Raw genomic sequence first — 61796 nt, 5'->3', positions numbered from 1 at the left:
CACGCGCGCTACATGCAGCAGCCCTTCGCTGCTAGCTGCAGCCTTGCTACCTTGCGCTGCTAGCAGCCAGCCCTCGCACGCGCAGCACGTTAAAGCCCCTCAGTCCTTCGCTGCCAGCAGCAGTCCCTCGCGGCCAGCAGCTTTGCTACCGGCCCTCGCGCACCAGCAGCGAGGCTCGCTGCCTTCCAGCCTTGCTGCAGCCCAGCCCAGCAGAGCAGCGCACAAGGCCCAACTAGCCAAATGCCCAACAGGCCGGCCATGCTGGCAGCCCAGTAGGCCCGCCACTCAGGCAGTTCAGCAGGCCTGCCCCACTCTGCCACGTCAGCTGCCATGCGGACGCCATGCAGGCAGCTACCAAGCTGCCACGTCAACTCCACGCATGCGCCACCAAGCTGCCACGTTAGCACCACTCCCACACTCACACATGGCGAGCCTCCTGAAATTTTGTAAAAAAGAAATTTTAATTCTTGGCATGCCTGGGGTCTTTCAGCCCCTCAGTCCTTCGCGGCCAGCAGCAGTCCCTCATAGCCAGTAGCTTTGCTGCTAGCCCTCGCGCACCAGCAGCGAGGCTCGCTGTCTTCCAACCTTGCTGCAGCCCAGCCAGCTACCACGCGGACGCCACGCAAGCAGCCACCAAGCTGCCACATCAACTCCACGCATGCGCCACCAAGCTGCCACGTCAGCGCCACTCCCACGCTGACACATGGCGAGCCTCCTGAAACTTTGTAAAAAGGAAATTTTAATTCTTGCCATGCTTGGGGTTTGAACCGAGGACCTCTTGTGCACCACTTTGCACCTTAACCACTTTGCTACTGATGGTTTATTGTTAGTATACAAACCATTTAATATATATACTCTAAATGTCTGAAACTTTTATTCCAACAATTTTGTAGTATTTTTCTGTTCTACTTGGATATATGAATATTTTACTTGTTTAAATTTTTGCACTAGAGTATATGCGTAGAAATTGCAGGTAGTTAATAAACCAGTAGTTCATACATAAATATTGAACCTGTAGCTTCAATAATGCCATATAAGGAACCTGAAGTATCCATCATAAATTCACCATACATGATAAAACTAGTAGACTTTACATGTCTATACAATGTTATAGAACTTGAAGTTCTAATTTATTGCTTATGGATGTTATTGCCCAAAACACTAATTATGATTATTTGTTCCTTTCAACCAAAGAATGTCAAATCTCAACAAGCTTGATGTTGTCGCTTTGGAAGTTTCTGGAAGAAACTATATAAAGTGGACTCAAGATGTTAAGCTTTATTTGACTGCCAAGAAGATGAGATCGACAATCAATGCAGACAATGTTGTTGCAGAGTCTCTTATATCTTCATTAGGAAGCATATGGAGGAAGCACTCCAAGTTGAGTACCTCGCTGAAGAGGATCCACGAGCTTTATAGGTTGCTCTGGAAGAGCGATTTAACCATCAGAAGACCATTTTCTTGCCTGAAGCAAGACATGACTGACAAAACATCCGTTTCCAGAATTTCAAATCTGTGAATGAGTATAATTCGAAAATCTGCCAGATCCGGTCACTCCTCAAATTTTGTGGAGAAGAGCTCACCGAACCTGACCTATTGGAGAAGACTTTCTCCACCTTCCCTACCTCCTGTTTGGTCCTGCAGTAACAATACTGGGAGATGAATTTACCAAGTTCTCGGCATTGATCACTACTTTATTGTTCACTGAAAAGAACAACTTAGTAATGAGAAATGATCAAGTCCGACCTGTCGGTACTAAAATAGCACCATTGCCTGAAGCAAATGTTGTTCATCGCGATTCAAACCACGAAAGAGGATACCGAGGTCATGGAAAGGGCGCAAAGTCCGAACCCCCGAGATATGGAAGGAAATGTTCCCAGAGGAATGACCCGTATGACCGAGGCCATTGAGGTCAAGGCCCACGAAACTTCATTTCTCGTGGTCAAGGCCCACGTGGTAGGATCCACGGTCCCTCGACCCTAAGAACTCGAAATGAGAGGAACATTGGTCTGGCCCGTCGCCACCAGAATCAGAATCAGAATGATCTCTGTTACCGATGTGGAGGAATTGATCACTAATCTCGCACCTGCCGTGCATCAGCGCAAGCTGTAGATGAGTATTACGCCAGTCGCGAAACTCGAGAGACCAACCTCGTTGAGGGATCATTTCCTATGGATACCACCCTAGAGGTCACTAATTTCCAAGCTGAATCTGGACACTTCGAGGACTAGAAAATCGATGACATGGATATGATTGGCACCTGTGCCATATTTATTTTCTGAATAATGTTTTTCTTATTCAGATTATTTTGGTGATTTATGACTTGGATTATTTGTTCTGGAAATTTGGTTATGTTCGAATATTATTTAATTCAATCAAGTTATTTTCATACATGTGATCCATTGAATTAAATTTATGAATAAGCATGTTAAGTGGGGAAGTTTGTTGTCTGGCAGACAGTGCTACTACGCACACTATACTCCAAGATCAGAAGTATTTTTCAAACTTATTGCTTACTAATACTTCTGTGACAACCATATCAGGCCAATCCAACCTGATAGAGGGCCATGGCAAAGCCCATTTTTATGTTGTCCAATGGTATTGAATTACCATTAATGAGGCCTTATATTCTCCAAGTTCTAGAAGAACGTTGTTGAGTTTTAAGGATATTCGAGCCAACGGTTATCACGTTGAAACCACTGAGGAAAATGGAGTAGAATATTTTTGTATAACCTCCAATTTGTATGGCCAGAAGCATACATTGGAGAAATTGAAATGCCTCTCGAGCGGTCTCTATATGACCACCATTAGATCGATTGAGGCAAATCACATAGTTAACCAGAAGTTAACCAATTTGAGCAGTTTCTTGCTATGGCATGACCGGTTGGGACACACAGGTCAAAGTATGATGCGCCGTATCCTCAATTCATCACATGGGCATCCTCTTACTAATAAGAATCTTGTGTTTAATGACACACTATGCCAAGCCTGCTCGCTCGGAAAGTTGAATACTAGACCATCATATGCAAACACTAATAAAGACTCCACCCTTTTCCTGCAAATGATACAAGGGGATATTTGTGAACCTATCCAACCACCATGCGGACCATTTAAATATTTCATGGTTTTGGTTGATGCATCAATAAGATGGTCACATGTTACACTATTGTCCACAAGAAATGCTGCCTTTGCTAAACTCCTAGCCCAGATCATTAAATTGAGGGCTCACCACCCAGATTATCCCATAAAGTCTATAAGACTTGATAATACCGGAGAGTTTACATCGAAAACTTTCGATAATTATTGCATGTCCCTTGGGATTGATGTTGACCATTCAGTTCCCCATGTTCACACCCAGAATGGTCTCGTAGAAGCGTTCATTAAAAGATTATAAATGATCGCACGAACCTGGTTATGCGCACCAAGCTTCCAATTTTTGCGTGGGGCTATGCAATCTTGCATGAAACCATGTTGGTCCGATTGAGGCTCACTGCTAGCCAACCTTACTCTGCGTTACAGCTGGTGAATGGGTACGAACCTGACGTTTCGTACTTACGCGTATTTGGGTAAGCAGTTTACGTGCCAATTGCGCCGCTACAACGTACCAAAATGGGTCCTCAACGAATGATGGACATATATGTCGATTATGAATCTCCATCTATTATACGCTTTTTAGAGCCCTTGACAGGCGATTTCTTTACCTCCAGATTTGCAGATTGTCACTTTGATGAGACAGTCTTCCCGCCGTTAGGGGGAAATAAGAACGTCACCGTTCCTAAAGAACGACGTGAATTGACGGGGAATATCTCTACTATGTCTTATCTCGATCCCCGAACCGCACAATGTGATAGTGAAGTGCAGAGAATTCTAGATCTGCAAAGTGTAGCTCATAATATGTCAGACGCTTTCTCTGATTTAACTAAAGTGACGAGATCACATATACCTGCTGCAAACGTGCTTGCAAGGATATATGTCCCTGAAGGACGTGTCGTCCCAGGAGGACGTGTCGTCCCAGATGGACGAGGTACAGCCATAGCGGCTAACCAGTCATATGTCCCTGCCCAAAAGTGAGGTTGACCACTAGATTCGATGGACTCTTATCCCCAGAAGAGGATAAATTTGGCACAAACGAGTCCCCTTGACATCGCAATCTTAATCGATCCATCTCACGAAATAGTTCCGGATTATGGGTTCGTCCCAGAAGAGACGGCGTTGGGGGATGCTCCAACGTTTGAACCCACTCCTGAGAACATAGAGATCTCTATAAATCATGCATGCTTAAGTGAGCTATGGAATCGAAATGAGATTATCATCGATGATATATTTATATTCACGGTAGCTACTGAAATTATAACTAGCGATGACATCGAACCTCACTCCGTTGATGAATGTCAGCGTCGAGACGACTAATCCAAAATGGAAAGAAGCAATCCAGGTCGAATTAGATTCCTTGACAAAGAGAAAGGTGTTTGGGCCTGTCGTTCCTACACATTCCCCATGTTAAACCTGTAGAATTTAAATGGGTGGGCGTAATGAGAAAAACGAGATTGTGAGATACAAGGCTCGTCTAGTGGCCCAAGGATTTTCTCAACACCCTGGGATTGATTACGAGGAAGTGTATTCTCCCGTAATAGGTGTCATAACGTTCCGCTACCTTATCAGTTTGGTAGTTTCCGAAAAACTGAGTATGTAGCTTATGGATGTGGTCATTGCTTATCTCTATGGGGATCTTGATACAGAGATATATATGAAAGTTCCCGAAGGACTTAAGACACCCAATGCAAATAGTTCCAGGCCACGGAACACGCTCTTCATTCGTTTGAGGCGTTCACTTTATGGAATGAAACAATCCGGACGGAGGTGGTATAACCGTCTAAGTGAGTATTTGATCGGGATGGGATATGTGAATAATGTTCTATGCCCCCAGATGATTCATCATACGAACAGCCATTAAGACGGATCGATCAGAGGTTTTAGCCGTGTGAGGGGGATTGATGATTTTTTTGAGTGATTGGATTATTTTGAGATTGTTTTTCCTTCTCATGTTGTTGTTTTTTTTCCTCATATGGTTCTTTCTACGACTATATATTTTGAGGGCTGCTATTTGCACACCCCAAAATTTCTTTTTGCACACCCCAAAATTTTAATTTGTGAAATGACAAAAAACACCTAAAACAAAATTACCCAAAACCCCATCCCCTCTATCTCTCCTTCCCTCTCTCTACCATCTCTCCCTACCCCAGCCCCGACCACCCCAGCCCCGCCCCAGTCCACCCCAACCCAGCCCCGACCACCCTAGCCCCGTCCTTTCTGCTTGCAGCACCACCGTGCGCAGCGCCTTCCAGCCATCGTCGAAGCTCTCTCTCCCGGCGTGCTCACCCGGCGTGCCCTTCTCTCTCTCTCTCTCTCTCTCTCCGAGTAGCTGGTTCGGCGAGTACTTGTCGAACGGGTCCTTGATGTTCGGTGGGTACTTGCCGAACAACACTCACATCGTTCGGCGGATAACTGCCGAACGAGTGTGACATTTTCAGTGGACCAATGTCGAGCAGATGCGCAGCTGCGCGCGGGAGGAGAGAGAGAGGAGGTGGTGCTGCGGGGGAGGAGAGAGAGAGAGAAGGGTGGTGCGAGAGGGAAGAAGGTGGTCGAGTGAGGGGCTGGGTGGGTGGGTTAGGGCTGGGGTGGGCTGTGACGGGGCTGGGGTGGTCGGGGCTGGGTTGGGGTGGGCTGGGGAAGAGAGAGAGGGAGGGGGAGGGGTGGTCCAGTGAGGAGGGAAGGGGTGTGTTTTTTTTTTTTTTTTTTTTTTTTTTTTTTTCTGAGTTGATGGGGTGTGTTGGATAACATGGGGATATTATGGTAATTGGGAGGGGTGTGTGTATGAGAAAATTTAATTATGAGAAGGGTGTGAGGGTGTGAAATGAGAAAAAGTAGGAAAATGGTGTGCAAAAAGAAATTTTGGGGTGTACAAATAGCAGCACTCTATATTTTTCAATGATGAATTGAACTGTAACCAAATAGTATTTAACACTGTAAGGATAATTTAGTCATTTTAAATATTTAGCTAGTTGGATTTTTTCATAAAGAGATTATGTATAAAGCAATTAAACGGTACTTACGGTGTAAAATTGGAAAGCACGTACATGGCATCATGTAAAAACACTTCAAACCTTAGAGCATGTACAATGGCTTTTTGTTATATGCTATGCTATATGCTATATTTAGCATGGCTTTTAGCATTTAGCAATAGCTTTTGTGCTTTTTGCTTCAATGGCACAAAAGCTAGCTATTGTATATGTTAATATGTTTATATTTTTAATATATTCATATATATATCCTTATAAATTAATATAACCTTAATATGTTTATATTTTTATATATTCATATTATATTAAATATGTTTATATGTTTAATTTATATGTTTATATATTTTTAATATGTTCATATATGTCCTTAATATGTTTATATTTTTAATATATTCATATATATCCTTATAAATTAGGAGTGTTTGTGTAATTAATCAAAAGAACAAATATATATTATTTCCTTTTGTGATACAAAACCAACAAGTTAAGTGAAGAGAATTTGATCAGAAAAAAAAAAGTGGAGAGAAATATATATTAATAAAGTAATATTTCAATATATGTTTTTTCATTTTAGGTATTAAATTTCAATATATGTTTTTTCATTTTAACTACTAAAATTTTTATGTCATTTTACTCTATATACAATATTTCAGTTTTTGTACCAATTTTAAAAAACGTGGTTCTACGAAACACTTACATTTTTTTTTTTTAAACAAACTCAATTGTGACTGTACAAGAGTCACAACTTTTTAATTGATTTGTTGTTTTGTCAGTGTTTGCGAGACTTAAGCTTTAGTGTTTAGTCTGTAGGTTGTAGTACTTTAATTTGTTTTAAGCGTAAATCAAAAGCATTAAACTCTTATAAACTTTGAATTTTTATGAATATTAGACAGTTACAGCTATATATCAAACCAAAAAAAATATATATATAACAGATAACCACTTTGGCCTAGCAATTGATGTAAAATATTCATATTTTGTATAGATTTGTGATCTAATCCAAAATGTCTTGCTATAGGTTAGTACTTAAACTAAAAAAAATAGTGTCTTAATTACTGTTTTGCTAAAAAACTATTGATATTTGATATTTAATCATATTTTTCTAAAAAATAATATATTAAATACAATATTCATACCAAATATGTATATGCTTGCAAAGTAAAATAATATTTGTTTGATCTCCTAAGTTTTTGATCCCATAAGGAGCAATCGATCTGAAAGCTCTAGTTTTTAAATGGGTAGAGATCTCATATCTCCAAATCTCCATGTCCCTCTTTGTCCCCTCTCACATATTTTGAAAAAAATAATAAAAATTTTAAGTAAAACAAGAATTACGAAAAGGCCCTCAAAATATGTAAGAGGGAACAAAGAAGGACAGAGAATTTGGGGACATGAGATCTCTACCATTTTTTTAATAGGGCTGAGGCTATACCTTATGTATTCATTTTTTCGACCCAAGTTCTTCTCCAGATTTATAATAGGGGGTGGGGCTATATTAAAGATTGTGAGTAAATATGGATTCAAGCAATTATTATTCACTAGTAAGACACTGCCGTCCACACAAATCAACATATTGGCAGCCGCATTAATTATATTGATTACCAGATCCTCAGTCCTCGGTCACATATATTAATCATTATTGATTACCATTGGTTACTTTTTATTAGTCCTTGGCCCTCTCCCTTTCTCAACAGTCATGTGCTAAAACTTGTAAAATGGGTTGAGGACGACTTGGACCCATCAAAGACTTGAAGCCAAAACATAATTACAGGGTTTAGTGACTATAGTCTTATTTAAGCCTATTAGCCAATCCTGTGAACTTGATTAGACTTGCAAACTTGTAAAATGGGTTGAGGAGGATTTGGACCTGCATGGACAGTTGGACACCCTTCATTTTATATTTTAAATACTGATTTTACACGCTCCTATCCTCCTATAAATTCACATGTTCTCAGTAGTCATCTGCAGCAAAGTAAGAAAACTTTGTATAATGGAAAACTATGCTAACTTCAACCAAAACTGTCACCTCAATATTGCTCACTATCTGCTCTTTTTGCTTTTGGCCTTTTCATATCTGCAGAGTACTACTATACTCTGTTTGGGTGATGGACTTCCAAGTAGTGTGAAATCATGCATCGAGGAAGAGAGACCAGCGCTTATCACCTTTAAACAAGATCTTACTGAACCTTCTAGAAGGCTTTCTTCTTGGGTAGGTCACCATTGCTGTCAATGGAAAATTGGAAAGGGATTTTATGCGACCACCTCACAGGTCACGTTGCAAAGATTGACCTCCGAAATTCATATGCATCCACTGACACTGAAGAGTGGGACGAGTCGGATTATGGAGAGTCTTGCTTGGGGGGTAAGATAAATCTTTCATTGCTTAGCTTGAAACATTTAAATTATCTAGACCTGAGCATGCAGGAATGATTTTCAAGGTATTCGCATTCCTAAATTTCTTGGTCAGCTTAAAGGTTTGAGGTATCTCAATATCTCCTCTAGCTGCATCATTTGGGGGAGAGATTCCTCCACATCTTGGCAACCTGTCAAACTTGGAAAACTCTTGACATCAGTTGGAATGTTGAGTTGAAAATATCTTCCAAAAACTTGAGTTGGCTTTCTCATCTCTTGTCCCTAAAGTACCTCACTCTGAGAGGAGTGGACCTTAGCTACACAGGAATAAGTTGGCTACATTCTGTTAACATGCTTCCTTCATTGTTAGAGTTAGACTTATCTACATGTGAAATTCAAAACCTTCCACTCTCACTCCGGACAATTAACTTCAATTCACATCACTTTTGGTCCTTCATATGTCGCAAAATTCAATCAGCTCTTCATTTTCCAGCTGGTTTTTTAATCTTACTAGCCTCATAAAACTTGATCTAAGTGGAAATTCATTCAGTGGTTCCTTTCCAAGTGAATTTGCGAACCTCAAATATTTGCAGCACCTAGATTTATCTAGTAATCACCTCAAATCTAAAATCCCCAAATTCATTGGGAATTTGTGTGAACTAAGGATCTTACACCTTGCAGGAAATTACAAATTAGATGGTGGGATTGGAGAGCTTTTGAGTGGTTTCTCAAATTGTACAAACAATAGGTTAGAGTCACTGGATTTGTCTTCTAATTGGTTGCAAAACAAATTGCCAGCCTCCATAGGGATGCTACAAAATTTGCAGTTTCTTAAGCTCTACGATAATGATATGAATGGGTCCATTCCTGAAAGTTTGGGACAACTCTCAAAGATAGTTCACCTAGACCTGTCTTGGAATCCATGGGAAGGTACTTTAACCGAAGCCCATTTCATAAATTTCACAAGTTTACAACATATTGTAATACACACAGGCCAAAAAGGACCTATGTCCTTCATTTTTAACGTAACTTATGAGTGGGTTCCTCCTTTCCAACTTCACACAATTGACATTATACGGTGTCAAGTAGGTCCTTCTTTTGCCATATGGCTTCAGTCTCAAACTGAACTAATTCATGTGACTCTTCAGAGTTCTGGAATCTCTGATTCCATACCAGAGGACTGGTTCTTTAAGATATCTCACCAAGTCGAATATTTCGATTTATCTTACAACCAAATTCGTGGAAAGCTTCCACATAAATAGAAATTCCCAAATTTAATGTACATAATATTGCATCATAATCAATTCGAGGGCCCTAGCTCTTCCACTTTGGTCCACTAATGCTTCCGTCCTTGATTTTCAAAGCAATTTAATTATTTTCCTGGCCAATTCCGTCAAATTTGGACCCACTGTTTCCCAATTTGGTCGAATTGTATCTTTCCGATAATCATTTGAATGGTACTATTCCACCCTGCATGTATTTGCAACATGCAAAGCTTGTCAATCCTTTCCCTAAGAAGCAATGGAGAACTCCGGCCCTCAAGCATGGAGTGTGTGGCGCAAAATATTGGTTGCATGTAGATTTAGCAAACAACAGTCTGTCTGGTAACATTCCCAGATCAATGGGTGTCCCAAGTTCTCTTGTAATGTTGAAGATGGACAATAACAATTTTGGCGGCGAAATTCCTTCTTCCATGCAAAATTGTTCTTCTTTGGTGAGTATTGATCTTAGGGGCAACAAATTTACTGGAAACTTGCCTTTATGGATAGGATCAAACGTATCCATGTTGTCTATCCTACGCTTGCGATCCAATTTTTTTAATGGACATATCTCCAAACAATTGTGCAATCATGGCTATCTTCACATCCTAGACCTTGCTCACAACAAATTTTCAGGGACCATTCCCAAGTGTTTGAACAATTTGGCTCATTTGGTCTATGGTAATTCCAGTTCACTTGATAATGGGGAAATGCGGTACATTTTGGAAGCATCGATTTCATTGAGAGGACAGGAACTTGTACATTTATAACAAGATCTTGGATTTGGTCAATAGCATTCATCTTTCGTCAAATGTTTTAAAAGGTGAAATCCCTGAAGAAATAAGCAGTCTCGTTGAATTGCGTATCTTAAATTTGTCAATGAATCAGTTACGTGGAAATATCCCCTCAAAGATTGGAAATTTGCATTTGCTCGAAAGTCTTGATCTTTCACACAACCGCCTTTCAGGACAGATTCCTCAAAGTTTCTGATTTTTAACTTTCTTGTCTTATTTGAACTTATCTTATAACAACTTGACCGGAAGAATTCCTTTGGGCAACCAACTCCAAACATTCAATAATTCATCTTTTTATGAGGGCAATCCATTGTTGTGTGGGGTTCCTATTTCAATTAAGTGTCCAAGCTAGAGATGGCACTTTTACTGATAAGGATGCAAAAGATAATCAAGAAGCAAGATGGAAATGATAATGGAGTGTTGTGGTTCTATGTCAGCATTGTACTTGGCTTTATAGTTGGCTTTTGGGGTGTTTGTGGCACATTACTCATAACGAAGTCGTGGAGGTATGCCTATTTTAAGTTGTTTGATGACATCAAAGATAAAGCAGCCCTAGCAATTAATTGCATTGAAAGCGGCACGTTTGAAAAGGAGATTTTGATTGAGTAATCTACTGAATTCATAGACTGCACGTGATGGTTTCTATCTATCTTGTAATATATGTGTAATAAGTTAATCACAACACGTACGTAAATAAAGTCAAGGCCTTGCGATGTTCTGTTTTCTTCTACTGATGATCGAATATAATACTTGTGCATTAATGTATGGCTACAAATTTGTGTTCGAGATCATTAACAAGGGAGTAGATAAATAAACTGTAGATAGTTGTTGAATTGAACACATGCCCTCCAAGATGGGATTACATAATCAAACTTTCCCAACAAGCATAAATGCCTTGCTCGTAACAGATCTAACCAAATTAGGCCCACCCCAAGCTCTTTCAAGCTCTTTGATCACCTCTTGAGATAACAAATCCACACCTTGGCCCTTAGCTGTAGTGACGGCAGAGTAGGACCTTAACATCCTCAGAACCCCCTCAAATGACAATTCCTTTGGTATTTCTAGTGATAAAGGCTGGCCCTCACAACCCAAACCAACACTCTCAAATGGGAATGGAAGTGTCCTATAACCTTCCCACAAGCATTGTGACTTTGGGTCCCAAAAGGGTTGAGTTGTTTCGTGAAAGCCCTCCATTACATGATCGAACGCAGGGCTTACTACAGCGCCATTGTAGCCCCAAACAGCAATTATGCCCCCTGGTTTACGCAGGAGGCGCTTGACGATGAAATAGAATTTGGGGAGGTCGAACCAGTGCACAGCTTGGGCCACGGTCAGCAAATCGACTGAGTTTTCGCCCCCTAGTAAGTTAACCAGTTCATCATCGGAAATGGATATTGGAGTGTGGATGTAACGAACTCGAGGATGCTGGATTGCATTCTTCAATTGAGCTTCGCTGATATCGCTTCCTATTACTTGTTCGTAGTGCTCTGACAGCTGTAAAACAAATGAAAACACACATATTTAGTCTTATACAAACAAAAGTAACTTAGGGTAGGTTTGGTAGCGTTTTTAGTTTTTGGCTTTTGGTTTTTAGTTTTTCGTTTTTGGCTTTTGGTTTTTAGTTTTTGGTTTTTGATGTTTGTTTTAATAAAAAATCAAGAAGGTAATGAGAAAGAAGATGATACATTCAGGAATATGATCCCTATGCTAATCTAGCTTCTTCGATCAGTTAAGGATTATGCGTTTTGAGTTTAAAATTTATACTAGCTAGAAAGAATTATATAGGGTTAATATATATAGAAGTCTAAAATGGTATAGACTCAGACATGAACCCAAGATCAATACCAAAATAATCCATAGAGGATATATCTGAATCCATACATGTAAGGAGAATAAATGGTACATAAACTAAAAACTCAAAATAATTTCAAATATATATTTTTTTGAGTTTTTGTTTCATGCATTCTCCTTCATTTCTTTATCCCCTCTTCTGTTCCCTCCTTTCTTCCTCTCTCTTATATTTTGTAGGTATCTCTTCGCTAGACAAAAAAAATTAAACGTTAACAAACAAGTTCTTAATGAACATATCGATCACATATATATAATATACAGAAATTCTCTTTTTGGATGTTAATATCCAATTCTTGCTATGGATGCGAGAGATGATTGATCAATTATTGTAAATTTGTCTTATGTGGATGGATCTGCATCCATTGATCGCTTAAATTTTAGGTTTTAATTCTCTAGTTTGGACATCAATTTTACACCTTAAAACAAGCAACCAGAGATTGAAATTTGAAAAATGAAAAAAGTGGATAAAAAATATTGTCGATTAAAGCACCTTGCTTCTAGTAGTTGTATATCCCATTGTCGAATGAGTGCAAAAGTTGGAAACTTTCGGACCTCCATATGCAAAAAAGAACTAACATATATATATATATATATATATAGAGAGAGGGCCCTTCCAATAAGGGATCCCTTATTTAGTGTTAAATGAGGGATCATTCTGTGTGGCCCACACGGGTCGTTTTGTGTTAATCTGAACCGTCCATTTTTTACATCTGCATTGATAGATCATCTTTGCAAAAAATCAGCCAAATCGGAAATCGTTTACCCGTTTGTTTAAGTGGTCAAAGTTTAAAACAAATGGACGAACAACAAATTCCTCTATAAACACCTAAACTTTGACCGTTTAATCGAACGGGTAAACGATTTCTGATTTAGCTGATTTCTTGCAGGGATGATCTATCAATGGAGATGTAAAAAATGGACGGTTCAGATTAATACAAAACGACTCGTGTAGGCCCCACAAGGTGATCCCTCATTTAACACTAAATGAGGGATTCCTTATTGGAAAGACCCTCTATATATATATATATATATATATATGTTTAAGGGGCCATCCTTGCAAAAAATTAGGTAAATTGGAAACCATTTACCATATAAGATTAATTAAATGGTCAACATTTCAAGTGTTTATTTTGTTAACCATTTAATCTTTGGAGAGGGGCAGCCCCTGTGTTTTCACAGACTCTCCTCCTCTCGCCCCTCTCTCCTCTATTTTTTTTTTCATTTTTCTGTGTTTTTATTTTTGTCTTTGGGGATACTCTCCCTGTGAGAGTTTCTTCACCTCTCTTTGTGAAAGGTTTTTCGATTCATTGTCATGTCGGCAGTGCGATTCAGTTTGTTTTGATTTGTTTTGTGTTTTGATGCTTTCAAGTTTTCTCTAGCGCTCATCACATAGTGTTAGAGAGTCACTATTTTCACCAGTACCGGTCATGTTTCCACTGGTTACTACAGCACAATCCGCCACTTTGAGCTACTATCAGCCTCGATTTAGAGATGTTAGTAGGATTGTGGACCCAAACGCGACTAATTAGCTAATTCCTATGGTACCTCGGCTCCGTTTGGTGGCTATATGTCTACTCGATGCCGATGTTATAAGATCTTGAAATTTATGTGGGCTTTTTTGCTCTACTTCTGTGGGGTTTTATTTTTTTATAAGCCTTTGGGCTCATATTTTGTATTATCTCGGCCTTTTTTGCTATTTTAATACAAGGGAAAATGTTAGCAAAAAGACTATAACTATACCCCTATTTTCAGTTGAGGATCCCGTTTTCACTTTGCTTCAATTAAGGACTATTATTTTTCAAGTGTTTCAATCAAGGATATTCCGTCAATTCTGTCAAAACTTCCGTTAAAATTGATCACGTGAGGGTCACGTGACCAATTTATAAGGGTAAAATAGTCTTTTCTCATAAAAAGATAAAACTAAATAAATTTAAACAAATTTAAAAACAAAACAAAAATTCCCTCCATCTCCCACCTTCGCCACCCCCTGCACCATGTCCCCGCCCCCTCCTCCCCCTATACCATCGCCATCCCTCCCCCCTCCCCCACCCGTCCCAGCCCTGGCCCCATCCAGCTCCACCACCCCAACCCAGCCCCGGCCCCGTCGCAAAACCCAGTCAAACCCAGCCCCAGCCCCAGCACCGTCCACCACACCCTCACCCACTAAAGCCTTCAATTCACCCAAGTTGACAATAACACCAGCTCCAGAGCAATGCTTAACCATGTGACCCACCTCTTTAAGCTTGATACCCATCTTCTCTTCACTCCCACCATTGACAACAAACTCGGAAATCCCTTTTCAACGCTCTTTCTAGACAAAACGTCGTCGATTCGTCTACAATTATCGTCCCTATCTTCGAATCCAGAAAAGGGGAAGCTGAAACCCGGACGAGCAGGGTCCGAATCTGTTAAATTGCACAAGAAAATGGGCGAGCACCGGGTCCGTGGAAATCGGGCCGACGCTTGCATCACCAGGGGGTGAACAACCGCGAGCTTTATATCACGGCTTTGAAACCCGACTTCCCCGAAGACCCGACTCACAATCGGGTCGTCCAAAATCGACAAAATGAAGTTCTTGAGCTCGACCTTCAAAAGCGATGCTGTTTGTTGCTGGTTGTAAATCTGCTGCAAGTGGAAGCTCTCCGGGTGCCTACGCTGGTTCACCTGCGACCGCTTGAATACGGCCATGATGGAGTTGGAGACCGGCGGCTCCTCCTGGGCCTTGGACGACGGCAACCGGTTCAGGGAGACTCCGACCGAGAGCTCCAACGCCCGGAACTGGAGGCGTGTGGAGAACTCGCTACTCCGGGCTGGTTTGACTGGGTTTTGCGACGGGGCCGGGGGCCAGGGCTAGGACGGGTGGGGGAGGGGGGAAGGATGGCGATGGTATAGGGGGAGGAGGGGGCGGGGACATGGTGCAGGGGGTAGCGAAGGTGGGAGATGGAGGGAATTTCTTTTTTGTTTTTAAATTTGTTTAAATTTATTTAGTTTTATTTTTTTATGAGAAAAGAATATTTTGCCCTTATAAATTGGTCACGTGACCCTCACGTGATCAATTTTAACGAAAGTTTTGACAGAATTGACGGAATATCCTTGATTGAAGCACTTGAAAAATAATATTCCTTAATTGAAGCAAAGTGAAAACGGGATCTTCAACTGAAAATAGGGGTATAGTTATAGTCCTTTTGCTAACATTTTCCCTTAATACAATGATATGATTTACCCTAAAAAATAAAAAATAAAATCTTTGTAGGTAAATGATTTCTGATTTACTTAATTTTTTGAAAGAATGATTCTTTAATAGAGATTTAAAAAATAGACGGTTCAGATCGTTGAAATTCTATATGGAGTGGGCCCTATTGAAAACTTGTGTCAAAAATAAAATGTCACGGATTCACCCCCTATATATATATATATATATCTCTTCAGTTGATATATATCTTATCTTAAACAAATAAGGTATGGCTTGTGGGACGCACTCTACATTGTAATTCGATGATCGAATCCATCTATTTTTTAAGTCTCTATATATATAATGAATTTGAGCAAGGGAGATGGAAATTAAGACTAACCGTGAAAGCAGCTTGGCCGTTGCCAGTGCCAGCATCCCAAGCTAAAGAGTGTTGGGGGGTGAGAGCGGCCAGCATGGAATACCATTCCTTGGGATAAGTTGGCCTCGCAACCAAGTAATCCTCTGCTTGCTTGTCGAATAAACCTGCCATTTTCCCTCTACACCAATATCTAAAGGCCTTTGTGAGTTTGTATAATGTGTCTAGCTGGTCTTTAATTTGGCCTTGGAACCTATTTATATGGAACCTGCTATGAATATGACTGGCCAATAATAGTGTTAGGCTGTTAGCACCCAAGTCCAACTTGATTGCTTTCCAACTATACATCATGCGTGGAGTGGAAAAATTAGTGTTAGCAGCCAAGTCCAATTTGGTCTCTCAACCAATCAATTTTATATTTGAAGGGCTGCAGAAAATTAATCAAAAGGTTAAATACTCTCTTTAATCTTTGACCAATTTTGAATTTTAGTTCTGTGAACTTTAAAACTTCACAATTGAATCTTCAATCTGTGATTCGGATGTTTAATTGGACAAAATGAAACATTAATCATTTAAAAACGTAACGGAAGAAGGGCAATTTTTTTATTTTATTTAGCCATATATATAGATGTTCCAATTTTTAGATTCATGATTCTTAGAGATACGTACATCCAGAGGTTTAGAAGGGACAACCACGTAGCGGGGTATCGAATACAAGTATCTAATAATTTTTCGTATATAAAGACTAAGTAACACTTAAATGGATTGCCCTTATTCCATCAATTTTTTAAAGGAAAATCCTATTTTGTCCTTACTAAATACATTTTTTAAAAGTTAAGAAATTGTTTGGAAAAGCTAAATACATTTTTTTAAAAAACTTTCTTTGACAAGACTAAGGGTTTATAATATGAATTAATTACCTTAAGCTACATTTTACTTATTGTTTTTATTCTCCAATGCACCAATTAATTTTATTTAACAACAAGGTAAGTTGCAGCTAGCTGGCTTATCTTGAAATCTGGTCAATTGTCATTTTATTTTATTTTTTGTCTTTCTCTTTCTTCTCTCTTCACTTTCATCATCTCTCTTTCCCCCCGCTATGTCTCTCTTCTCTTTCCTCTTCATCATCTTCTTGTTCTTCTTCTTTGCAGAGCAAGCACCTCCGGGACGAACACCACCACCACGAGCAGCGCTGCTGTCAACGGCCTTGAAAATCTCAACACTGACCAAGAAACAATGGATCTGCTCCGAGCTCAATCGAAGCCTTCTGGATCTGCTCCGACCACTCCGACTTCTCCTCGAATGGGCATGATCACAGCTCGTGGTAGACTCCTACTTTGATTTCTTATCAGTAGAAGGTTCTGGATTTTTTTTTTTTTTAAGCTCAGTTTTTGAAATTGCAATTTCTGGAACGTTGCAAATGAACTGAAACTGCAGTTTATTGGAGTTGCAGTTACTAGATGAAATTGTAGAGATTAAACCTCTTTTTTTCGTTGTTACTGTAGCAGTTGTAGAAGGATGTTTGAGAGTGAAGATGAACAATTGTCGATTTGGTAAAGTTGAAGAAAGGGATCGATTTGGCCAAGAAAAGAAGGTGTCCACATGTTATGTTTTGGGCTGGTGGAAAGTGTCTGCATGTTAAAAGAAATGGATTGGGTGTTTTTGGTTAATATTTTACTTTGTTAGTACCTTATAAGTAATAGACTCTTATAATATTCCCAAAAACAAAAATTAATTAAGGCCCTCATCATCAATATTCAATATTTTAAAATCCAACAGTTGACTGGGTCAGAGGTTGTTGGGACCATGGCTTAACTTACCATTAGCCAACAAAGGATGACGTACTATAGATATATAGGAAAATGGAGAATTAATGCCAAGGGCTTCAAACAGTAGCACTTTAAGAATCAGATCATTTCATTTTCTAAATGACCATAATGGCATAGGACTACATCAGCAAACTTAGCCACGTGAAGTCTAAACCAAAGAAAGATTCTTATAAAAAAAAAAAAAAAAGAAGAAGATAAAGACCACATTGGCATGGCAAGCATTCAAGTCGTAACATGCATCTTCGGTCTGTCAATTCAATATGGGCAGTTTAACAATGAGTAATTTTATTCAATATACCATTTTAATATCTCTTAAACTATTTGACCCCCCAGCCCAAAAAATAATTTTTATGACCCTTTTTCTTTTTTGTTTTTAGACCAAAATACCCTTATACAAATACACTGTAGCAGTTGTTTCCTCCATCTTCGAGTTACTGTAGCAACAGTTTCCTCCATCTTCTTCCTTCTTCCTGCAAGTTGCAGCAACCATGGAGAGCGACCTCCATCACCAGCCAACACTCATCATCTCCTCTCTCTATCTCTCTCCCCTTCTCTCTAAAATCAAATCTGAAAAAACAAAACAAAGTTCGAAAACCCAGATTTAGGTTTTTCTTTAAATGAGTTGAGAGGGAAGGGGAGACAGAGAGACAGAGAGACAGAGAAAGAGACATAGAGACAGAGAAAAAGAGACAAAGATAAGATGTCGGTGGGGGAGTTGGAAGAGACAAAGATAAGCCATCGACCCATCATCTTCTCTCCCAACCCAAATATGAAAAAAACAAAAAAAACAAAAAAAATTTGAAAACCCAGATCTGGTGAAATGTGCTCTATCCAGATCTGGTGGAATGTGCTATAACCAGATCTGGTTAAATTTATGGTCGCCACATGGTCGAATTTATGGTCGCCACATGGTCGAATTTGTGGTCGCCACATGGTCAAATGTGCTATAGCCATGTGGCGACAAAAAATTCAGCCAAATTTGGATTTTTTTTTTTAGAGAGAAAAACTCATTTAAAGAAAAACCCATTTAAAAACCCATTTAGATGGTATTGCTGGGTTTTTTGTGAGTTTTGCTAGACGACGTGAGTTTTTTTTTATTGGATTTTGCGGGTTTACTGCTGTTGCATTGCTGGGTTTACTGCTGCATCTACTGGGTTTGTTGGATCCACTGGGTTTGCTGCATCTGTTGGGTTTACTGCAGCGGCGGAGGATGGGGGCATCGACGGCTGGGACAACGAGTGGTGCAATGACGATGGGGCAGTGGTTGGTTGGGGAGGAAGGAAGGAAGGAAGGAAGGAAGGAAGGAAGGGAGGGAGGGAGGGAGGGAGGGAGGGAGGGAGGGAGGGAGGGAGGGACAATGGTTGGCTGGGGAGGAAGGGAGCTAGGGAGCGAGGGGAGAGGCAGTGGTTGGCTGGGGAAGAGAAAGAAAAAAAAAAACTACAGTAAAAAAAAAAAAGTTTTATATGGAGGGTATTTTTGACATTTTAAATGCAAAAGGTCATAAAAGTTATTTTTTGGGCTAGAGGGTCAAAATAGTTTAACAGTCTTGATTTTTGACTTGATTTTTATTTACAATAAGGTCAGGTATTTGACTTGATTTTGACTTACAATAAGGTCAGTTGTCTCGTGGAAAGACCAATAAGGGCAAAACTTTATTTGTGGTGGTCCAGCTAGTTTAGTTGCTTTGTCTTTTCAAATAGTAAAAAATTTTGTCGTAGGCTGACTTGCTTTTTTAAGAAATAAAGGTGATGTTGCTAAAGTAGTTGGATGATGATCTTGTTATTACTGCATGGCCTTGCTTTTGCTGAAGATTGTTCCATAATTGAGAGTGCTCCATTATTGCTGAATTATGAGAAGACATAAAATTCTTTCTAGATATGACTAGGATCATGTTTTCGATATTGTGGAGCACTTCGTCAGTGAGATTATTCCAAAAATGATCGTTGTATTCTTCTGCTTGTATCTGATGTTCTAACTGTGCAGTAAGTTTCTCAAAAGCTTCCCGTGATTCTGTGCCCATGTGAAGTATGGGCCCGAAAGGGCTATTGAGAACCTTTTCTCTACTGTAAATGCTTATGCTATCCTCTTCTCGATCCTATTAGTGTTAGTTTAGGACGTGTGTCATCAAATTGGTCAAATTGCATAATTTTTCCTTCTCGAAATCTTTGGATATGCTCAATTGTTGGTGTCCACCTATATCATGCTATAGAAGTAATTGAATGCCTGCTCTTGCTAAAAACTGCTAAGTGATAAGCTTGATTATGGACTCTATCATGAAACCATTCTAGAGGAATGCTTAGAAAATCTATGCAGAGATCATGCCATTTTTCTAGATGTACTTCTACTAAATACTGGAAATTGGAAGAGAATTGATGAAGATGGTCACTATTAGAAACATATAATTGACTAAGATAACCACAATCAATCAGTAGCTTAGGAGTACTTTAACTACTTCTTGCTTCCCTTTATGCTCATAATTGAAATGCCAAGGTTCATTGTCCTGCATGTTGATGCGTGCTAGTGCTATACTGTTATATGAACTGCTGCAGTCACAAAAATTTGGTCTTGCACAAAAACATGGTGGTATTATCTACGTGACTATGTCTATGCGTGGTTTAGGATTAGTAATTGATTGGTATTGCGCTTTCTGTAGTTCTAACTGCAAAAGTTGTAGCTACTTCTGAGAACTCTTTAAATATTTGCTGCTGAAGGTGGAGAGGGAGTTGCCTTATTTTTACTCCAAGTGATGAAGATTAATCTTCACCAATAATTTTTGTTGGTGTTTTATAAGGAACTAGCTTATTAGCCTTTTCTAATACTTGCTCGTGAGTTTCCTTACTAATTGTCTAAGTAGCCTTAAAAACCTGTTGATTTACATTACTATTACTTAAACTGGGCTTACTTATTAGAGTCTTGTTTTATAATAACTTATTGCTGAAATTGGTGAGCTAACAAATCTTTGCTTTAGGTTTAAATTAAATGCAAAAGTATTATCATTTAATCTTCTAAAATTAAATACAATTCTTGTTTTCCTCTTTTCTGCTCAGAGTGTTTTCTAACAATGAATGCTGAAGTTCTATGTCGATCTGGATATGCTAAAAGTTATTTTATTCGTACGCTAAACTCTTCTTTCTGTAAAAGATTATATGCTACATCTGTTTTTTTATTGTTTTTTTATAGTAATTAACATATGGGTTAATTATATCTAATTTTTCTAAAATGTTATTTTTATTCCAATGTTTATGTGGATCTTCTCCTATTATCTAAGTTTGCTATGCTAATCTAATAAGCTCTTGTAGATACTTTGGTTTATCGAATTGTAATACTTCTAATAGTGCTAATGTTCCTAATATAGGGTATTCATGCTCAAAGATTTGTTCATCATATGATTCTATTTCTAAAGTGCTATTAGTTTTTTTTTTTTTCTATCTATTTCTTCTGGGCTAATGCTAGTATGACTAATTGGTGGATTTTTTTTTAGGTTTGTGATTGTACGTTATTCCCTTCTTAAAAAATGTTTTACCTAAGGGTGTATGCAAAAATCCTCCCGGTAAACTTTTAAGAAAATTTAGTCCTAAAATAAATAGATGGACTCCTACTGGATCGAGATACCAGTGTTAAAGGTAAAGAGAATTGTTGTCCTTCAATCCTAATGGGTATATTATTACAATGTGTTAGTTCTATTGCTTCAGTATTAAATTGTGTAACTCTGATTGGTTTTGCTAATTTATGTCTATATTGTTGTGGTACTAGGCTTTAATAATGCTCTTTGTACGTATTTCATGTATTTATCATTGCTATTGTTTGCATTCTACTTTCTTTACTAAATTCTAATTCACAATTCATGTTCACTACAAGAAATGTGAGCAAAGCTCACCCTTATTGGTTGCACAGGAATGAGTGACAATTAGGCAATAGGGACTAAAGTGCCTCGATTCTAACAAAACTGGGTGGCAATTGGGCAATAGGGACTAAAGTTCCCAATTGCCTCCCTTTTCTGTACAATCAATGAGGGTGGGCTTTGCTCACATTTCTTGTAGTGTGCTATTTGTCATATTTCTATCTAAAAACCAATGTTTTATTAACTTTGTGATCCAATGTTTCTATATTAAAATCTTGTACATGTTTTGCTTGAAAATGCATATATATTAGGATCTTGTACTTTCATTGTTTGAAAATAATAAAAAATCATTCCTTCTAATGTATGCTCAAAATAATCTAGCATGTTATGTGTAGTGCCAAAATAATGTTATTGCTGGCTTGCTGCATGTACACATCATTTTTCCCATCTTTCTATTGCTTTTTCCCAATCTTGGGGATCTAAATTATCTAAGTTTAACATATTTCCTACTAATTAAGTTTACATGTTCCTGTCAAATGACGTTTGAGAGAATTTTCTGATATGTATTCATCTCCAATATGGAGGTATAAATAGTAGTATGCTAAATACAAAATAAGGAAGCTTTACAAAGTCAGCTATCCTACAACCATAAACCCACAAATCTCTCTAACTACAATTATACTAATTACAATCATATCTATCATATTAATGCCAATAGTTGACTATGGCGCAAACACTTCTCCCCCCCCCCCCCGCGCTTAAGTTGGTGCGCGCGTATATATCACACATGCCCAACTTGACAAGTGAATCAATTAGAAACACTCTGCTAGCTACTGCCTTGGTGAGTACATATGGTAGTCAACCCTTGTCCACCTGACCTTGCTACTACATGTTGCTTTTTACTTCTCCAAGTCACAAGATTTCTACCTACAAAAGTGAAGTATCCTGGGATAAACCTTATGTCATCTGCTGAGCCTGCCCAATCCGCATCAGTATAGCCTTCAACCTTTAGGTGGCCATGGTTAGAGAACAATAACCCTATGCTTGGAGCAGATTGACTTCAAATATCTCAATATGTGCTCTACAGCATCCATGTGAGGTTTTCATAGGTCATGCATGAATTGACTTAATTACCACACTCACTGCACATGCAAAATCCGGTATGGTATCAGTTTCCCCACAAGCCTCTGGTTTCTCTCTTTCTCAATAAGAGATGCACTCAAACACTCAAATAGCTTGTGGTTCTGCTTAATAGGAGTAACAACTAACTTACATCTAAGCATTCATGTCTCAGATAACAAGTCAAGAATATAATTTTGTTGGGATAAAAAAATACCATGCTTAGATTTAGCCACCTCAATCATAAGAAAATATTTAAGGTCTCTGAGCTGCTTCATCTCAAATTCAGAGGCCAAATATTGTTGTAAACTAGAAATTTCCTCTTGATCATCTCCTGTCACTACCATATCATTAACATAGATAATCAAAGTTGTGATTTTACCTCTTATGCGCTTCAAAAATAAAATATGATATGAATTACTTTGTTTGTAACCAAAATTCCTCATAGACTTGGTGAGCCTTCCAAACCAAGCCTTCAGAGACTGCTTCAGGCCATACAAAACTTTTTTCAATTTACACAACATTTTTGTCTTTGAGTATTCTGGTATACGTACCAAAAGAGGATCCATATGTACTTCTTCAGTGAGGTCTCTATGTAAAAAAACATTTTTTACATCATACTGGAGAAGTAGCCAATTTATGATTAGCTGCTAAGTACAGAAGTACGCTCACAATATTAAGCTTAGCAACTGGTGCAAATGTTTCTTGATAGTCCACACCATAAGATTGCGTATATCCTTTTGCAACCAACCGAGTTTTGAAACTCTCAATTTGATTCCTATGGCTATAGAGAGAAATTTAGAGGCGGCTCTGATACCATGTCAAATGATGTTTGAGAGAATTTTCTAATGTGTATTCATCTCCAATATAGAGGAATAAATAGTAGTATGCTAAATACAAAAGAAGGAAGCTAGCTTTACAAAGTCAGCTATCCTACCAACCACAAATCCCACAAATCTCTCTAACTACAATTATACTAATTACAATCATATATATCATATTAATGCCAATAGTTGACTTTCACGCTAACTGTTATAATCATGGATAAGTCATTCTATTTCTTTTAGGTTTTGTATCTAATTCTACATAATTCTGAAATCTGTTTTCATTTTTCTCTTTGTATGGTTCTTCTGCTCTCTTAAGTTTTTGTTTATCTGTCATTTGCTGGATCTAAGGTTGTTTCCATATCTCTCATTTCCTGATCTATGGTTGATGATTATGTTCCTTCTATTGGATTGCATTGTTTTATCATATTGCTATATTCACTTTGTCCTAAAAGTTTTTCTAATCCAAAATCTAAAATAAATTGCTTAAGTTCATTTTCTGTATTATCATATAATCCTAACTCAAATGTGCCATATTTATCTAAATATTCATCACAAGTTAAAGTATCTATATCTACAATTAGTGCATCTAAAATTTCATCATAATGATCTTCTAATAATTGTTTGTCTAAATCATCTATTGCCATGTGTATTTGATCTACATCACTTTTTAAATCATCATTTTCTTCTATTTGCTTATAATTAGAAAACCTAACACATAAATCTCCTGAATAATTTTCAAATATTTGTGCTTTATCTGGATTTCTATCCTCTGCTTGCTTGAAATTAGGTAATGTCCATTATGTTCCTTCTAAAAAGGTATAATCTATTGGTCTTGCATCATATTAACATGCTTGTTGTTAAATGTATTTACTATGTTTGGGAATTCTATATTAAACTTAAAGTTAAAAGAGAAAATTATAAATTTGGCCACTTATTTTATACCTAGTTCAATTTTCGTTCACGATCTTTTTTAAGTTCAATTTTGGTCCATGATTTTTTTAAGTTATAATTTTAAATCCTTTTGGTTGTATTTCTTCAATTATAATTGAACTATAAGTTATATTTCATCATTTTTTAGTCATATGAACCAATTTGGAATATTAAAATAAAAGAGAATTGAAGTTTGATGAAGTTCGAAAAATTTGAAAATTTTCTAGGAAAAATTGGTAGTTTTGGGTACCCTACTTTGGAGCCAATTATCTTGAGTTTTAGAACTCTGATTTGAATGATCTTTATATGGTTGTAAAGAGGAGATGCATAGTTTTAAATCAAGTATATGTTTGAGATTTGATAGGGTAAAGCGGGACAAATTTGAGAAAACAAATCTGAATCTTTATTGAATAAGTGGAATAATTAATGCACCAAAATAGAACTTAAAAATTATTGTGGACCAAAATTGAACTAAGTATAAAATAGGTGCACCAAATCGTAATTTCCTCTAGTTAAAATTATTTACTACTTTTCCTACATATCTCATGTTGAAAATTTAAATTTTTATACTCCTTCTGCATTCATATTAATTATAGTTTTTTGTTCTAATGCTAATTTTTATATGTTTGCTAAAATCTTGTACAGTCATTGTGTAATTAGGTATACATCCTATAATTGCTAAGTTTGTACGTACTAAGATCCACTTCTATTGTTGCTATGGCTGCTTGTTGATGGTTATCGCATCTATCATCATAAATATAAACTAATGCTTTTATTCCTACTTGTGCTCTAGTTAATCCTGTTAATCCTATAAGAATTGTTCCTATATGTACTAATCTATATCCTTGATTTTAATTTCTTTTAATTGCTTCAGGACTTAAAAGATTAAGAATTACTTTTTTATCTATACAACTTATTTCTTACTAGCTAATACTACTAACTATGCTGGATTTATTTTGGAAAGCTCCTACTTGATACAAATTACTTCTATGTTTTTTGTGTGTTTAAAACCATTCCTAAGAAATTCTGCTGCATCTTTGTATTTCACTATGGTAAAGATCTTATGATCTAACTATTTCTTTATCTTTTTTTCTGAAAAGCTCCATTTAGAATCATCAAAGGGGTTGATTTTTTGCCTTCTAGGGTTTATGCTCTTAGTTTGCAATGAAAGTCCTTCTAATTTCCTAACTAATTAATTCTTCTGGTAATTTTGATGATGTGCTAGATTTATTTTACTATGTAATATATCTACTTGTTCTGCTAAATTCTTTTGTACTAACTAGATTTGTTGTCCTTTTTTTTAAAGTTGATCTATTATAACAGGAAATTTTTGTATATTTTTATTAATATCTTATACTTGTTTAGTAATATAGCCTAGATTTTTTCTTAAAATATTTGTTTAGTTTCTTTCTAGATTTTGGTTTAATATTTCTATTAACTGATTTTGCTTAAGTTGTTCTAACTCAATATTTTGTGACAAATTAATTAATAAGTATATAATACTATTTTCTATATGTTGATCTTTATTATGTAAAATATGTTTATATTGAGTGCTAGGAAATTTACAAAGCAAAGTATTTTGATCTAAAGTTAATTTCTTCTTTCAATGTTCACTTAATTCTAGATTAAAGTAATCTATCATAACCTTCCTTGTTCTCTTCTAATTGCTAAGGTATCTTGTAACCGCTCTTTGATTCTTTATAATTCTCTTAAAGTTTTTGTATTTTAGGGATTAATGCCATTTTGCTCCCCAGACTATGACACTTGTATCAGTTTGCTCCCCAGACTATTAATTTAGAAAAATAAGGACCTTGACTTTGTCAATTTAGCCAATTTAGGATATTCCGTCAATTTATCAAGCAAAATTTAGCAACAAATAAAAGAGGAAAAATTATGCATGAGAAAAAAATGATAAGATCTAATTGGAAGGGACCATTTTGCCCTCAAAGATTTGGATAAAAAATGTGTAAAGTGACAAAAAAACCTCAATTGGCAAAATTGAAAAAGTCAGAGTCCTTAATTTTCCAAATTAGAAGTCTGGGGAGCAAACTGATACAAGTGTTATAGTCGGGGGAGCAAAATGGCATTAATCCCTGTATTTTATATCTATAATATTTTAAAAATTAGTTCTAGTTTGATTACTAAGAGTATGTAATAATAATTGTTGTTCGTAGTATTTTATCAGTCTTTTATTATATGTAATACTTCTTTTAATAGTTGATAATCTTCTCTTAACTTCAGTAATAGTATAATATGACATGTAACTAAGATTGAGTTTTCTTTGAATTGTATTTATGACTTATGTCCTCAAGATACTTTACTATATAAATATAAAATTATAATGTTAAACAATACTCTAATACCAATTATCTAGAGCGCTATGACTTTCCGAGAGTGTCTCTAAAATTGTCGTTCTGAATACTGTGTAAGGTACGGTACAACAAGTATGGAATACCGCACGCAGCACCTCTGGTTATAATGGCGGTTGGAAATCAAGGACTTACAGACTCATGGACATTCCTTACAACAATAGAGTAACAAATAGAGAGACTGTTGGAGAGAAAATGAACTCTAAAGATTAATATATATAAGGACCCGGTCTAACAAGATAATCGTAAGTGTTTCTCTGTTTTGGACTAAAAGTCCTCTAGTTAAACTATAAAATAAAGACTTTAAAGAAAATGAAAATTTGTGCTTATACTAGAAGTCCACTCTCTAGTTAAAGAAAATAAAGACTTTAAACTAGAAGTTCACTTTCTAGTTAATAATCTTCTAAAAAGTGGGTCTTGAGTTAATTTATGCTTCTTTTTTTTTTTTTGATTGATTGTTTCTTTTTTTGTTTTATTTTTATTTTTTCAGTTATTTCATATTTTAAATGTTTATTGATTTGTTTATTATTTTTTTTAGTCTATATGACTATTTTTAAAGCCATGTCAGTGTGCCACGTAGGCGGTTAACGACTTTCCAAATCGAAAACTTGATGGAGGTATATCGGTGTCAAAAAATGATAGTTGATGCACGCCTATGCAACTTTTTTGAATGGGGTACCAACTTGAAAAATGGTGTTAACCTGAAGTACTTGTGTGTAATTTGCAAAAAAAAAAACTTATGTAGTGACTTATGGAGTCGCTTCTACCCCAATTCAACAAGTACAATGATTATTGGGAAATAAACGTCAGTAGCACTTTTTCGTGAAACTTTTACGATTTTAGCATCCAACAATAATCTTTGCAAAAGTAACACTTTTTGGACATGAAAAGTCTCAAATGCCCCTTGCAATCAAATCAAATTTCAATTCAAACCCCACCCATTTTCATTTAATTTTCTTTAATAAAAAATTATCTTTTACAATCAACTCAAATTGATAAACCAAAACTCCCACCAAGCCCATGTCTTCTTCCTCCCACCTACCCATAGTCACAGTGTCCAAACCACCCACCACTGTGCCACTGACCACTTCTTCTTCCTCCTCCTCTCTCTCTCTCCATACCATGGTCAAAGAAGGGATCTGCAAGCTTGGTATTTGACATCACAGGGGCATTCGTGTTGTTCATCCAAACATCAAATTTTTAATGGGTCACCCGAATTAATCAACAAAATTTTAGACCAATAACGTTTCAAGAAAAACTCTGTCGGCGACCACTTCCTCTTCCTCCTCCTCTCTCTCTCTCTCTCCAATCTCTTTCTTTCTCTCTCTTTCCCTCTTTCTCTCTTTCATGTCTTGCAGCAAAATACCTAGCTTGTTCCTCTGCATCCCGATCTTTATCCTCTCAAACCCACCACAAATCTGCAATACTGAGAACACTAGCTATGATTAATAAAAAAGTTGTAATTAATAAAAAAGTCAGGATTAATAAAAAAGTTGGGGCTAAAAATGATCTGCATTAGCTGGGTGGGCAATTTGTGGGTGACAAAAAAAAGTTGGGATTAAGTTGTTTGTTGAAAGATAGTATGACGATGATGGTAGGCAATACTAAGAAAATTTGATTAATTTTAGCCCACCCACAAATCTGCAATACTGAAAAAAAATTGAGAGAGGATGGTGGGTAAAGGGTTTGTTGTTGTTGTTGGGCTGAGGATGGTGGTGGATTTGCAATACTGAGAAAATTTGAGAAGAAATGGCATTGTGGTGATTGGGGGAGAGAGGAAGGGGCATTTGAGACTTTTCTTGTCCAAAAAGTGCTATTTCTACAAAGATTATTGTTGAGTGCTAAAATCGTAAACGCTTTGGTACTCATTTTTGAGTACCCAAGCATTTTTCTAATTATTAATGTTTGACAATGGTTGACAGGGTGCTAAACGCTCGGCATCATAGGATTAGCGCTTCCGTGTTATAACGTGGCTTTCTGTATCATTATAAAAAAAGTTGCAAACATAGATATTTTAAAGGGTAAATTATAATTATATATCTCAACTATACACCACTTTTCAACTTGATACCTCAAGTTCAAAAAGTTGCATTAAAGTATCTCAACTACAAAACTGTATCAGTTAGATACCTTCGTTAGTCTGACCGTCAAGAAGGCCATTATCTGATGACGTGACACACGTGGATCCCACCACTAAAAGGCTTAATTTCATTATAGTACCTCAACTTTATCATGTTTTTCAAGTTCATATCTTAAGTTTAAAAACTTGTAAATACATAAATGTTTTCTAGTTTTTATCTTAACTTAACTTCACCTCAACTTTTGACTCATCAAATTTTCATCAAAATCAACAATCTTATACTCATTTTGAAGTTATGAATATCCTCTTTAAAACCATATAGAAATAATTCAAAAAAGAGTTATGAAACGTGAGATAAGTGGTCACAAATTAGGTTACCCGAAATTGTTAATTTGTTTGAAAAATTTGGCATTTTCGAGTGGTCTACTTTGTGACCAATTATCTCGGATTTCATAACTCTTTTTTGCATGATTTTTATATGGTTGTAAAGAGGAGATTCATAGCTTCAAAATGAGTATAAGATTAATGATTTTGGTGGAGATTTGATGGGTCAAAAGTTGAAGTGAAATTGAGATAAAAACAGGAAAACATTTATTTATTTGCAAATTTTTGAACTTGGGGTATGAACTTGAAAAACATGGTAAAATTGAGGTACTAAATTGAAAGGAAGTCTTTTAGTTGTGGGTCCACGTGTGCCACGTCATCAGATAACTGTCTTCTTGACGGTCAGACTAGTGAAGGTACCTAACTGACACAATTTTATAGTTGGGGTACCTTAATGCAATATTTTGAACTTGAGATATTAAGTTAAAAAATGGTGTATAATTGAGGTATATAATTGTAAGTAACCCTATTTTTAACATTGCAATCTCTCCTGGCCAAAAAAAATTAACATTGCAATCTCAGCCACAGATTGAGAATCCAATGGCTATCATCAAAACATAAAAAGAAACCTTGCTACAAACCAACACGTGGTAAACTTGAGCAAAGCATATGAATTATTCTCCCACCCGTTAAGTAACCCAAGTCATCAACTTTACTCTCTTTTCCGATCAATATCCCTCTGTTCTATATCAACTTTTCTCTCATTATGAACCCACCCCACCCCAAGTTCTAAATTCTAACGCATATCATGAAGCCCAGGTACTTCCTTTCTCTCTCTCCCTCTCTCTTTACTGTTTCTAATTTCCTGCATTTTTTGTTGTTGATATTTTTGTTAAGCTGCAAGATTGAAATTGTGGATTTTATGTGTTAGCTCCCCCACTCCCAGTGTCTACGGAAAAAAAAAGAGGAAAATGCTGGCTTTAGTTTAGAATCTTTTTATTTTTTTGTCTCTTGGGTGCATGATATTATAAGTTATAACTTTATAAGTAAGCTTGTATTCCCACATGTCTTAGAAGTGCTTGCTATTTGATTCTTCAGTAAAATGTGTAACGTACGTATGCAGTATACTACTGAGTAGAAAATATTAGCACACAAAAAATTTAGAAGCGCTTGCTATTTGCTTTAGTTTGAATACTACTGAGGAAAAAAAAATAGCAGAAAAAATAAATGTTTTGTTTTATTGTTACTTGCAGTTTTTTGACTTCTTGTTGCTGAGACTGAAATTGGCATTTGTCTTGACCAATATTTTTGCATGCCCCAATTAGTCTATATTCCTGGTTCTGCTACTGAAGGTTGTGTGTGTGAGTGTGTGACACAGTGACAGAGAGTCGGACATTGGAGACCTTGCAGTTACCTCCAAGGTGGCCCAGAAGGTCCCCAAGCGAAACATCCTCATTACCAGCGCCTTGCCTTGTGTCAACAATGTCCCTCACCTTGGCAACATCATCGGCTGTATTTATCATATATCCTTTCTTAATTATTTTTTCTTCTAATTTTCTTGGCAACCAAGAAAACTCTTGAAATTTAATCTTTGTTTGTTTGTTTTGTTTTGTTGGGCAGGCGTGCTGAGTGCCGATATCTTTGCACGGTACTGCCGTCTCCGGGGACACAATACAGTATACATATGTGGAACTGATGAGTATGGGACGGCAACGGAGACCAAAGCCATGGAAGAGAAGTGTAGCCCCCAAGAGATCTGTGACAAGTAAACTTTTCCTGTGAAACTTTTATATAATTCGATAATTTCAAACTCTATTTAATGCGTTTGACTTGATATTCATTGTAAATTGTTGTATTCTTGTAGATACCATGCGATTCATAGGGAAGTTTATGAGTGGTTCAACATAAGCTTCGAGAAATTTGGGCGCACATCGAAACTGCAGCAGATGGAGTTATGCCAAGCGATTTTCAAGAAACTGTTGGAGAACGATTGGATTTCTGAGAACACAATGAAGCAGGTAGCATTGACTGGTTGTATTTGCATTGATTCTTTCCTATTTGCTTGGCTCAGTCGTTATTTGTTTAATACCTGTTATTGCATTGCGATTGATTTATGTCCTTAAAATGTGTTTTTGTAGCTTAAATTTTAACTTGAATTAGCACTGTGATTCAGCTTTACTGTGACACAAGCAAACGGTTCTTAGCCGATAGGCTCGTAGAGGGGACATGCCCAACTCAAGGCTGTGACTGCACTTCTGGACGAGGAGATCAATTTGAGCACTGTCGAAAGCTTTTGAATCCGACAGAATTAAAAGATCCTAACTGCAAGGTATGGATTTTTTTTCTTTCATATCCTTTATTAGTAGAAATTGATATTACATGCCACATGTGTGTGTGTTGTATACTCTTACACGCTTTCATTGTTTTTTGTTTTTTTTTTTTTCTTAGGAGCTCAGGGGCAGCATGTGCCTACTTTTTCTCATAGTTGTTTTTCATGTATGTGAATTAATTTCAACTGTATATGTTTATGCTTTTAGGTGATGTTTCCTTCCATGCTTCTTGGAACTGGTCAAGATTGGACTCTGATGAAGACTATCAGTGTTACTGAATACCTGAATTATGAGGCAGGTTAGTTGACTATCTTGTAGTGCTATGACCACAGTCTAGTTGTGACCATTAGTTATGCTTATGGATGCACGATTCATAGAAGGCCTTATTTATGGAAGCTCAAAGTTTTCTACTTTGTGCATTTTGTACTAGGTGTTATAAATTTGGATGTTTTACAGGAAAATTTTTAAAGAGTAAAGACATAAGGGTTTTTGGAAACGATGCAATAGATACCAACATTCCCGTTGAAGTATGGAGATATTATTTGCTAACTACTAGGCCTGAGGTAATTTTGTTGATCCCATCTTCAGTTTTAATTTTGTATTTAATGGTTTATAATGCATATCCTTTTTTGGCTGTATCTTTTGTTACTCGTTTTTTTTTTTTTTTTAGGTATCAGACACATTATTTACATGGGCCGACTTGCAACAAAAACTGAAGAGCGAATTGCTGGATAATTTGGGCAGATTCATAAATAAAGTTTTGAATTTTGTTGCAAGCCGTTCAGGTTGGTCTGCCTTTGGTTTCTGAAAAGTATTGACTGTTCAGCTGATTCGTCTTTGACAAATTAATAGCGTGATGACTGGTATTAAACTAGTTATTTAAGGAACCATTATATTATTAATTCCTGTTCTCTTTAACTGTTTTTTGCTTTAGTGGTGGAGCCAAACTCCAGGTTAGAGCCCTTACTCGCACACTTACAGCCAGAGTTCAACTCTCGCCCTCACCTTTCCCTGAACCAACAAAAAAGAAACTGTTATTTCTTTTATAGTTTTCCTTGATACAGAAAAATATTATATTATTAATTACTGATACAGAAGAAAACAATTATTTTGCATTATCAAGATTGTATATAAACTATTGTATTAATGGTGTTTGCTCTCTTTTTCATTGCATCTTTACTTATTTTTATGTGCGTTTGCTAGTTTGCCAAATAAGCATGGTAAATGTGACACTTTGCAGCATATAAACTAAAAAATTCCATGTACAGGTAAAGGATATGGTTCAATTATTCCTGATGTTCCGCATGCAGACTCAGATACTTTGACAGAGAAATTAGCTGAAAATGTTGGTGAATATGTGGAGCAATATATAGAAGCAATGGAGAAGGTGATTGATGTCTAGATGGTGGTGTTGTTGTAAATGACTGAACTTCCCTTACCTACCTGTGTTTTTCACATTTCTCTTGCATTGGCATTGACATTCCTATCTGCAATTTCTTTAGGTTAAACTAGAGCAAGGACTCAAAACAGCAATGAGAATTTCTAGGGATGGGAATGCATATCTGGAAGTAAGCATGTTTTTAATTTCTGTTTGAGAGACTTGTTAAGTGTATTGCTTGAAGATGGCTGTAAACCAGTTGTTCGGCTGCTGCTATGTCACCATCTATAATTACAATGCAGGAAAGCCGGTTCCGGATGCTTTACAAGGAGGACCGAGCTCACTGCTCTATTGTTATAAGAACTTCAGTGGGGCTAGTGCATCTTCTTGCTTGTTTGTTGGAACCTTTTATGCCATCATTTTCTTGCAAGGTAATGAATCTTGTTTGTGGATGTTTGTGTTACTCTGAAATGTTTTTTGTGATCATATGGTATTACTATAATTATCCATGCTAAGATATTTTTTATAATTTTTTTTTTTTTTTTTCATAATTGCATTCAAGGTATTTAAGCAGCTTAATTTGCCTCCTGAGATGCATATATCACTTTCTTATGATAAAGGAGATATTGATTGGGCAAAACGGCCTTGGGATATTGTACCTATCGGTCATAAGATTGGGAAACCAGAGCAATTATTCAAGGAATTGGTATGTCTCTGCTGTGCCCTGTCTTTTATCTGTTATTAATTTTGGAATAGATGTGTTGAGATCAATGAGTGAGGAAGAAACAACCTGGATTTATTGGATTTAAAGTGATTCAATTGCTAATTCGTCTGCATGAAGGAAATAAAGAGTCACTGAAGTAGCGAAAGTATGTCATGGCATAGTGTTTAAGAGCTAGGAGTCTTGAAGAAATGAAAAAAAATGAACGTCTTGCTGAGAATTGCAGTAAAATAGTGGAGAAAACTGCTGATGCTATCAGCAAGCAAAAGGATAGAGAGAGAATATAAGAGAAGGAACTTAAAGTAGCTCTTGAACAAACAGATCTTTAATTATTTCATATCATCACCAGGATTGCATGGTGCATTTGTTTTACAAGAAAGCTTGCTTCACCCATAAGTATTTCCTTGTAATACTTGATAGTGAAGCAAATCCTACAAGCTACTTTAAGTTGCCTAGAAAAGTGAATCAACAGCAGTTACCAGCCTTCATAGGTGCTGCTAGCTAGAAGCAAATAATTTTTTTACCATTAAGTTACTCAATGGTGAATACTAACTTCCTATGGAACTTAGATCTGATTAAGTATGCAATCTCCTAAAGCACCGAACTAGTATAGTCTTCATCTATTTTTTAATTTTTTTCTGTAAGTGAGTGAGTGGCTGGATATTAAACTAGTTGCTGAGAATAACTTTGTAGACTGCACTTCAATTTGATTATAATTTTCATTTCGGGAGTCTCTAGTTTTCCATGATTCAGTTGCTGCTTCACTTAGACTATTTTCTGTTCATAGATTCTCATTTGGTGAAAGTTTACAATTGCACACAGAAAAAAGAAGTAAAATCCTTAGCAGTGAAGGTGACTAAGAAACTCCAGAAAACTAAAGTTTCAGGTTAGAATTCTTTTACATCCAATTGCTCTATGTTTGACTTGGTAAAAATGATATACATGTGGTGGCTATGGTTTCTATTTACAACATTGATTCATTCTTAAGGAGAAGATTCTTGCATTTCACTCCTTTGTTAAACCCCTCCCCCCCCCCCCCCCCCCTCCCCTCCCCTCCCAGCCCACATGCACTCTAATTGTTCTTGTACAATTATGATATGATGGTAGTGGTGTTTTAGATGATTGTATGTCATAGGGTGGAACTTTGTTGCCATGCTTCTTTGTGGGTGATTGGTAAGGTTAAAGTACTTTAGATTATGTAGTTAAAAGCGCCGGGGTAAGGTGGATGACATGAGTGAAAGTACCAAGGAGTTTCAAAATGATGGGATTTAAAAACCCATGATTTAAAGTCCCAAGATTGCAAATTGTCTTGTTTGGCCAACTTATTTAGCATGATGAAATCTTAGCTGTGAGCTTTCTCATTTATTAGTTTGGATCAATCTCTTTGTGAACATGAGTGGTGGTGGTGGTGGTTGCATGGGTGATGATGATAGTAGAGTTTAAGATGGAATTTTGTGCTCAAATTCCATTTAAAGTCTCTTTGAAACTGGCAACTCCTTAAGTATCCCAAACTGAGTAAATTTGTAGTCTGATATTTAACTCCCTTCCTAACTCCAAGTTCCATCTCATACTTCCTAATCCATATGCACCCTTGGTGTCTAGGTGTTTTTCCAAGAAAAGCTAAATATTTACTGGTAACTTGCACTATTTTCACTATTTTCAAACCTTAAAACTTCAAATTCAAGAAAATCCAACTCTAATGTTTAATGCTTTATCCTTATTGACCTATTTTTTGGTAACGTACAGCATGAAACAGGTCCTGTTCTGTGCAAGGAAGTCTCTTTCTTTCTTACTTCCTTTGTTGTTAGGAGGATGATCTTTTCCCCTTTCATTCATAATCCTGCTGTGATGAGGATGATCTTTGTTATTAACTAATAATTCATACTTTTCATACCTCTTTGTTGGGTGATATTCTTCACATTACATTATACATAGCTTCTCCTTAATGTGTTCACCTCATAAGCTCACAAGCTTTGTGTTTTATATGGGCACTTGCACTTGAAAAGAATACTTTGTCCCTTTTAGTTGTTACTACATAAGGAATTGTTGTATATATTCTAAAGAAGTCATTGTTGTAACAGGAGGAACTAGAAAGAAGAGGCGACAGTCCAAAAAATCTGCAGCTGACGCAGAGATTTCCATTTCTAGGCTTGATATTCGTGTTGGCCTCATTACACAATCTGAGAAGCATCCTTTTGCTGATTCACTTTCAGTGGAAGAGATTGATGTTGGTGAAGGACAGCCTAGAATAGTTGTCAGTGAACTTGTGAAGTATATACCTTTAGAAGAAATGCAGGTTTGTGTTTGCATCTTACAGATTTTTTAATAATAAATTTTGAATTAATTTCCATTTACTTTTTGAGAGCACCTACTAATCCATTAGTTTATTCATATCAATTGTTCTGTGGCAGAATCGGAAGGTTTGTGTTCTTTGCAACTTGAATCCAGTGATCATGCGGGGTATTAAATCACAAGCAATGGTTCTTACTGCTACCAAAAGTGACCACACCGCGGTAAGCAGCCCTATATACCTTTAATTAGTGTCTGCATCTTATGTGCTCATGCTAAGACACTCACTGCTATAATGATAGCCTGTATAACTAATCAGACCCTGTAAATGATACCAAACATCAGAGTCAGCTTATGGTATCGGTGATAACTGATTTTAACTTTTGGTCTCTGACCTTGTTAGTTAGGAATATTCTCAAAATATTTTTTCCATAAATTTCTTTATAAATTGCTGCACTATAAAAAAGAGTCCATTTCTGGCAGGCAAATGATTATCAGTGCTGGCCTTATTCTACACAAGGCCATGGATATATTTTTATAATATGTTTTGTGTAAATCCTGCAGTGGTTTTAGATGCACAGTCAGAAAGTAATTTACTAATTTAGAATGTCTAGCTTGTACAGAAAGTTCTGTTTGTTTCTATTAGTCACAATTTGGAAAAATTATGCCTTTGTAATTCTTGTTCTTTGAAGTTTAACTTTTTTGGACACTACTGTAAATACTTGTTTGTTTTCAGAACCTTCCTCAATCCATTAGTGCAATGGTCGAGAATAAACTTTGATTTCCAGGCATGAATGGATATGGATAGTTAGACACTAATGTAATTACTGATAAAATATCTTCAACCTTGGGTGCACTTTTCAGGTTGAATTGGTTGATCCACCAAAATCTGCTCGAGTTGGGGAGAGAGTTACTTTTCCTGGGTTCAAAGGTGAGCCTGATGATGTATTGAAACTCAAGAAGAAGGTCTGGGAGACCCTGCAAGTGGATCTGCACACCAACACTGAACGAGTGGTCTGCTACAAAGATATTCCGCTAACAACATCAGCAGGCGTTTGCACTGTATCATCTATTTGTGGTGGTCAATCAGGTAGAAGATGATTAATTATCTTTAGAGATTAAAAGAAAAAGGAAATGAAAAACAAAACTTATTGGACTTTTTGCTCATGCTTTTCATTTTTTTTGTGTAGATTAAGAGTACTTTTTATTTACCTTATTTTTGGTGTAAAATCCTAAATTGAAAAACAATAAGCAATCAGTTTTGGCTCATGGATGGAAACTACTATTGCCAATGTCTGGTCTTTAATTTGGGGAAAAAAAAGTGTACAAAAATTTAAATTTGAAACAATTTTGCATATATATATATATATGTATATATGTATTGTGAACCTGCTACTGCTACAACAATTATACAATTTTCAAAGCCAGTTCGAAGCAATTTGAGTTCTTAGAGGAGATTTTACATTAGTTTTTTTGATATTTAGTGTTAGAATAAAAGTTATTAATGAATTTGATATACTTTCTTGTTTAAGTTTTTCATGTCCAGATTCATGTTTTCTATCAAACATAGTTATTGTTAAAAAGTGATTCCAAACAAAATAAAATAACACTTATAAAATTAGAATAATATAGTTGAAAGAACAAAAGATAGAACAGTAGACCCTGGAAATTCGTTGTATATAAATAGGATAATGAAAAGTTTCTGTTTTAAAAATAAAAAGTTATAAATATTTAGTACTTTATTGGACTATTAAAAGCTTCATTTTTAGAAGTGGGGCCTTAACTCAAAGATCTCTTACTCTTAAGGGTTTAAGAACTCCTGAAATTACTCAATAGGACGCAAGTTTGATTTGTTACTCAAAAGAACATGGACAACTAAATAACGTAACAAGAAGGACTCCTCATGACCGATGCGCGTCTACCGAGCACAACTTTAGCTGCAACTGCATCTGCATCTACATTACTTTTTTTTTTTTTTTTTCTACCTGAATCTTAATAATTGTGGGGTTTATTAGGTTTCTTTTTTTTTTTTCTTTTTATAGTGTGTTTAAATATGTTTTAGGGGATTTATAGTTAGTGTTTTTATTGTGTAGCTAAATGCAGATGCAGTTGTCAAACGATTGGCGCTTTTTGCCAGGTGTTCGGCGTTGGTTTTTGTCTTGGAACGTAATAACACAAGCAGCTGTCTTTTTGAGTAATTAATTAGTGGCTTGTCATGTATCTTTAATGGACAGGAGGCCTTAGGCAATTATCAAAGTAGCTTTATCCTTGCACTGCCTTGCCAATATAGTTTATCCTAACGTCTAAAGGCCAGTTTGGTAATTTTTTATTTATTGTTTTTAATTAAAAATAAAGACCGGTTTGAAGCAGCTCTTTTCCAATTAATTTAGCTGGCACCATTTGTATCTGAATTTATGCTGTAAAGAGTATTTTTCCACTTGGTTGTCTGAATATAGTTTTCCAGCTGTTGAAGTTTACTTGGGCCATTCTTTTGATAGAGGGTGGGCACTTGTACTTAGGCGATTCTTTTGATAGAGGGTGGGCACTTGTACTTGGGCCATCTCTCTCTCAAATGGGGCATTTTTCCCATTATAAGATGTTCATTAACAAAGTGATCTCATCATGATAATTAAAAATTGGATTTCAGACTTTACAGTAGCAAGTTTGCCTAGTAAAATGATCCAATTATATAAGCTAGTATCTCATTTCTCAGTACTTCCCTCGTTTAATTTGGCAACCTTTCCTATATTTGTTCTTCACGAAAATTGTTTGCCTTATGGTCTTTTGTAATTAAATTTCACAGGTGTTTCCGTTGAGGACATAATCCGGAAAGTTGCTATGTATTTTGAGATTGATCAGGGTATGCATAGCAATAGTACATCTCTTCAGGAGAAGATATTTATCTTCTTGAGAAAGCTTTATGATTGCGAGCTTTGGTTAGTAAAAGAATTTTGTGTCAAGGAATTTGGATCACTTGGTTATGGGGAATTTTTAATTTTCTTAGAAAAATATGCTTGTCTACTGCCACATGAGCTGTGCAAGTTTCTGACTGGTGACGCAAGTGAAAAGTGCCCTTTGGAGGTTTGCATGCTCCAGCACCATTTGGTTGTTGTAGTATCTCAAGCTTTGAATAGTTTATGGGAGGATGAAAATATTACCAAACAGAACATTTTGTTGCTGCTTAGGAAGCAGTTCCCTTCGGTTAGTTTCAAAACTATCGAAAATGGTTCAGTAGAAGATTTTTTAAGCATAGTGGGAAAGCATAAAAACACTGTGATTTCCAAATGTGTTCTATTTTCAATGACATTATGTGGAACTAGTTATGCTATAGACTCATCAGCACACTATGAGAATGCCATATTGAAAAGCACTTTGGTGAATACCAACAGTGGCCAGAAAGCAAAATCCCATGATGCGATTCAAGTCTTACATAGGGCACCAATGATGTCAGATTTAAACTTATGGTTACATTGGGACCTTTTATTTGCTCCCTCCCTTGGTCCTCTTATACCATGGTTATTGAATGAAGTCAAGACAAATGAATTGTTGTGTTTGGTGACCAAGGACGGAAAAGTGATTCGATTAGATCATTTAGCTACCATAGATTCATTCTTGGAAGCTGCACTTCAAGGATCCTCTTTCCAAACAGCGTTGAAAATGTTATCTCTGTTTTCACTAGTTGGGGGAGAAAAACATGTCCCTGTGTCCCTTTTAAAAATCCATACTCAACATGCATTTGAAGTCATTTTGAAGAATTATCTAGATGATATAGAAGTTTATGAAAATAAGAATTCTCTTAATAATGGAAAAGCACAGTCTGGACAAGAAATGGTTGGTGAAGTGGGTACTGATAATTTCTCTAATGAATTACACAGAGACTTAAGCAAGATGAATATTGCGACATCGGTTATATCAAGATTTGTCCTTGAATGTCTTGGGTATCTACCTGCAGAGTTTCGTGGTTTTGCCACTGATGTATTGCTTTCTGGGATGCAATCTGTTGTCAAATATGCTGCTTCAGCCATTTTGTCTGAATGCAGCCAATCAGAGCAGCGTCTCATGCTTCATGAAGTTGGATTGTCTCTTGGTATAGTGGAGTGGATTAATGATTACTATGCATTTTGCGGCAATGATACTATTAACTTGGTCATATCTGGGGATTCATGCTCCAATGCTGTTAGATATGAAAAGGGGTCGGTCTCAAAGCATATACAAGATGTGTCAGATAAGTTTTCTGCTTCTGAAGGGAGCATGGGTGCATCTGTTAGGGCAGATGAGCAGAAAGGTGGATGTTCTGATGTCTGTCTGAAGATTGGCAGTGCAGAAGTTTCTGATGCTAGAATTGGCAGTGGTTACACACAACATTCTACTGAACTTAATGAATGTGAAGATGCAGCCCAGGTAATTGAGGCAATCAGGAGAGATGAATTTGGTCTTGATTCAAGTCTATCAAGTGTTGAAAGTATCATGTTGAAGAAGCAGCATGCTCGCTTAGGGAGAGCTCTACATTGTCTTTCTCAGGAATTGTATTCTCAGGATTCACACTTTCTTCTTGAGCTGGTAAAGCTGCTTTCATGTTTCTTTTCATTGTGCTTAGTGCAGTCATCTAATCAATAATGAAATGAACCATATAGAAGGTCTATTGCTTTCTTTGTTGTTTTTGTCGTTCCTTCTATCAATTATCATATTATATGCTGCCATGTAAGTTCTGGAAGTTCTCCTGGATGCTGATTGCTAAGTGAATTTTGCTAATATTCAAACTTCTTCCCTCTATCATTTATCTTATTATATGCTGCCATGTAATTTCTGGAAGTTCTCCTAGGTTGTGAAAAGTATAACTTTTGGAATATGTGATGTTTTACCTTGTTAGAATATTAAATTTGGCCTCGTCTATTTGAATCAGTCATCACCACTTACTATCTTGTAAGTCCATTGATACATCAGGTGAGTAATTTATCTAACACTTATCCATAAACAGTCTAATTTATCTCACACCCAGACATTCATGCACATACATATGCATAACCCAATCCCTACCCCATATACATATAACATCTCTTTAATTGGCCTATTGGAAGTCTTGTCATGTTTCAAACTTGGTTTTATACATACAATCTTTGCATGTATTTATTCTTCCTTATTGCTTCAGGTTCAAAATGCTGATGATAATACCTACCCAACAAATGTAGAGCCAACTCTAACATTCATTCTTCAAGAGTCAGGTATTATTGTTTTAAATAATGAGCGGGGCTTCTCTGCCCAGAACATTAAAGCACTATGTGATGTTGGAAGTTCAACGAAGAAAGGATCTAATGCTGGATATATAGGACAGAAGGGCATTGGGTTCAAATCAGTATTTCGGGTAGGTCGCGAAAAACACTGCAGTTATTATTCTCTGCATGTTCTCCCTCCTCTCTCTCTCTCTCTCTCTCTCTCTCTCTCTCTTTCTTTCCATGTCAAACAGTACTTGTGTTTACTTGATTGTTTGCTGCTTTAAGTAGCTCATACAGTCATGCCATTGTTCAAATTTCTTGGCAGGCCTTATTAGGGTCTTGTTTAAAAGTTTTTATTGTTGCTATGATTTGTTATTGTAGTTCTTAATGAAATCTCTCATCTTCATTCATACTGTTCTGGGATTCTTTCCCTGTTTGGGAGGAGCCTTGCTCCGTTGGATTCATAGTCGGTATGTTTTACTTTCTGATTCAGTTAGTTTTGGGTTAGAGAGAGAGAGAGAGAGAGAGAGAGAGAGAGAGTTTTGATGTAGTTATAGGTTTATCTCCCTGTATATGATGATATTTTTATCCTCCTTTAATAATCCAGAATATCAAAAGATGGTGATCTGAAGTGCTGATCAAAAGATTGGCAATTTAGTCATAACTTGTCGAGAAGAGTAATTTTTAACTATTAAATGGGTGTGGTAAGTGAAAAATTAGGTGCAAATAGAATTACCTGTAAAGTGGTACTGTGTTCGTAATACGTAGAGGTTGAAGCGGCTTCTGTAATATGGTACTCAAACTAAGAAAGCCAATTTTCCTTTTGGCTCTTAAATGTATCCATACACTATTGATAATGCACGTTCATTGATTTGTGCGGATGTTTCTGCAGGTCACAGAAGCTCCGGAAATTCATTCCAATGGATTCCATATCAAGTTTGATATAAGTCAGGGTCAGATTGGTTTTGTTTTGCCAACAGTTGTACCTCCTTGCGATGTTGACTTGTTTAATAGGCTAACTTCTAGTGACAGTGATCAGCCGGATCGAAACTGCTGGAACACTTGCATTGTTCTTCCTTTCAGATCAAAATTATCAGATGCAACTGTCATGAAAAACATTATAAATATGTTTTCAGATCTTCATCCATCTTTATTACTCTTTCTTCACCGCCTCCAGTGTATCAAGTTGAGAAACTTGCTTGATGATTCACTTACTGTCATGAGAAAAGAAATTGTGGGAGATGGTATCGTTAAGGTTTCGCATGGGAACAAGAAAATGACATGGTTTGTGGTATCCCAGAAATTGCAAGCAGATTTTATTCGCTGTGATGTACAAAAAACGGAAATCTCAATAGCATTTACATTGAAGGAATCAGATAATGGCGATTATAGTCCAAATCTAGTCCAACAGCCTGTTTTTGCATTTCTTCCTCTAAGAACATATGGCCTGAAATTTATTCTTCAGGGGGATTTTGTTCTTCCTTCATCTAGAGAAGAAGTGGATGGTGATAGTCCATGGAACCAGTGGCTATTATCAGAATTTCCTAATTTGTTTGTTAATGTAGAGAAATCCTTTTGTTCTCTTCCATGTTTTAGAGAGAATCCAGGAAGAGCTGTGGAAGCTTATATGTCCTTTGTTCCGCTTGTTGGGGAAGTGCATGGTTTCTTTTCTTCTCTTCCTCGATTGATTATTTCTAAATTACGTATGTCAAATTGCTTACTCCTGGAAGGAGGAAATAATGAATGGGTTCCTCCTTGCAAGGTCCTAAGAGGTTGGAATGAACAGGCTCGCTTGCTCCTTCCTGATGGTTTACTACATGAGCATCTTGGCCTTGGATTCTTGGATAAAAATATAGTTCTGCCTGATCCACTTGCAAGAGCATTAGGTATTGCGGAGTATGGACCCAAAGTTCTGCTTCAAGTTATGGACTCTTTATGTCATGTGCAAAATGGCCTCAAATCAATGGGTCTAGGTTGGTTGGCCTCTTGGCTAAGTGCACTTTATGCAATGTCATTCAATTCTTCTGTGGGAGCTTCATTTGACTTTGGAATGGAAATGGAATTCATAGAAAACCTTCGGAAGCTTGCATTGATTCCTCTTTCAGATGGTACATATGGCGCAGTAGACGAAGGCCCAATTTGGTTACATTTGGATGCCTTAAGCACTAGGTTTAAGGGTCAGCATGGACTTGAGTCTTTTCCAAATTTACATTCCAAGCTTCGGATTGTAAGTCCTGCCCTCTTTTCTATGTCATCTGTAGATATGTCATCCAAGGATGCAGCGACAGTTGACAAACTCACTAGCATGCTTGGTAGAATTGGTGTCCAGCAGTTGTCTGCACATGAAATTGTCAAGGTGCACATCTTGCCAGCTATAACTGATAACAAAATTACAGATAGGGATAAGAATTTGATGACTGAATATGTCTGCTTTGTAATGGTCCACCTACAGTCAAGCTGTTCTGATTGTCATGTTGAAAGGGAACACATAATCTCAGAAATACAAAATAAAGCTTATATATCAACAAATCATGGTTTTAAAAGACCTTCTGAGGTATTAATCCATTTCAGTAAAGAATTTGGGAATCCTGTTGACATAAATAAGTTGATTAGTATGGTGGATATGAAGTGGCATGAGGTTGACATCTCCTATTTGAAGCATCCAGTCACAAAATTGCTCCCATGTGGACTGATGAAGTGGAGGGAATTTTTCCAGCAAATTGGAATAACGGATTTTGTGAAAGTTAATCAAGTTGAGAAGGGAATTACTGATATGTCTGATGGACTATTTAAAAATGTGATATGGGATAAGGACTTAATTTCCCTTGGATCAAATGTCACAGATTGGGAGTCCCCTGAATTGGTTGATTTATTGTTCCTTTTGGCCAGAGATGAAAATAAAAGTGGTTGTAAATATCTCTTAGAGGTTCTTGATACTTTATGGGATGATTGTTATAGTGAAAAAGCTACAGGTTATTGTACCTCTAAATCTGTAGCAGATAGAAAGCCCTTCAAATCTTCATTTATAAGCAACATCTGTGATGTGAAATGGGTAGCATCAACGATGGATGATGCACTTCACTATCCTAAAGATTTATATCATGATTCTGATGCAGTGCGCTCGATTCTTGGTGCATCTGCTCCATTTGCTGTTCCTAAGGTTAGTTTGGTATATCTACATGGAATTACCTCCCCATTTATGATTTCAAAAGTTATTATTTAGCCAATGCTACCTAACCTTGATATATTAGATTGAGACTTCATTCAGTATAATGCATATGTAAATTTGACCTCAATTCAGTCAGCAATCCGATTATGATTTTCTCCCTTCCTCTTTGTAAGACATCTAAGGTTATGCATTTTTCTGTAAAATTAAGTTTGAAAATTTTGCAGCTTTTGCCTCTGAAAAGCCTACTGTAACAGGATGTGACAATAATTTACCGTGGATTGTGAATTATAAATCTCACTGTAATCAATTACAATTTCAGCTATATGAAAACCTTAAATCTTGTTTGGAAGTTTTGCATAATCCAATTTGGTACATTTTTCTTTTGAAACAGGTGAGAAGTGGAAATTTTGTAAGTGATATTGGGTTTAAGACAATAGTTTCTCTTGACGATGCTGTGGAGGTTTTGAAACTATGGAGACGTGAGAACCCGTTCAAAGCCAGGTATGATCTTGACTTTTCCCTCCGTTATGATTGACTTCATTTATTCGGAAGCGATATCATTAGCTTCTGTTTCTTACTTTGGATATCTTATGGCTCACCAATATTGTTAATACTAGTAGACCAAATAAAATATAAGTGCTTAAACCATAAGCAGTGGTTCTATAGGGATATTATATTTAGCTTGTTTGGGTGGGAATTATGAGCTGAAGAAAATTTGTTTCCTATAAAAAAAAAAAAAAAAAAAAAAAAAAAAAAAAAAAAAAAAAATTGCTTTCTACATATTTCCATGTTTAAAGATGCATTATGTTTTCTTAGACTTAAATAAGCAAAGGTCACTGCTGTGAACCACAGGCCACTGGGTCTTTGTTGGATCAAAATTCTTTGTGAAGCCATGCTGGTGGATAATATTCCGGACAATATGTGTGATCTCTTGGTCAAATTTTGTTATCTTAGCCAAGGATGTCCTCAATCACTATTTGAACCTTCTTGCCTTCTGCATTTCTCTTCCAAATCATCATGTTCTAATTCACTCTTAATTTTTTTTGTATGCTTCTGGTGGATAAGCTTATTTTTAACCAAAACCAACCTTAGTCTTGCTTCAATGTAGTCATGTGAGCTTATGTATGCTATTTGATATCGTTGCCATCATTTGTCCAAAAAATTTCACTTAAAAATTCTCATTATAAGTGCATCTTCTGATGTTTTCCTTGGGCTTGCATTATCCATTCAGTACCATATGAAATTCTTATGTTTTACATTTTATTGTTTATTTGTTTAATTTTGCATGATGCTTCACATTTTAAATGATAGTCTTTCCTTAATTCTGTCTTCCAGCCTAGCGCAAATGTTCAAATTTTACACATTAATCTGGAATGAAATGACTGCTTCGAAGCAGAAAATAGCAGAGGATTTCAATTCAGGACCTTCCATATTTGTTCCATATGCATCTAGATTCAGGCATGAGGATGTGGTATCTGGTACATTTTTGTCCCCTGAAGAAGTATATTGGCATGATTCCGTTTCCTTCGTAGACCAAATCAAGGAGATCCATCCTCAGTGCAGCTCAACAGGAACAACTCATGATCCCTTGAATAAGACCCTTTGCAATTTCTACCCAGGCCTTCATGACTTCTTTGTTGACGGATGTGGAGTACATGAGACCCCTCCTCTCCGTAGCTACCTTCAGATTTTGCTGCATTTATCAAATGTTGCTTTGCCTTCACAAGCAGCTAATGCAGTAAGTAATCAAATTTTGAGCAATATTACAGTTAATGCAAGCTGCACTGTGACCTAATTGTTTCTTGTCTCAGGTTTTTCAAGTTTTTCTGAAGTGGGCTGATGGACTAAAATCAGGATTGAGTGCTGAGGATATTGTATACTTGAAAGATTCTCTCACAAAGATGCAATTTATGGTGCTTCCTACTGTACAAGATAAGTGGGTTTCGCTACATCCTTCCTTTGGTCTTTTGTGCTGGTGTGATGATGAGACTTTAAGCAAGCAGTTTAAGCATTTGGATGGCATTGATTTTCTCTACTTTGGTGAACTGAGTAAGGATGATAAAGAGATGCTACGTACAAAAGTGTCCATCCTCATGCAAACTTTAGGGATTCCTGCTCTTTCAGAGGTAAGATATCTGTGTGTGCATGTGCACACGCACAAGGAGTGCGCATGTGTATGAACATGCAACATGTTTTGTGGTATAAATGGACTTCAATAAGTCATAATATTTTTTAAGTTTGCGCATTCTTATGTGATATTACATTGCACAATGTATAATAAAGGATCTATATGTATGCACTCCTAAAAACAAAGAAAATAGGATAATAAATTTTTTTAAAAATAAAATAAGTCAAGAGACTGTACACCTGAATCACCCTATGCTTTGTGCATTTATTTGCAGATTGTAACTCGTGAGGCAATATATTATGGTCTGGAAGACTCTAGCTTTAAAGCTGCTTTACTGGATTGGGCTCTTCCATATGCACAGCGCTACTTACATAGTGTACGCCCAGATAAATATTCTCAACTCAAGCAGTCTGGTTCTGATATCCTAAATCGTCTTCAAGTAGTAGTTGTTGAAAAGCTGTTTTACCGGAATACTATAAGGAGTGCTGGAAGTGAGTCCCAGAAGCAAGTTGAATGTAGTTGTCTTCTGGAGGTATGGTATTTCATCCTTTGAATGTGCATGCACGCTTGTGTGCATCTCTTAATGCTTTTAGTATACTGCAAACAAATTTAGAAGTTTGTTGGAGCCACAATATATTTACAGCACACTAGAATACCAGGAATTAGCATTTGATCTTTTTGGTTATGTGACATGCATCCTCCATACTTCGTTTCGGTAAAAAAAAAAGAAAACAGAAATGTATCCTGCAAAAATGCAGACTCTTTTTATTTATAAATTTTTATTTTTTTCATTTCTCCTGTAAAATGTTGCTTGTAACAGTTTTTTGATTTTGGAAGATATTTCACCAAGCACGTATGGAACTTGGTGTGATTGAGACATGCAAATACTATCTCTCACTCTCTTTCATAACCTTATTGCTTTTATCTTGTGAATACAGGGTAGCATTTTGTATACGACCCAAGAATCAGATTCTCATGCACTATTTATGGAACTTTCTCGCTTGTTTTTTAATGGAAATCCTGAACTACACTTGGCAAATTTCCTTCATATGATCACAACCATGGCAGAATCAGGTTCAACTGAGGAGCAGACAGAATTTTTCATCTTAAATAGCCAAAAGGTGTCGAAGCTTCCTGATGGTGAATCTGTTTGGTCCCTTTCTTCTGTGCATTCAATGACACAGAATGATAAATCACTCCAGACAAGTTTTGCTTCAACAGAGGGCATTGTTATACAAACAGGTAATTTGACTCCCATTTCAGTTGACAATAATTGGACCATAGAAGATGATTCAGCAGCATCTGCGGCTTTAGTTTCTCCAGATTCAACTCATTTGCTAGAGAATTTTGGGAGGGATTGCAATGAGACTGACTTCGCAAAGCATATTGAACTTGATCCAATTAATTTAGGTCTTGTTTCTGACCCTCTTGACCTGGGTTCATCTACTTTTAGCAAGAGAGATCAACTTAGATTTGGCACACCCAATGAAGCACAAGCAATCCCAACTGAGAGACAAGGTGAGCAGGTTGCTTTTAAATACTTTATTGAGAAAGCTGGCAAGTCAGTTGTGAAGTGGGTTAATGAACATCGCGAAACTGGGCTACCATATGACATAGTTGTAGAGGAGGACAATAGTAAACAGTTCATTGAAGTTAAAGCAACCAAATCTTCAAAAAAAGACTGGTTTGTCATATCAATGAGAGAGTTGCAATTTGCAATTGAGAAAGGTGAAGCTTTCAGCATTGCACATGTCATTTTATTGCCAAATAATGTTGCAAGGGTCTCAGTGTACAACAATCTGGCGAAATTGTGCCAGCTTCGCTTGGCTGTCTTGCTACCGGAGAACCAGAAGGAGTTTGCTGTTGTGTCCTAAAAGGTACTTCATGGCGTTCTCTGTTTGTTTGAAATTGACTCGGTATAAAGATTATAGCTATGATCAGGACACCGGTATTGAAATTTGGAGAAACTATTAAAATTTGAATATTTGTATGTTGTGACCCTCAGCCAGGATTCTTGATATTCAATCGAAGAATTGTCGTCTCTGTTTGTTGTTGTATGTACAATCGATAAGAAAATTTCTGTGACCGCAATGTACATAAGTGATGAATGAGATTTTTGATTAGATGTTAACTGTTTATTGTACATAATTTTTTTTGGGAAAATTATGTTTTTGATCCCTGTATTTTGACTAAAAAACACATTTGGTTCTCATGTTTTAAAAATTATCAATTTGGTCTTTGTGTTTTATTCTGTTAGCAATTCTAAGACAATTTTCAAATTTCTGTCAATTGAGTTAGTGGCTTGGTCATTGTGGGGCATATATAGTCTTTGAACCCAGAATTAAAAAACCAAAAACCAAAATCTTTGACCTCATCTTCCCACATATGTTTTTCTGCATGTTGCTTTTGGGGTTATATGCAGAAAACAAATAGGTTTCATAGATCAATAAAGACATTTGAAAGTGCTTTTGGTCGTAGTGTTCTGTTTGGGTTGGGGAATATTATTATTCATTTAGAAATAAATTTGGGTATTTCAATTTCAAATAACAGTTTACGTGTTGTTGAACCTTTGATTACTCGCCTATTCCAAAATGGATTTTTTCAATTTTTGGGGTCTGTGTTGTGCTTGTTGGGGGTCTCTCTCTCGTTGTTGCTTCGCAAGCCTTAATATTGCTAATATTGGACCGTTTAAGATTTGAGTTTTTTTTTTCCTGGTTTTCTAGTCTAAAATTTAACCGTTTATGATAGGCTTGTTGTTACAAGTTCACGGCTCCACATAAAAGCAAACTAACAGATTTTTTTAAGACCATGTCTGTGGGACAAAAGCAAACTAACAGATACTATGACCATATCTCCAGCAACCCACTCTCCTTTTAAGTTTTAACGCAAGTCGAAATTTCTCCAAAATGCATTCTTGACAAATTTAATACTACAAGTACAACATGACAAATGTAGATGCTACTAGTAAAAGTATGCAAAAATATTCGAAATGTAATAAAGACGGAGAAATAAAAAAGAACAGAGAGATCTCCAACTGAAATTCAAGGTGGGGAAGCATCTGCTAAACTTAAGGGCAATGTAACGATCTGATTCAGCAGTTAAATTGAATTCACCTATACATTATAGCAGTAATGCACATTTTAATGCGAGGAACAATGTATGATTGTTCAACATTGTTGGACCATGGTGAGGTGACTCACGATGTAAGCAAGGTTTCCAAATGTCAACAATCATTTGCAAATTATTAAAGAGGTGCAGAAAATCCACATTCAGAAGGGCCAAATATATACTGATCCGTAAATACTTACAAGTGCGACATAGAAGTGCTGCACAAGCATATCGCTAAAGGGAACCAAACAACACTTTTCAGTATTATCACCGCAAAACCAAATAAACACTTCCAAATTACCATACAATATTCCCCATTATTAAACAGATCAAACGCAAATCACAGACGCTCAGTTTGATTCCCCAATCAGACCAAACAAAAGAAGTTTGGTTCCCAGTAAACAAATTTATACTTCTAGTTTCCATTTTCAGGTGATCAGCTTGATAATGACTCAAGCACCAATTCTTGCAATCCAACAGTATAAATGAAACAAAAAACAGCTATTCTTTCTTTTTTTCGACCACTCATTTTTCTCGGCAAACAGAATCAAAATGTGATAAGATCAAAATACTACGAAGAAATTTTCATCTAGACAACTTGTCGCATCAGTAAATCGCGCCCACAAAGATCTTGGTTTTGGGATCATTTGGGGTTTTAGGCGATTTTTGAACTGCACCGGCAAATTTATGTTAGAGATTATACCAAGTAGTCCCACGATTATTGATTGCAAGCATAAAGGATACCATAGGAATGTGGAAGAACCTCTTCGCGTGTGGAAGAATCAGAGAAGAAATGACTATGCATAAACAAGGTACATAACACGAATGCTATCATGCCATAATCTTGGACGAACTAATAACAGCAGGAAAATCATACACAAGCACTCATTTACTCATGATCTGCAGCACTGAATGGCATGCATGAAGTTATGTTTAAATAAAAACTAGAAGCACTATTAGAGAACTATCATCCAAGTAAGAAAATAAACAAGTCGTCTTTTTACATTATTAGAGAACTATCCCCATAGATACAACTGCCAAATGAGTTTTCAATGTTGGATCTTTAGTCCCCTGAACCCAATCAACAGCCACAAGAGCTGCATATCTGTTTTCTTTTTATATTTTTATAAATAAGACAAGTGTTGCTGCGTACATTGCACCCTTCATCCATAAGGTCTCAGAAAAAAGGCTGACACAAGGGAATCACAATGGTGCAGTGAAACCCAGCCATGGCCACTAAGAAAGGCAAGCTTCTTGTGCAGGAACATTATATATAAACAGAGCAGGGATAAAGGACCGGCAACCATTGATATCTTACACACATATATGAATACACAGGGAGCTTCAAGTGCGGGATCCCACATTTAGTGTTAAATGTGAGATGGGGCGGATGAGCCCACTTCATGTAGATTTTCAACAATCCGAACCATCTATTTTTTAGGCCTCTATTCATAGATCATCCTTGCAAAAAATTAGTCAAATCGAAAATCATTTGCCTATCTAAAGATTTGGCTAATTTTTTGCAAGGATAATATTTGAATAGAGACCTAAAGAATAGACGATTTGGATCATTGAAATACTATATGGAGTGAGCCCTATGAGGGATCTCACAAATAAAATTATTTATGGGATCCCACAATGGAATACATACATACATACATATATATATATATATATACTTGTTTGTTTTTCTGTATGAATTTATATCGTATAGTTTGAAAAAATAGATAAAAGTTTGTTTATTTTCACTCCTCTCCAGAATAGATTAAATTGAACCCCAATAGAAGATATGTGTATATTCTATCAAACGCAATTTTCAAAACCAACCCAAGTCAATAACCATAAATTGCAAAAATTGGTGGCACCACAGATAGCAGGCCAACATCAAGTGCTCTTTTAATAAGAAAGTATATATGTCTAAAGACTAAAGCAACTAGGCAGCAGAGTAGAAGACAAACAAATGAATTTTTTTTCAGCCATTGAAAAATAAATGAATTTACTCAAGAGAAATATGAATAGCATGTTGTGTGCAAATATAAAACGTCAATTAAGTCACAACCTTATAATATAGTGCCAAAAGCTAGCTGCTACCACTGAGTCGTGCAGCACCAAGGGGATGAAACTATTACAATCTCACCCATTTTAACGTACCAACATCATACATCCTGGATCTCAGCTTTCCCTTTATACACACTCAACAATTGAGGTACTTCATTTAGATATCTGGTCACAAACCTCTCCATAAACTTCTTCTCCACAGTATAGAACAGATAACTCAAACTAAGGTTTTCATTTATCAATCCCTTCAAAAACAAAACCTTAACAACCGAAGCCCTTGGGATAATTCTCTTCTCCAAACTAAGACACAAGACCCCTGGGTAACTGGCAATCATTTCCGATGGCCATCCCATCTTGTTAACTAAAAACTCCATTGTTTGCATTATGTTCTTCTCCGACAGAATCATACACATAGGTTGCTTCCTGAAAGCAGAGAGAATATCACCCTCAGACCATCCCCACCTCCTATAAACTTGGCTACTTCGATTCCATATCAGCTTACTATTGTTTGAAGCCAATGCCTCTAGTGCCAACACAGAATTCGATTTTTCCAGATTAAATCCCATTTCCCTCACCTTATCCACAACTTTACCAAATTTTTCAAGCTTGAGCATCAAAACGCTATTACGATGAGTTAGCAACAGAGAAATGCATGACTGGGGCATACCCAATTCTCTCAAAAGCCCAATATTTGGCACCACGTTCTTGCAGTGACCTGCCATTAAAATCCGTGGGCAGTTCTTGAAAACAAAAATAACTTTTTTCTCAGAAAGCAGACTCCTAAGGAAATTATAAGTGGGTATAATACGGTTCCCTAAGCTAGATCTCAAAAGAAGTGGATTGGAAGCCAGAACCCTAGCAAGGTCCTCCCTTGAAACTCCAATAGAGCTGAAAAACTCAAGCTTGGGCAAAAGGGTTTTTTCCGGATTGGATAAAAGACTGTTTGGACATAACCTGACATACCTTGAGATCTGGGTTTCAGAGAATCCATGGTTTCTCAAAAGGGTCAAAACAGAGTCTGCTCTTTCTGGAGATTGCAACTTGACCTTCTTGGAAGCTGAAATTGCATCTTTTGGGGACAACCCACATGAGTTTATGAGGTATGTCACTGTGAAATTGGGTTTGTTTGCTGAGATTTCTGAGGTGATGCGTCTGTAAAATAACTGAGTTTGAAGAGAAAAATGTGAGGGTTTTAGATCTCGAAGAACAAAGCTTTTAGTTCTGGAAGCAAATGTATAAGAAAATAATGAATAACCCAATCTGATGATCTTCAAGTTGTAGAGCGGTATCATGTTATTATTAGATAGTCGATGATGATCCGATTTGTATTGGAAAATCCAAAAGGACCAAAAACCTACTGGGTCTTTACTCTTCCGTAAAGTTTTGGCGCTTTCAAGTTATTCCCGAGGTAGTGGCCAAAAAACAAATGTTATTCCCGAGGAAAAGATAATTAAACGGGAAAAAAATTGGGTGAGAAATTTTAAAGTTTAAACCCCTTAATATATATATATATATATATATATATATAGGATTTTGTTGCCGCACTCTCGTGTTTCAAGTTTTCAACCCCACGTTACTATAAATAGTTGTGGAGCACTGACTTATAGTCAGGCTATTAAATTTTGAAATTTTCAGTAAAATTTTGTAAAAAATTTGGGTTTTTTAGGGTTCTAAAATTAAAACACATATTTAATAATATTTCAGAAGAATTTTTCCGAAATTTTCAAAATTTTTGAAATTTCGGTGAAATTTATTGAAATTTTTATATTTTATATTTTCTCCAACTTTAGAAATTCACCAAAAATAGTTCGAGACTCCAAATAATTCACCGAAAAATTATACGGACTCGTATTGATGAGTACTAATTTTCTATAACCTCAAAATAATCAAATTGCTTTTAAAAAAAATGAAAAATCCTACTCTTATAATTTAATTCTGAAAAAAATAATAATCGCCAAATTCTTAAATTTTCATTTTCTAAAATTCATTTTCACACAACTAAGATCTAGAATTACAACCAAAGGTCTAAGTTCGTTAAAATAAATTTAAAGAAATTTCTAATTCCTTAAAACAACTTTGAAAAATCTAAGTAACAAAATTACCATAAGCCAAAATTTAGGTTATTACACTTAGTGAAGACAAAGCTTAGCTAGGTGAGAGGCACGGGAGAAAAGGAAGGAAAGATTAAAAAATAAAATAAAAAAGACTGAAGAGAGAGGCACGGGGAAAAAAAGTAAGGAAAGAAAAAAAAAAAAAAAAAAAAAAAAAAAAAAAAAAGAGAGAAAAAAGAAGGGGGGTTTGAGGCCTTTGGGCAATTGAAAAGAAAAAAAAGGTTTGGGATTTCGTTTAGTTATTTTAAATCTTAAACTTTAATACATTTCTATATAAAAAAATAATTAAAAGTATCCTAAAGGGTCTAAAACCTAATATCCTAAAGAATATAGAGTATATAGGGTTTAATGTATAGATTATAGAGTATAGGGTATATAGAATATATAGAGTATTAGGGTTTAGATTTTAGTGTATAATTAAATTATACAGTATAAAGAATATACTAATTTTGTTTATTCATTATACTAATTTTATTTAACAGTATTTGCTCTAGCGCGCATTATATTCACCTTATATCACATGAAATTTATTATATAATTTGATTTCTTCAATATTTTTTATCAATTTAGTAGATAATATGTTAAATAAACATATGGTAAAGTTTTATTAAAAAATTTCATATTTTGATAGTAATTTCCGTCGTTTCGGTCTAATTTTTTGTCGAAATTTAAAAATTTTCAAAATTTTCATCAAAATTTCTTCGAAATCCGAAATTTAATTCCTTGCTTACAGCCTACTATAAGCAAGGACCTGAATGGGGCCCGTGGCTTTTTACCCTTTCTTTGCTCCTTGGTTCGCTTCACTGGAATCGAGCGGGCTGTTAGTTAGAAGTTCGGTCGGCATTGGTGATTAAGATACTCAACTGAGTCAAAAATGGAGATCAGAGTTTGTCCAGAATTCAGTCTTGCTTCTCTAGCTCCATCAGAGCAGAAAAAAGAAATACGTCGAAAGATGCCTAGCTTCAGATGAACTCAAATTGTTGAATGCCCTGCTGTCCCCTACTCAATGCTTTCCAAACTTTCAGCCTCAAAAAACAACAAAAATTACCCTTTTGCTATGGTTGAAACCAAAAACTCAAATCTAAACTCATTTTGGACCTCAAATGTTGTTCAAATTTTGGATTTGGGTATCATCAACACTAATAGTGTTGAGGCCCAAAATGAATTTCAGTATTTTGAGAGACAATAAGGGCGATCCGCCCCTATTTCGTCTCTCAAAGTACCTTTGGGAGATGAATATGAAATTTCGTCTCCCAAAGGCCTCTTAAGCGACAAACCTTTTTCGTCGCCTAAGGTTTTTAAATTTTTTAAATTTTTTTATCATTTTATCCAAAAACTATATAACACAAAATTTATTTATACTAACACAAAGTAGTAAAAATTTAATATTAAAATTCCATAATTATATCCAAATATTCGTACAAACGATCGTTCATAATGATGACCCTAGTAGTTAGGGCTGCCCATTGGTTTGGTATTTACCGAACCAATCGATTACTGACTGAAATTTTTTGGTTTGGTAAATAGATTTTAACAAGTCGAAAATCGAAATCGAAAAAATACCAAAAAAGTTGGTTTTGGTAAAAACCGAAAAAAGTTGGTAAACCGACCGATTATCGAAAAATATTACCAAAATCAACCAAATCGATTATTACCGAAAAAACCGAAACAATTACCAAATTTTAGTTATATATATTTATATGTAATATTATTACCTTAATTTGCTTAGTATATAGTTTATAGTTTATAATTTATAATTTATATAGTATATAGTTTATATATATAGTTTATAACTTTATATAGTTTGTAAACTTTGTATAGTATATAGTATAAACTATATATACTAAAAGTCTAAAACTATTATAGTTATAACTTATAAGGTATATCCGTATATGGTATAGGCTGTATAGCTGTATAGGGTATAGACTATAGACTTATAGAGTATCTTAGTATAGGGTATATAGTATACTTGCATAGGATATAGTGTATATGGTATAGTGGTATACTAGTATAGGATAGAGTATACTAAATTACTAATATATATGGTATATGGTATATGAGTATAGGACTATAGAGTATAGGGTATGGTATATGGTATAGCGGCTATAGCCATATAAGGTATAGGGTTTAGTTAGGGTTTAGGGTTTAGGGTATTTTTAATTAGTTTTTATATGAAATCTATTACGATTAATTATAGGGTCAATATATATCTAATTATCTATATAAATTATATATATGTTTTATATAAATTATAAATATGTTTTATATAAATTATAAAACACATAATAATTAAAAGTTTAAAACATATGTAAATAACTAAATATGTAAGTGATGTATAAGGTTTTTATTAAACTAGTTAATACTTCATACCCTAAAGTTCTAAACAATTAGAAATTTCAAAACTAAAACAAAAAATCACTTTGGCCCAAAAAAAAAAAAAAACAAAATACAAAAAATCACTAAAACAAAAAATTAAAACACAAATCACACTCTTGATTCAAAAGAAATAACCTAGCCTCACCCAAACTCTCTCTCGCTGCCCTCGCCCTCTCAGTCTCTCAGTCTCACTGATTCCTCATCCTCTCGCCACCCTCGATCTTGTCATCCTCTCACAGAAAACTCAGAAAATCATCCTAGAAACCCAGAAAGTTCAGACTCTCTCTCGCCGTCCTCGCCCTCTCGCCGAATCCTTGTCCTCTCACCACCCTCGATTTCTCCATCCTCTCACCAAAAACTCAGAAACCCATCCCAGAAAGTTCAGACTCTCTCTCGCCATCCTCGCCCTATCGCTGAATCCTCGCCCTCTCGCCACCCTTTGGCCATCCTTTCACCAAAAACACAGAAAACTCAGAAACCCATCCTAGCACGTCCACGCCCATCATCCGAAAACTCAGACCCTCTCTCACTGAGTTCGAAACCTAGAAACCCAGAAAACTCACTCAGACTCTCTCTCTCTCTCACACCGAGTTTCGATCTCCCAGAAACCATAGACTCTGTCTCTCTCACCCAGGTTAGGGCTTCAATTTGTTTACATTTGATTTTATAGTTTTATTTATATGTCAAACTCTTTCTCTCTTTCATGAACTTAATATTTGGGTTTTGGACTAATTTACGCAGGCTCAAAAATAGGCACTTGGAGCAATTTAACCTGAAGCCAAGACATGTTGAAGTTTGGTTTCAGAACAGGAGCAAGGTAAGATTTCGATATATCATATATGCAGATATGCTTATATTTGTTTTTGGGATTTAAAAAACAAATAATAAAGAAATCACTTACATAAACCTATTGGAAAGCTAATTTTTTCTAAACGAATTTAGTAAACTAAGTTGTGAGTTTGGTTGCTTAATTTTATGGATTTGATTTCTGGCAGGTTAATACATCGCCAACTTGTGAGTAATTTAGTAAACTACATTGTTATTGGTTGCTATACCTAGTTGCTGCATGTTATTGATTAGAAATTTTTAAAATTTATTATTAATATCAACAATGGATGAGAGTTCTAGAGCTGAAATAGTCCCAGAAGGGGCTGCGGGCATCTGCCCCTCCTCAATCTAGTACAGAAGTTACTCAAAAGAAGCAAAAAGTGGGGAAGAAATCTGGGTTACCGGGAAACCATGGTCCTTTCGGGGCTTGGGTTCATTTTAATAAACACTTGGTTGAGGGAACAAAAAAGTATGATGGGACATATGATTGTGTCTATTGTGGGGAAGCATTTAAAGCACCCTCAAGTGGTGGAACCACAAAACTTTGGAACCATCTTAAGAAGTGTAAAAAATATTCCGGTTCCGAAGTGGATAAGCGACAACTAGTCTTATCTACTTTAGGAGGTCAACCTAGTAATTGGAGGTTTGATCAAGATAGAAGCCGTAAAGCTCTAACGGTTATGATCATCCTTTGTGAACTCCCTTTTAATTTTGTTGAGAAAGAGAGTTTAGGTAATTTTGTGAAGAAATACAACCAAAGTTTCATGTGGTCCATAGAAGTACTGTGACAAGGGATTGTATTCTTATGTTTGAGGAAGAAAAGTTGAAGTTGAAAGAAACTTTCAAATTGTTATGTTCACGAGTATCCATCACAACGAATATGTGGACATCCATCCAAAATCTTCCATATATGGTTGTTAGGGCTCATTTTATTGACAAAAATTGGAAGACACAAAAGAAGATCATCAATTTCCAAGTGGTTCCACATCCACACACGGGTGAGGCTATTGCAAAGGCCTTGGAAAGTTGTTTGTTGGAATGGGATTAGATACTCTTCACAATCACACTTGACAATGCCAAGAATAATGATTTATGTGTGGTTGATATGAAGAAAAGATTTAACAAAAGAGGTGGGTTATTTTTGGGTGGTGAATTCTTTCATGTTAGATGCTTTGCACATGTATTAAATCTTGTTGTTAGGGCTGGGCTTGAAGAGGTTCAACAAACTATCAAGCACCTTCGTAGAAGTGTCAAGTATGTGAGGAGTTCTCCTTCCCATTTGCAAGCATTTAAAAAATGTGCCGAAGAGGAAAGTATAACATCAAAAAAGTGGCTGTGTTTAGATGTGAAAACTAGATGGAATTCTAGTTATGAAATGATAAATGCGGCAATGGGGTTTAGGAAGGCATTTGATAGGTTAGAAGATCAAGACTCTTTCTATAAAAATCAGATTCTACATGTATTGGATAGTGATTGGAACAAATTAAAAAGTTTGCACACTTTTTCGGAAGATTTTTATGATATCACTTTACGTGTATATCAGGTTCCAAATATGTCACTTCTATGGGTTACATGGATGAATTAACACAAGTGAAAGACTTGCTTGTGTTTCATCAAGATAGTGAGGATGATGATTTTCGTGATATGGCAAAGTTGATGAATGATAAGTTTGAAAAGTATTGTAAGGTTGAAGATGTCAACCAAATCTTAGTTGTTGCAGTGGTCTTGGATCCTCGAAATAAATTGCAAAATATAACATGGATGTTGGGTAAGTATTTTAATGACGAGGAAGTAGGAAAAAAGATTGAAAAGGTGAAAAGCTTCATGTCAAAGCTTTATCATCAATATAAATTGGAAAGTGCAAACACATCCGATTTTGATGCATCAAGGAGTCACCTTAGTGATACCATTAGGGTTGATCCAAAAGAAAACAAGCGTGCGATGAAGAGACAAGAATTTCAATTGCATTTGAAGACAAAGGTTAATGTGGAAGTTTTAAATGATTTGGAAAAGTATTTTAATGATGGTGTGGAGCCTGATGAGGCTAACTTTGATGTCTTGGCTTGGTGGCAAGGGAAAACAGCAACTTACTGTGCACTCTCAGGAATGGCACGCGATGTATTGGCAATTCCAAGTACATCGATCGGTTGCTTCAAAATGTGCATTTAGTTCAGCAAATAGGGTGTTAGATCCTTTCCGAAGCTCTTTGACACCATCTATCACTGAGGCATTAGTATGCACTCAAGATTGGCTTAGAAGTGGTGCATCGGTCACTAGCGAAGAGAAATTTGAGGATCTTGAGGCAATTGAAAAAGGTAAGATTTAGTTTTAAATAGATTCATCATTACTTTTATTTTATGTTACAACTTCTAATATAAATATGTTTTATATGCAGATGTCCTTAAAGATTTACAAGCTTTAACCGTAGGAGGTGATTCTTCGGCTATTACATGAAGGTTGGTTGAGTTTCATATTATAAATTAGATCTTCATTTGAGATTTTTTTCTTTTTGATCATCTCTCTGCATTTCTCTTTGATTTTGCTCCAAAGGTTGGTTGTGTTTATAATTTGTTTGTTTGGAGTTTGTTTTTATTTTTTTCTTGCATGTGGTCAGTTATATTTCTACTGTCATAACAAGATATCTAGTTATTTAGTCTTGGGAAGACAGGTATCCATTTTAGGTTCTCCCATTTCAGGAAGGAGTTTGCAAACTGTTTCGTATAAACAAATTAAATGGCCATCAAAAGAAAAAAGAAAAAGCTTGTTGACAAGACTATGATTTTTCCTTCAAAAGCATTATTCTCTTGCTACAGTTGAATATTGAAAATTTTAAATAGTGTGTTATGGATCAAAATTTCACATTGTTAGTTTGTTATCCCATAAAGATGACTAGATGACCCAACAACACACTCTTTTTTACACTCTTGCTGTTTTTAATTGAATTGCACCTGCTGCCTTACATATGCATAATCTTGGCTTGAGTCAAGATGTATTTGATATGCTTGCTGATATGCTTGTTTTATATGCATATCAAATTATCAAATTACAAGCATATCATATCAGCATATCCACTAGACTAAGCCCAGATCTATTTGTGTCTAGTTTTTTGTGTTTGCTGGGCTTGTAGCCCTCCTTTCTACAAAAAAAAAAAAAATAATTGAATTACATTTCCTATTCTTCTTAGATTGTGGAAGTTGATATGCTGCAGCCAAGGAATAAAATTTCGGGTTTCGAGGAAATTTCGATGGAAATTTCGACAAAAATTTTGAAGATTTTTAAATTTCGACAGAAATTAGACGGAAACAACGGAAATTACTATCAAAATACGAAAATTTTGAATGAAACTTTACCATATGTTTATTTAATATATTATCTACTACATTGATAAAAAACATTGAAAAAACCAAATTATATAGTAAGTTTCATATGATATAAAATGAATATAATGCGCGATGAAGACAAATACTGTTAAATGAAATTAGTATAATGAATAAATGAAACTAATATATTCTTTATACTCTATAATCTATACACTAAATCCTAATACTAAACCCTATATACCCTAATACTTTTTATACTGTATAATCTATACACTAAACCCTATATATTTTATAATCTATACTCTATATTATTTAAGATATGGTATAAGATATAAAGGTTTAGGCCTTTTAGAGTATTTTTTAATTATTTTTTATATAAAAATGTATTAAAGTTTATTGTTTTAGGGTTTAAAAATAAGTAAACAAAACCCCAAATTATTTTTTTTCTTTCCAATTGCCTAAAAACCCCAAACCTCAATCAAAGAAAACCTATATTTTTTTTTTATCTCCCTTTGTTTTTCTTTCCTTTCTTTTCTTTCCCCGTGCAACGTCCAACCACTTAACGGTTGCCATGTCAACATATAAAGTTGCTGAAAAAGAAAAATCTTATTATTACCTTTTACTGTGTAGTTTTGGTTAACCATTTTATTTTTTGGCCACTGTAGTTTTGGTTAACCATTAACAAATGAACCCCACTTATTTAATATTGCAAAACTAAGATATAAAAAGTTGTTGGCTCGTTGAACAGGTGATTAAGTAGTACAAATTTACAGTTTCTTTTTCTTTTTTGCAATCCCAAAGTCTTATTTTATTATATTTTATTGGCCGTGACTCTCCACTCTCCATTCACTCCCTCCAGTCAAGTGGACTGGTTCTTTTTTATTTCTTCCTCTCCATACTTCTCACTTCTTCTTCTCCTTTCTTCGCCGCCGCCAGTGCTTCTCTCTCTCTCTCTCTCTCTCTCTCTCTCTCTCTCTCTCTCTCTTATTCCTCTATCTCTCTCTCTGCATCTCCATCACCAGCCCACCCTCACCTTCACCCTCACCCTCATCTCTTTCCCCCTCCTCTCTTTCTCCCTCATCTCCCCCTTGCTGTCGAAACCCACCGAAAACTAATTGCTTTCAGCCCCTCATCTCTTCCTCCCTCTATCTCTTTCGCCCTCATCTCCCCCATCCCGCCCCCTGCTACCGCCCTCTTTTTCTCCCTCGATCTTACCCGCCGAAAATTTCGGCCAAATTTTGAGGATTTCGATAATTTCGGCGAATTTATCACAAAAAATTGAGGATTATGCATTTCAATTTCGGCCCTCCCTAAAATCAAAATTTAAACCCTTGGCTGCAGCCTGCAGGTCTTTAAGACTTGAAGTTTAGCGAATGATCTTCAATATTTTATGTAGTAGTTTATTTTCTTGATTGTAAACTTTGTTCTTATTAATTTGGGTTTATTGTAATTTCTGGATTGTTCTAGTTAATTTGGATTAATTTGGGTTTTTGTAATAGTTTATAATTTCAATAGTTGATACTTGATAATTTGATATGCTTGCTGATATGACTGGGTAGCCTTG

At 36.1% G+C, this 61796-nt stretch overlaps 3 protein-coding genes and 1 pseudogene across 3 annotated transcripts; 2 read left to right on the top strand and 2 right to left on the bottom strand.

Annotated features, from left to right (window-relative positions):
- The first annotated feature begins 8070 nt into the window (after positions 1-8070).
- LOC147291942 (receptor-like protein EIX1) lies at positions 8071-11086 on the top strand (annotated as a pseudogene).
- A 124-nt stretch (positions 11087-11210) lies between these two features.
- LOC147291941 (uncharacterized) lies at positions 11211-16091 on the bottom strand. The gene is made up of 2 exons (XM_086238151.1): positions 15909-16091; positions 11211-11979 (listed from the first exon to the last, which is right to left on the bottom strand). The coding sequence occupies exons 1-2, from the start codon at positions 16056-16058 to the stop codon at positions 11353-11355; spliced, it is 777 nt and encodes a 258-aa protein (XP_086094277.1). The 5' UTR covers positions 16059-16091; the 3' UTR covers positions 11211-11352.
- Positions 16092-30011: 13920 nt separating this feature from the next.
- Positions 30012-48552, top strand: LOC147291940 (protein NO VEIN-like). Its single transcript, XM_086236090.1, has 24 exons — positions 30012-30022; positions 30582-30715; positions 30824-30968; positions 31068-31221; positions 31377-31532; positions 31741-31831; positions 31990-32096; positions 32204-32318; positions 32802-32920; positions 33036-33101; positions 33214-33342; positions 33474-33617; positions 34455-34518; positions 35714-35928; positions 36044-36145; positions 36786-37011; positions 38725-40481; positions 41071-41283; positions 42027-44294; positions 44695-44804; positions 45639-46041; positions 46115-46429; positions 46706-46963; positions 47370-48552. Exons 1-24 carry the CDS (start codon positions 30012-30014, stop codon positions 48303-48305), a joined length of 8238 nt encoding a protein of 2745 aa, XP_086092216.1. The 3' UTR covers positions 48306-48552.
- A 2933-nt stretch (positions 48553-51485) lies between these two features.
- LOC147291939 (transcription termination factor MTERF15, mitochondrial-like) lies at positions 51486-52996 on the bottom strand. The gene has a single exon (XM_086236176.1). It carries the CDS (start codon positions 52887-52889, stop codon positions 51696-51698), a length of 1194 nt encoding a protein of 397 aa, XP_086092302.1. The 5' UTR covers positions 52890-52996; the 3' UTR covers positions 51486-51695.
- Between the last annotated feature and the right edge of the window lie 8800 nt (positions 52997-61796).

Source organism: Dryas octopetala, chromosome 3 (assembly GCF_963921425.1).
Source record: "Dryas octopetala chromosome 3, drDryOcto1.1, whole genome shotgun sequence".
Classification (NCBI taxonomy): domain Eukaryota; kingdom Viridiplantae; phylum Streptophyta; class Magnoliopsida; order Rosales; family Rosaceae; genus Dryas; species Dryas octopetala.
Note: the sequence above shows the minus strand (reverse complement) of the source record. Positions and strands in the feature narration are given on the sequence as shown.

Excerpts from the sequence above, each read along its gene's own strand:
- LOC147291941 (XM_086238151.1), bottom strand. The coding sequence starts at position 16,058 with ATGGCAGGTTTATTCGACAAGCAAGCAGAGGATTACTTGGTTGCGAGG. Across the intron at positions 11,980-15,908 it reads ACGGCCAAGCTGCTTTCACG|CTGTCAGAGCACTACGAACA; the intron begins GTTAGTCTTAAT and ends TTTGTTTTACAG.
- LOC147291940 (XM_086236090.1), top strand. Across the intron at positions 32,921-33,035 it reads ATATAGAAGCAATGGAGAAG|GTTAAACTAGAGCAAGGACT; the intron begins GTGATTGATGTC and ends CAATTTCTTTAG. Across the intron at positions 33,343-33,473 it reads TGCCATCATTTTCTTGCAAG|GTATTTAAGCAGCTTAATTT; the intron begins GTAATGAATCTT and ends ATTGCATTCAAG.
- LOC147291939 (XM_086236176.1), bottom strand. The coding sequence starts at position 52,889 with ATGATACCGCTCTACAACTTGAAGATCATCAGATTGGGTTATTCATTA.